This window comes from Lathyrus oleraceus, chromosome 1 (genome assembly GCF_024323335.1).
Source record: "Lathyrus oleraceus cultivar Zhongwan6 chromosome 1, CAAS_Psat_ZW6_1.0, whole genome shotgun sequence".
Taxonomy (NCBI): domain Eukaryota; kingdom Viridiplantae; phylum Streptophyta; class Magnoliopsida; order Fabales; family Fabaceae; genus Lathyrus; species Lathyrus oleraceus.
This window is the reverse complement of record NC_066579.1, coordinates 9,102,828-9,174,916: the sequence shown is the minus strand read 5'-3', so window position 1 is coordinate 9,174,916 and position 72,089 is coordinate 9,102,828. Positions and strand designations below refer to the sequence as shown.

The window sequence follows — 72,089 nt, the reverse complement described above, 5'->3', positions numbered from 1 at the left end:
ATTTTCTCATCCTTCACCTTCAAGTTGCTAGTTGTTATTGTGGTGATCAAGTTTCTTTTGGATCAGTTGTTCAATCCTAAAGTGTTAAACTTGCAAATATGAAGAAATAAAACAACTACAAACTTGTTTATTAAAGTAAACATAGGTCATTACGAAAGGGTTCTGCTTGAGTAGCTAATTCCTCTTTTCGATGTCTTGAATAAAAACAAAGTAAATTCTACAAAACAAAAACTGATTATAAATGATGGATTGCCTTCTATCCAACGCTTCTTTTCTATCATTAGCTTGATATTCCATGCGTAAAACATGTCAGGCGCAACATATACCCTCACATAAGTGAAAACTCCTGTTGTCCATCCTTTTTAAACTTTACTACCTTTTTATTCCAATTGGTAGCATGTCTCTAGATCCTTTAAATATGGTGTCCATTCATATGCCTTAAACACCATTTTTCCTTGTTGAATTTCAAAACAAGCTCAATTGTCTCCACGTCTATTTTTTCCTTCCCAATTGCCAAGAATGAGCGCCCGAGAATCACTGGCCCTTTAGAATCTCCTTTAATATCAATTACCACAAAGTCTACATGGAAGGTCAAACCATCAACATTAACTATCATATCTTGTGTAATACCAAGCGGATGTGTAATAGACGCATTGGCTAAAGTTAGCATCATGTTGCTTGATACGATCTCTCCTATCTTCGATTCCTTAATTATTTTCAGCAGCATGATATTGATGCTCGACCCTAAGTCACATAAAGCATGTGAGATTTTCAACCCTTCAATTGTGCAAGTTATGGGGAACTTACGTGGATCCTTCCTCTTTGGTGGAAATTTGTGAGGTTCTGCCATCTCTTATTTCTCTATCATGTTGACTTGTTCTTTAGTCAACTTTTGTGTTCCACCTTTTAGCAATACCTGCATAAAGTTAGAAAACTTGGAAATTAATTATAAAATTTCATGAAAAGAGATACTTACGTGTAACTTTGTCAACACTTATTTAAATCTTTCAAATATTCCAGCCTCATTCTCATGTACCAGATTCTACTTAATGATAGGATATGGTGGTTTTATATAATCTGGTAATTCTGGATTTGGCTCACTCAAGACTTGTTTCTTTGTTCTCCGCCAAGGGTGACTCCTATTTCATTTTTGTCACCTTGATTTGCACTCTCGTATTTCTCAATTCTCCTTATTTTTTCTTAATCATATCCTCTTTAACTATTTCTGCTCAAAATTCACAATCAGTTAGAACCCAAACGACCTCAATTTAACTTGGTCTTCAATGATATTTGTTGGTTTGCACATTGAAGTTGTTTCATAAAAGCGTGCAAGATGCGCCAATAGGTTTCTAATCGTGTTCACGTCAAATGGATTTTCTCTTAAACCTGAAAGTACAAAGTTTTTAATATCAAAGTTAGCAGGATCTGTCGGTACAAACCTTCTCGAAACCTGTCACTCGTTAGTTCTTTTATAGTAGTCCCTCAAAGTTAGGGTTTGTGCAACTGCCAGGGTGACTTCCTCTTCAGAGTCAGAAGAACTTGATAGTTTTTATTCTACTGATATTTTGTTTGCCAAAGTTGTTTCTCTAACTGCTTTTTTGTGAGCATGTGCGGTTCTTTCAATCTCTGGATCCAATGGTGTTAATGATGATCCCGAACTACACATACACAAACAGAAAATACCTCATCAACACTATGATAAACATGAAAATAAGACAAAAATAAAAAGACTAAAATTAAAAAAAATCACGAACTTCGCCTTCTTGAAAAATAACAGTCTCTGACAACTGCGCCAAAAACTTGATGACTTCTTGACAAACGTACTGATAATGTCAAAGTAATAAAAAGAATAAATCACAGTGACTGCCTTCAGGCAAGGAAAAATGTTGCAATGTATAAAAGCTATTAAAATGCGGGGATGGAGTTTTAGTGTGAAAAGTAAATAAACAAGTAAATAGAATCACGAAAGTGATCATGTTGTGTTTTAGAATCCATCATTCCTCTATTATTGATGTTTGATGCCCTGTATGAATGATCTTATCCCTATAACCCCACAAGGAATTAACAAAACCGTTATAGCTAATCCCTTAAGAAATAACTCACTAACCACTACTCAAAGCTTTCTATCCCTAGTCAGCCAATGTAAGCAGGGTTAGGCGATGTATAGAACGTTAATTCCATATTCCACTACTTGGGGTCTCCTATTCTGATTCAACCAGCGTAAATACAATAATTGCCATAGGTCAAACACATAGACTAATGGTCAATATTCCATATGTTCCTAAAAGCAGATTAAAGGAGTAACTCACATAAAAAGCATTAAGAATAATAAGCAATTGAATGGAATTATAGATGAAAAGATTCACACAAAGTCAAATCAACATAGAATCCAAAAATATTGAAATAGGTTCATCATAACACAACCTAACCTAGAGGATCTTAGCTACTCATTATTCAAATAACAACACCATAATTGATAGATGAAAATAACATATGAAATCCCTTGAAGTAATGGTCTCCAATGACTTCAAATGCTCTAAAAATCATCATTTGTGCTCTCAAAATCGTATTTTGCTCTCTCAAAATTGTAAACCTTGTGAAAGTGCAAAAAAAAACTTTTATTGGCTTCAGAATGGACCAGAACGCGTCAGAAAAGCCCAAAAAAGCTCAGCGTCGACCATCAACAAAATGGTATGCCCATGAGGGATAAACTATATCCCCTAGAATACGCCATATTTGAATACAACTTCTATGATGGCCACGAGGCAATAAATAGATGAGAGTAATTTAGAGTTAGTGAATACCCTCACCCAACAAATGGAAACTATTTTTAACTTGTTGATTGCAAATACGAATCAAACCTATGAAGTGTTAGAAAATCAAATGGGGCGTATCGCTTATTTCTTTGGCACGCCCTCAGTAAAAGTTTGACCTTCTCCACAAATATCAAATGCTATAATGGTCAAAATTCCCGAGAAGGGCATAACACATGCCACTTTAGGCCAAAACCAAGGGTTACAACAAGAAGCTCCCCTGAACGGTGAAGAGGTAGAACAAATAAAATAAAACAACCATATGCCTATGATGGTTCAGAGGAATCAAAATGTTGACCAAGTGCTTAGGTATGTCCAACAGAATAATTTTGTAGGACAAAATAATATAACAAATGTGGTCGATTTTTTTTTGGCCCGGAATGACCTTAATGTGGGACTCCACCAACCAAATTTTATATCTCCTTTGTGAGAATATGTTCGACAGTCGGAGTTACCCAAGGGATGGAAATTCCCAAAGTTTACCAAGTTCGCTGGAGACACTAACAAGTCGATAGTAGAACATGTCACCTAGTATCAAACTCAGACCGACGACATAGTGAACAATGAGAATTTGAAATTGAATTACTTCCCGAATTCCCTAACAAAAAATTCCTTCACTTTGTTTAACAAACCTCCCTCCCCACTCTGTTAAATCTTGGAACCAATTAGAAAGGTTATGTCATGAGTAGTTTTATACGAGGCAGTCAAAAATCAGTTTGAAAGAGTTGGCGAGCGTGAGGCGAAAAGTCCCTGAGTCAATATATGACTATTTGAATAGGTTCATACTTCTAAAGATAAGGTGTTTCACCCAGGTTCTTGAGCATGAGTTGGTCGAAATAGTCGTTGGTGGCTTGGACTATTCAATTAGAAAGAAGTTAGATACTTAATACCTTAGGGATATGGCACAACTCACAGATAGGGTCCGTCAGGTCGAATGCCTAAAAGTTGAGAAAGCCATAATAAATAAATATCACAAAAAAGAGAAAGTTGCTTACATAAACATATACAACTATGTCTCCAACGTGGGTAATGAATTTTTTGAGGAAGGCAAGGCCAACGTGGATTAATTAAAGTAAGGGCCCCCTTATATTTGTAAATTATTAAAACCATCAAACAAGAAAAATCATGTCGAGACCAATAAAAACAAAATGTTCGCCACAAGAACTTACACTTTTGACATTACAAAGTGCGGTGAAAGATTTGATTTGCTAGTCAAAGATGGTAAGATTATAATACCTCACAGTTTGAAATCTATTCCTTTAGAACAAAGGAAGAAGAGAGGTTTTTGTAAGTACCATAACTTGTTGGGTCATAAAACTTCTCAATGTTTGATTTTCAGGGATTTGGTCCAAAAGGCTCTAAATGATGGAAGATTGCAATTTGGAGAAAAGCCTAAATCATCAATGAAAGTGGACTCAGACCCCATACAAATGGAGGAGGCCTACTATGCGGAACCTATAGAAATCCTCATGGTAGAAGTTATTGATAGCTCCAACATAGATGGCGACAAGGGAGATCAAATCTTTACTATTGATGATTCTGACTTCCAAGAGGTTTATCCTCAGTCTGAATAAGGATTAATTGATTTCCTTGAGCCTTGTAAGCTTAATGACTCTAAGACCATGTTATGCCCATGTTGTAGTGTTGTGTTTGACAGAGAAGCAACAAAGAAATTGGAAAGCTCTCAGAGGGTTAACACCGGACATGGATAGGGTGGAGGTCAAACATCTAGTTTTTTTTCCAAATAATAGGGGAAAACCTTGTCGGAATAAAGAGTAAAGGAGGCAGTTTCAGCAACCTCGACAAAAAACTTTCAGGGCACGTACAAGCGCACCCTAAGATAAGTGGGTGAAACCCCTCAACAAAAAGGGGGAGAATCATCCAAAGTGAAAGGAGGTCAACCCTAAAGCGGAGATACCAAGAGATAAAACCCAGAAGAAGGCAAAAGGAAAATTGCATGTCCCTCCGACCTACAAGGGTAAGAATTCTATAACGCGTACCTAATGGAGGCATCATTATAGGAAGAAAATGGCTGAAAGGGAAGCCTTAACTAGTGAGTGTGAGGCCCCAACAGCGAAGCACAATGCAGCTGCGTTAAGGCCTGGTGAGAAAACTTACTCTAAAAGGGTCAACAAGGAGGAACAACTGCATCATGTTCCAAAAACGGCTCTGGAGCCTCATATCATACCTTAAAGTTTGCCCCCCTTTCACTTTTCATCAAATCTTGGACTTGAGATCCATCTGCATTCATTCATATGCATCATGGATTCATCTTAGCACCTTCTCTTAAACATCATAGATTTAAAGCTCGTGAATAACAAAAACTCGGTTTTACATGAGCTTTATGACACTTGCTCATCATTGGGGCAAAACCATAATTCTTTGATCCTTAATCTTTGATTCAAGGATACATCTTGACATTCATTTATATGTTCAAAACCCTAAATCTTGTTGCTTTGTATCTTAATTCATGAAGATTGCATCATGATGTTCACCTAGGCAAAACGCCCTAGTCCTTGACATTAGGTGCTTATTGGTTCATGGGGTTTGCATTGGGGTATTAGAAACACTAGCTTCTTGGTTCATGTCATTGGTAAACCATTTAGTTTGAAAGCTTTACTTATTGATTTGAGGTCCTTGATTGTATGATTTGCATATGGATCTTGGCCTAGCTATGGAACCCTAGTTCATGGGTTGTGGTATCTGGTCACCTTGGTTTGAATCATGCCTTTGTTCTTTGGTATCTTTCATCAAGTCTAATTATTGGTTGACCATGGCTTACTATATCGTGATCCATTTGGTCCAAGGCTTTATTTCATTCATGGTTTCCCTCAAGTCCATAATCCATTAATTCATTATTTATGGTGCATTCATTGGCCCATTGGTTCTTGATTCATATTTCTCATTCATAAGTTCACTTGGCCAAGTGTTATAAGTCCATAGTATATTCAAAGGTATGATTCAAATTTGAATTTTTGGAGGGATTTTATTTATTTGGAAAGTAAGACATTTTGCATTGATTTAAAGATCATTCTATTCAAATAAAGGGTCATTCATTCATTCATACAACACTTACATTATCCATTACAAAAAGAAATACAAAAAAATCAATTTTTACAAAGGTTGACTTTTGGTTAACTGTTGACTTTTTTGGTCAACCAGGTGACCAAAGTCAACCTACCTCTTATTCCATTCCTTTCCCTTTATTCTTTCGTTGGTAATATTTAGATATCACATTCATCCGAGCAAGAACAGTCAAAACGGTTCCTGTTGAGTACAACAGATGTCAGAGGTGTTAATATCTTCCCCTTGCATAACCGACTTCCTTACCGAGTTATCTTCTTCCACCAGGTTTTATCGATGTCTTCCCTTTCCTTCGAAAATAAATAAAGTCGATGACGACTCTGTTATATGTTTGAATGTGCGATGAGTTCGGGTATATTTCCGCTAACTTCAGTTGGCGACTTTGCTAGGGAGATTCTGCTACTTGGGATACTTCCTAGTCGCTAAAGGGAGTCGAGCCAAACTTTGGTTGTTTTCTTTGCTCGCTTTAGGTGTTTATCCTTATGCTTTATTTGCTTTATCATTATATTCATATTCATTATATGTCAGATATTACTTGTTATACTCTCTATTGGGTTGGGGTTATGCTACATGAGAGAAGCTCTATACCCGAGTTGAGTACATACATAGGATAGACTCGTGTTCACCTGCGTTTCGCGCGTAGGGTTGTCACGAGAACCACACGTAAACTAGATTCACTTGGAAGTACTTTTGTCATGCGAGAATTTGCTACGACAAGGTATTTTCATTTTGAATCGATGACTCTGGGACCTTCTAAGAACTATCTTTTTTAAGACTAAAACCTACCTGTGAGGGGGATATGGGTTTTTTTCTGCAGGAAACCATAGACTCTACATACCTTTATTCTCATGGATACGTCGAACCTTTGATCCTGCATCGGGCATTATACGCGGATTATCCAGATTATTTTATGATGTTAACATATATTATTGCATATCATTTTTGCATTGTTGTATATATGCCAGAATTTTGAACCTGAGTTATTATACCATAAGTACCTTGAATTTATGGACGTTGCATAATTATTTGCATTCCATCCCCAACATATGCATCCATTAATTCATGCTTATCAACTAGAAAGAGCTCACCTTGTCCTTTCCTCATACAGAATGACGATGATTCTTCGACACCAGTACTTCAAGAGAACTAACAAATCAAGAATCATGACAAATATGGAACAAGAGAATGCTACCTATAGGGAAACCTTGGCCCAGTTCCAAGGAAAAATGGATACCTTCCAAGGTAATATGAATACCATAATTGAGTACCTTCAAGCTTGTGGTTACTAATGCCATTGTTGTTGTCACCACTTTTGCTGATGTTGTTATTGATACTATAATCCAACCTATGGTAAGCCAACCCATATGTCAGTCGGGTCCTAGTAGGCATATTGTTGCCTATCTGTGGGGGTTTCCTCCAAACTTTACTCCCTAAGTTGCTAATGGGAATGCTTTTGTGCCATATCAACCTTTTGTTGTGCATTTTGCCAATGGAAATTTGTTACTCATCCTTGGGGAATGACCACTCACTCTCCTCAGATGGTTAGTACTGAAAAACCATAAGATCAACCCAAAATAGGCTCTTCAGACTTCTGCACCAGTTACTGTTGAAACTCCTGATGATAACGAAGATGAGTACATAGGCCATTGCCTTCATTTTCATGTTCCTCCTCAGGCTACTCAACATATTGTCCAGAATTTGAATCAAGGTGTTCAGATACCTCCTCCTCCTTATCCTATGACACCATCTATTTTTTCACCTCCATTTGTGTATCTTGGGGCACCCTATGCTCCATATCAGAATAGACAGGCAAATTATCGGTTACTAGATGAGAGGATAAAAGCCATTGAAGGTTTCTCAGCTTTTGGTATGGATGCTAAAGACCTATGCCTAGTTCCTAATGTGGTGCTTCCTCATAAGTTCAAAGCACTCGATTTGCCAAAATACAAGGGCTTAAGCTGTCTCATAAGTCATGCTATTATGTATTGAAGGAAGATAGTATTCTATATTGATAATGATGAGTTTTTTTGTCCATTACTTTCATGACAGTTTGTTTGGGGTGTCCTTAGATTGGTACATGAGCTTGAAGCAAAGTAAAATCAGATCTTGGAAGGACTTGTCTAAAGTCTTTCTCAATAAATATAAGTATAATCTGGATATGGTTCCCACCAGGTTACAACTGCAAAATCAAGCCTATAAGCGCAGCAAAACATTAAAAAAATACGCTCAGAGGTGGCGTGAAATGGCTTCCCGAGTTAGACATGCGTTGGCAGATGCTGAATTGGTTTATATTTTCATGAGAACTCTTAAAGGTATGTACTATGAGAATATGGTTGGTAACTCATCGTCCAACTTTGCCGACATAGTAACCATTGAAGAACGTATTAAGAATGGGTAGAAAATAGGGAAGATTGTTAGTGTTGATAATCAAATAGTGGTTAATAAATCTCAGGGTTTTGCTAAGAAGAAAGAGGTTAAGGCAAGTGTTGTGTTAGTAAGTGTATGCCCTTAAGTAAAAGCTCTTATGAATCCAGTGTCATACTACCCTTATTCGTACATTGTCGCTGCCCAATATCAACAATCTGCATACCAACCTCAGTATCAGCAGCCTCCATATGCTCAAGTTTCTCAAAATTAGCGACCTCCACAAGATAACAGAAACCAGAGTCAAGGTCAGGGAAAACGTTATGGTAATAAGTGTCCTCAATGTGACCAAATCCTTGTATCATATGCTCAGTTGCTACCATATCTTGTCCAACAAGGGGAAATTGTGCCAAAGGAGATTCCGCCTGCCACTTCTCATTACAATCACTTGTATAAACCTAATGTGTCTTGTGCATTCCACACCGGATACACATGACATTCTACAGATGATTGTTTGGTCTTTAAGGCTAGGGTACAAGAGTTGATCGATCAAGAGATCTTGTCCTTCGCTAAGGCAGGGCCTAATGTCAAGACTTACCCATTGCTAGATCATAATGTACAAATCATGGATGCAGTTATTGGTGGAAATTGCTCAGATTCAGTTACCTCAATGGATGAGTATCAAGGCTAGAAATATCATATTATTCAATCATGTCTCATTTGTAATATTTTCTTATTTGTTAATTATTGTTCATTTGTAAAACTTGTCTGGTTTTCAAATGATAATAATATTGAAAAAATGTGCATGTTTTGATTAAATCCATTTGTACTCATATTTTATTTATCAGTATCAAACTGTTGCTCAAGCAAAATAAAAAGAGAATGATGCAAATAAAATGCGTAAGATCGTTATCTGTATGCTTTTGAATAAAACTGTGTTAATGATGTAAGGCAATGTTCAAATCCATAAACACCAGAGATATAAGGAAGTTAATGCCTAGTCAACCCTTTGGGCCTTGAAGTATGAGTTTCTTTATTCATATATAAAACCCTTATTTTTTAACTAGGGGCAGGGTAGTCCTCAGTTAGTTTGACCTTGCGTTCAAATTTAAAAAAGGAGAGCATCACATCAAAGCATTGATCATATCCCTATCAAGAGGATGAAATCACATATTCACCATGGTTATCCCTTACTGACAAAAGGAGTGAGACAATCACAAACCTTGTAACAAATCAAACAAGCAAATGTTACATGATTTGCTCCAATACAAAAAGAAAGATGGAACGGAATGAAAAAAAATCAAAATCAAAACAAAAGCTCGCTAAGTCAAAAGCTCGAAAACAAGATTGCTTTAGGCAAAATTTAGGGCATCCTGGTGGACTGCAAATCCCAAAGGACCAGTCCAGAGAAATATAAGAGAAAAGCAAAATAAAAAAGAGAGGACCAATAACAAATTCCTCAAGAAAATCAAATATGTGATTGAAAACAAAAGTAGAAGGTGAATGAATGTCCCTCCAAACTCTCAGTGGGTTCCTGAACCATCATTGCTAATATTCAAAATCCTTTTTTGAAAGATGGAGGCTTAGTTTAAGCTAACTGAAAGTAGGACTGGAGACCTAATTGAAGATAGCTGAAAGATAGGTTTTTAGCCTTATATCCTTTCTTTCTAAAACCGTGAACCAGGTCATGTTACAACCCTCAAAAGACCTAATTGAAGCAGGTTTTATTTCGAAAGCATATTATGGTAAGATCACATCAAAGGTGGCTCCTAAAGATTTGCTTGTCATTTGTATTGATACTGATATGATATTATAACTAGTGATTCATTCATTATATGTCATAATCTTAGTGGACATACTTCAGTTTCAAAACTTGCATGAACATGACATTACAATTATCATTTTCAAAATGAGAATTTCTACTTATGAATAGGCACTTGACATCAAGAAAGCTTACATAATGGGAAGATTGAATATATATTTGATATCCCAAAGCTTATATCTTTTCAAGGTACAGTCAATATGGGGCAACCACGTTGATATTCTACAAATCTCTCTGAATCAGACATATATGGGTAAAATTACTTAAAGGCTCGTATTGGGGCAGACCACCTTAGGAGCAGAAGAAGTCAATCACTCCCAAGAATGGTGAATCAAGAGAATATAGTTTCAAGACGCTGGGGCAAGCCAATTTAAGATCTGCAGATGTTAAGACTGCTTCATAACTTGTGATTGGGGAAATATGCAGATACCTAATGTATTGGGGCAGAGGCAAGCTACGCATGTACAAGCTCAATCCATGTTTCAGATCAAGTCCAGAGGTGTCGTACCAATTGTTGAGCCTGAAGTAGGTGTCAAAGAATCACGCATGGATGACCTTATCCTAGCCCAAGATCTCCACCTCCCTCTATACGAGCATTTGGCTTAACCATTGCATAAATCATAATCATGTATTAATCACGTCGCTTCACTTATGCATATCATTCATATAGCATAGCATTAAGCCGTGTGTGCAAATCATAAGAATCAAAGCCCAATATTTTATTGGCACCTTCAAGTCCTAAACTGGCTTGGTATCTTTTAAAACTAGTTAGGTTGACACTTTCCTCAAAGCCCAACTAGCTTGGCATCTTTTAAAGCTCAGTTTGCTTGGTATCTTTTTCCATAATCTTCATGATTCAATAATATTTTTTTGATGAATATTTTTTCCAACCTTCATGGTTGATAGTCTTTTGTTTCCAACCTTCATGGTTGATGAACCTTTTTCCAACCTTCATGGTTTATAGTATTTTGGTTCCAATCTTCATGGTTGGTGAATCTTTTTCCAACCTTCATGGTTGATCATTCCCTTTTCCAACCTTCATGGTTGATATTATTTTGTTTCCAGCCTTCATGGTTGATGAACCTTTTTTACAACCTTCATGGCCAATAACCTTTTATTTCCAATCTTCATGATTGGTGGATCTTTTTCCAACCTTCATGGTTGATGATCATCCTTGTTTCCAACCTTCATGGTCAATAACCTTTTATTTCCAATCTTCATGATTGGTGGATCTTTTTCCAACCTTCATGGTTGATAATCATCCTTGTTTCCAACCTTCATGGTTGATGAACCCGTTTTTTTTTCAATCTTCATGATTAATGAACTTTTTTTCCAACCTTCAGGGTTGATGATCATCCTTGTTTCCAACCTTCATGGTTGATGAACCCGTTTTTTTTCAATCTTCATGATTAATGAACTTTTTTCCAACCTTCAGGGTTGATAACCTTTTTAAATCTATGTGATTAACTTTGTTTCTAGTTTTCAAATTGATGATTTATTTTGAATTTCTTGACAGAAAAGATTTAGTTGAAACCTCTTGTCTACAAGGGAGTTCTGGAAATTTCATGTTTAACTTAAGGGCTCCATGTTCCCATACCAGACCCATAACTTATCTCCACTATTGCTACTTAACATACATGGCTTCATGAATCATAAAAAAAAACATACATATAGTTGCATATCATGATTCTCCTTTGCGATTGATGTATTTTCCCACATAATATTTCAATCAAACCCTCGGTAGATGAACCTCTGAAAGTCTATCTGTCATTCCATACTCCATATACATTTACCTATATCACCTTATGACCATTCTCAACGGGCAAATTTTTTGATACTTTGGTATTTAATCATCTTCTACCTTGAATACTCAAAAAGCTTTCGCAATTCATGCATTCAGGTTTAAGTTGATTAAATACGGGCAACTGTCATACCCCTAAATCCCCCCCCCCCCTTTTCATTTTTCATCCAACCTTAGGCTTGAGATTCATCTGCATTCATTCATATTAATCATGCATTCATATTAGCACCTTCTCATAAATATCATACTCCGCCAACACCCAGTCATAAAATAAATCATCAAAATCCGTAATTCAAACAATTAAAATATAATAAAATATCTAATAAAAAAACAGGGTGTTACATCAACCCCCAACAAGGTGACCATCAAAGCGACTCATTCCTCTTGCCCGATCCTCTCGTGGTCCAGTAATCTCCCCTTGATGGGAAGAAGCGGGGGGCAAGAGACGTCATTCAAAGTGATGGTCATCCCACCTATAATAGGTGAGAATATGACGTCTCAGAGTGCCACCTATATGCAAAAGTCGCATGCATGTCGTGGTTTATGGTCACATATGTATATGAACATAAACCGAAAAGATCGGAATAACGGATAACATCACCGAACATACGACCACTGGGCTATGGCAACACCAGTATCTTTCTGACGTGGTTAGTCATTTTCAAACAATCGCGCTTCTGAAAAAAGAAAACATAATCAATATGGATTTAATTAGTTGACAATATATGTATTGCAAAAGAAAAGAAATATACCTCTCCATTCCAGACATGCATAGAAGCATGCTCTGTATAATTATAAAGTAAGGAGGTGTCATATGACCCTCTTAGATAACTTCCTAATGAGGTATCATGATCAGTTTCCTCTTGGACTTTAGGGTCAACATGGGCCTTAGGATTCTCAAGTTCTGTTGCATCATATTCAAGAGATGCTTTAGATAGTCGGCTACGAGAACTAGACGATCATGCCTGCAAAGTAGATGCATCATCAAACGAGTTATCAGTAACTCGTGGCCTCGTGATCCTCGCTGCGACCCTCTCACGTCGTACCAACTTGGTCTGAGACACACACCAGAGCTTAGTCCGATAAGTGTTGTCTTCAGCCATTGCACATGCGTTATAAAAGAGACAAATATGAACAACATGTCCGTATAAATTCACAAAATGTCCCCATTTTTTTTACTGAGTCCAATCTAAAGATGCATTTCCGAAAATAATGTAAATCAAATATAGAGATGCATCTTCGAACAAAGTTTCGTTTTTACTTCCATGGCAGCAACCAATTTTCTGCTCTAACAGTTGAATAAAACCCATTGCATATTGTCTGGGTCGACCTTGTTCAAATCTTAAAAATATCTCAAAAAATAAAATATAAAAAAACTAAAAAGAGAATTTTTTTTATTTAAATTGTGAATAACATTAAAAATTAAAAAATATTATTAAGTATTCCAATAAAAATTAAAATATATAAGTATTATTTTGATTTTTTTTTTCTTATAGTGCTTATTTTTTGATAATGTTTTTATCACTAAATTAATCTTAATACGTGTCAATTCAGGTTAAATAATTTTATTTACAATTTTAAATTTAAAAATGATCTTACAGTTATGAGAATCTAACCACCATGTTAAAGATTTGATTGAAGTACTTTCATACTAACTCCTATTAATATATATTTTTAATAATATATTAGTATTTTTCATCTAAAATAAATTTTATTAAGAGTTAAAATAATAACACGAAGAAAGTTAAATTAGTGAAAAATGTTATAAAACTTTACAAGCAATAAGTTAGACAAGATTATATTATATTGTTAAAAAATCATTTATATCCAATAATTTAATATATTAAATTATTATCTATTTAATCGTAATGATTTTAAAAATAAAAATACTTTTCTAACTTTTAAACATGTTATTATAGAATGTATTCAATAATTCATTTTTAAAAATATAATTTATGTTTTTATAAAAAAGAATATAATAAGAGAATTAATTTTATAATAAAAATTTAAATATTTAATTATAATTCAAATTTTTTTATCTACAATTTAAAAAAAATCAGAAAAAATAACAAAGATCTTTGATGTGAAAGATGTAAAATGGTGGATAGAAATTTTTTTCATGTCATAATCACTATTGATATAAATAAATAAAGTATATTGAGAGAAAAGATATGTATTATATAAAAAATTGTTTTCATTGCATAATATAAAAACCAAATTTGTAAGATAGAACTAAAAAATGTTTTAAGAAATAGATCCTTCGACACACTTCCCGAAAGCTTTCACTTTACCACTTTGCTAAATCTAAACAATTTACATTATACTTTGAACAAACATTTCAGATATTAATGTTTAATATTATATAAAATCAATATGACCTAATTTTTGAGGCCTCTACTGTAACATTGTTTACATCGAACCTGCATGTTGTTCTAACTTATCAAGTTTGGTTGCATTCTAAAATGTTTAAAATAATTAATATATCTTAAAAGACTAACTATAAATTAAAAGACAAAAAGAAAATAAAATTGGAAAAACTTATTAAAATGAAATTAGATCGAAGAGAATGAAAATGTTTCGATGTTATGAGATGAGGAAAAGGAGGAGTTCATCTATTCAATCTCAATATTGACGTCAAAAAACATTGGAATATTCACACCTCTAAGAATAATTAGGGCCAAGAATCACCAACGTGTTCTTACGGAAACCATTTATACTTTATAATAATATATAACAATTTAATTTATACATTTTATGAAATTAACCTAAATATTATTTTTCCTCTAACAATACTGAAAAAAAGAAAAAGCCTTATCGGAATCAGAAAAATTTGACACACACATAACCATCCACACAATTCAATCGAAAAATGCCATAAACTTATCTCAATCAATTTTCACATCCACACCTCTTCTACTCTTTCTTCTCTTCTTCTTTTTCGTCTCTTCATATTCTATCATCAATAAAAATCCAACCTTTTTCTTCTGTTAATTTCACTACCCATTATCCCTTATGCATGTTCCACCTCAATTCAAACACAAAGTTCATATCTTTATATCAGAGGTACCTTTAATTCTTCACTTTCATGACAATTTCGTTTCTGGGTAGGTTCAATTCTTAGTTTTTCTAGCTTGTGTAATGAGGAATTGTTGAAGTTTAGCTAGATTGTTGTTTTTTGTTTTTGTGTGTTGTTGGGTTTTAATATGTTTATATTAGTGGGAAACGTGCAAGGAACAATGAGTTCTCTTGCTTCACCAGTGACTTTAGGGAGTTTCATTGGTGCAAGTAGTTCACATTCTGTTGTTAGAAGAGTTTCTCTTTCTAGAGGGAATTGTGTTAAAGGAAAAAAAAGATGGCATTGTGTTTCTTTGTCTGTTTGTAGATATTCAGTTACCACTACTGATTTTGTTGCTGACCATGGGAATCCGGTTTCCCTTGATTCTTCTAACAATGGTGATACTGATAAAGGTGGTGGTGGTGGTTTTGGGCTTAAACCTCCTCCCAGGCCTGTGTTGAAGTCCTCTGATAATGACGCGGTTTTAGGATCGGGTTCGGGTTTAGGGGGTTCGTTGAGGAATAGTCAGGGTTCGGATAATGTGGATGAGAGGAATAAGGTGATTGAGTCACTTGGAGATGTTTTGGAGAAGGCTGAAAAACTTGGGAATTCTAAGTTGGGTGGTGAAAGAAGTAATGGTTTGGTAAATAATCCGGTAAGACCTGAGATAAATGATAAACCTAAGGATGTTAAACCGGTAAGACCTGAGATAAATGATAAACCTAAGGATGTTAAACCGGTAGGTTCGTTACAAAAACATACATCTAAGACGTTGAAGAGTATATGGCGGAAAGGGGATTCGGTTGCGAGTGTGCAGAAGGTTGTGAAGGAAGTTGTTAGGCCTAATATCAAGAGTAGTGAAGTGGGGGAATCTTTAATAGGGGGAGGGGAGAAGGTAACATCCAAGACTCGTGATCCTCAGCTTTCTTTAAGTCCTCTACCGACATTACAATCTAGGCCTTCTATTGCCCCCCCGCCGCCACCACCGCCACCGCCGCCTATTAAAAATGCCGTTATCTTGAAGGATGATAAAGGGCAAGGCGAAACACCGGTTAATTCTAAAGAAAAAAAGGCGCCTATCTTGATCGATAAATTTGCTTCAAAGAAACCGGCAGTTGACCCTGCGGTGGCTCGAGCAGTTCCAGCTCCTTCTAAACCAGGGAAGGCCCCTCCCCAAGGAAGGTTTAACGATGATTTCCGGAAGAAAGGTGCTACGTCTGGGGTAGGACCAAGAAGACGTAGGGTAGTGAATAAGGATGGGAATACTGATGAGGACACTCGTGGTACTGCAAGAAAAGGAAGGAAGTTGAATAAAGCGAGTCGTAGGGCTGTACGGCTTCAGGCTGCCAGGGATGCTGCTCCGGTTAAAGTTGAAATTCTAGAGGTCAGCGACCAAGGTATGCTGGTGGAAGAGTTGGCATACAATTTGGCGATTACTGAAGGTGAAATCCTCGGTTCTCTATACTCCAAGGGGGTTAAACCAGATGGGGTACAAACTCTAGACAAAGATATGGTGAAGATGATATGTAAAGATTATGAAGTGGAAGTTATCGAAGCCGATCCTTTCAAAGTTGAAGAATTAGTGAAGAGAACGGAAATTCTTGAGGAAGATGACCTAGACAAACTCAAAGATAGGCCTCCTGTTATTACTATCATGGGTCATGTTGATCACGGCAAGGCAAGTGATATCACTCTGTTGTATTCTTCATCTATGTAGGATTTTTCTCCTTAAATTCCTCCATTTACTGATATTTGTTGGTGTTATCATTTTGCAGACAACACTTTTGGATTATATACGGAAGACCAAGGTATGGTGAAAATTAAACAAAAACTTTATCTTTCTTTCAGTTCATGGGCTTATGAAGGTTCTATGGATGTTTACTTGTGTGAATGATTAGGATTGTTACTGTTTCCGACAAGTTTTATTTGGTATGATAGGTCAATAATATACATCACATATTGTAATATTTGTTTCCTTGCTGATACTGCCGTTCCTTATGATGATTGGATTACATGCAATCAATGGATTTCAATACAAGGACTTTGAGGATTAGTTAGAGCATATAATAAGAGTTTTTTTTAATAGGCAAATGCTAATTTTTAATTTGTTAGGGGGAGGGAGAATTTGTTAGTAGCAGAGATCGAACCATGGACCTCCTACATAATACTCTTTCACCGTCTTAACCCACCGACACTACTTGCCGTTTCTCTTTGTACCAATAATTAGTAACATACGTTGATTGTGCATTTATGGAATGTTATGCTGTACCCTTCCCCCTTCTCCGTCGTCTACTTTTTCATAGCATCCGAATATGGTGAATTATGTAATAATTCAGGCTTTATCTAGGATCATATGGCACTCACATTCAATTTAAACCTGATGCAACTAATGTTAACAGGTAGCGGCTTCTGAAGCTGGTGGGATCACACAGGGAATTGGAGCATATAAAGTGCAAGTACCTTTTGATGGCAAAACATTGCCGTGTGTTTTTCTAGACACTCCTGGGCATGAGGTATGCTTGCTTTTTTAATAAATAAAACTCATTTTTTATCTTCCTTATAATTATGCAAAACTGCTTGTACATTTCATTCATCCGAATCCTATTGGGACCTTAATCCTTGTGATGACTTGATATCTATTATATATATTCCTGTAGGCATTTGGGGCAATGAGAGCCCGCGGAGCAAGCGTAACAGACATTGCTATTATTGTTGTGGCTGCTGATGATGGTATTCGTCCTCAAACAAAAGAAGCTATAGCTCACGCCAAAGCAGCAGGAGTACCCTTAATCATTGCTATAAACAAGGTAGGCCAACACATGTCTCCAACATCATTTTGCAATGCTTATGATTTACTAGACGATGACATGAGGAATTGTTGACACACTATTATTTATTTATTTAAAATAGATAGATAAAGATGGAGCAAGTCCAGATCGAGTTATGCAAGAACTTTCTTCAATTGGTTTGATGTCAGAAGACTGGGGTGGCGACATCCCGATGGTTCAGGTTTATATTTCTTATTTTCGTGATCATGCTCGTATTTTGTTATGCTTTTGATGATAACTTATAGGAAGTTATAATTCACTTTCTTTCTCTCTTATCAACAGATAAGTGCTCTTCAAGGGGAGAATGTAGACGATCTTTTGGAAACCGTTATGCTTGTTGCCGAGGTAACTTCTTTTCTGCTGTTGACATAACTAGTTTAACTCATTTAACTCATTTAACATATAATCAAAGTGCCATAACATTCTGAAGTCTCCTCCATATAGTAGACACCATTAGTTTTCAGCGCTTATATGGTGATGAGAGAAGAATGGTGATTAATTGGCAGTGTTTGGTTTGAATTTCACTTTTTTAGATTTCCTTATCTTCCTGCTATATCCATTCTGACCTAATCATTTCTTGTTTAGTTGCAAGAACTGAAAGCTAATCCCGATAGAAGTGCGAAGGGCACAGTCATTGAGGCAGGCTTGGATAAATCAAAAGGACCGTTTGCGACATTTATTGTGCAGAATGGAACACTCAGAAGGGGTGATATAGTAGTCTGTGGAGGAGCTTTTGGAAAGGTTGGTAGATACGTAAACTTAAATTTCAGTATTTAATGACCTTAGTTTATTTATTTTTTGATAAATAATGAACTTAGCTTTAAGTAATTGGATTATGAGCAATTTGCTTTGCTTTCATCTGAATTCATTAACATATTTTATTACTTCCTTCAGGTAAGAGCTTTATTCGATGATGGTGGGAAGCGTGTCGATGAAGCTACACCTTCTATACCTATCCAGGTTTGTAAATTTGTAGACTTTAACTTTTCATAGTTACCATCTTCTGTCATTTAAAAGCCATGCTCAATTTGAGGTTCTGAATAGATTCTAAAAGCCGTCCTTCAAAATTTTCTGATTTTTCATCTGTACATCACTGCAGGTTATTGGATTGAATAATGTTCCAGTCGCTGGTGATGTATTTGAGGTTGTTGAATCCCTTGATATTGCACGTGAAAAGGCAGAGTCTCGTGTTATGTCATTGCGAGATGAACGTATTTCAGCAAAGATGGGAGATGGCAAGGTCACTCTTTCTTCGTTAGCTTCTGCAGTTTCGTCAGGAAAGCTTTCTGGACTAGACTTGCACCAATTGAATATGATTTTGAAGGTTGATCTTCAGGTATGGTCGCGGCTACTACTGTTACTAGAATCTGTACATTTTCTTTGTTGATGTTAAATACCTTGTTTTTAACTTATCGATGACTGTGTCGGTGATATCGTGATGGTGACTAGGGATCTATTGAAGCCGTCAAACAAGCCCTGCAGGTGCTACCACAAGATAATGTCACGCTGAAGTTTTTGATGGAAACAACCGGTGATGTAAGCACAAGTGATGTTGACCTTGCCGCAGCAAGTAAAGCCATTATTTTTGGATTTAATGTCAAAGCACCAGGCTCCATAAAAAGCTATGCAGATAACAAAGCTGTTGAGATACGATTATATAAAGTTATTTATGAATTAATTGACGATGTACGAAAAGCAATGGAAGGACTCCTCGATTCTGTTGAGGTAAATCATCACATCTTTTAATTCGTAACCTCTTAGCAAAAATTACGCATATGTAGACTCGTGTAGTCGCACTTGATGAATACTCTTGTATTCTTTATGAACTTAAAAGTTACCGATTCTTCTGCTGCTATCTTTTGTCAGGATCAAGAAGCAATTGGCTCAGCAGAATTACGGGCTGTATTCAACAGTGGTAGTGCCCGTGTTGCTGGATGCATGGTTACAGACGGAAAGGTTACCAAAGGTTGTGGCATTCGGGTCATTCGGAAGGGAAAAGTAGTTCATGTTGGTATTCTCGATTCTTTGAGGCGGGTGAAAGAGATTGTTAAAGAGGTATGACTCTGCTTCTAGTTTTACTTCCCATTATAAATAGTCTCTAATAGTCCCAAATCGAACAACATATGGCCTGGACATGTACTTATAAATGGAGGCAATCCTCGCCGTACTAGCCAGTTTTAAAGGGATGAGATAGGTCCAATCACATTTCTTAATATGATATCAAGAGTCTTGTTTAAAATCCAATGGACCATCTGCTACGAGGTTTCTGCTATTGGGCCACCTTACTTATGGAATTGTTAATAGTTTTTGGGCCGCTCTGATTATAGAATTGTTAACAGTTTTTAGCGACGGTTGCCATATGTTGCTTCTCCATTAATTTTCTCTTGCTTGTTAACAGGTAAATGCCGGTCTCGAGTGCGGACTTGCGTTAGAAGACTACGATGAATGGGAAGAGGGTGATATTCTTGAAGCCTTCAACACAATTGAGAAGAGGAGAACCCTTGAGGAGGCCTCAGCATCAATGGCAGCAGCAGTGGAAGGAGTAGGAGCTTAACAATACATCGAACAAAGGTGCGAGTAACACTATGATGAGGAAAAGAAGGTAACAACAATTCACACATGATGATATTTTTCATTGAAGATGTGTTGCAGCTGAGTTCAAAATGATCTGTTCCATTGGTTGGTGTAGAAATGTATATAACAAAGTAAATTTTAGTTTCAGCTCTTTTGTAAAGAGGGAAAAAAGTTTCAATGCCTTGACCTAGAAATACTTGTAACACCATCACATATAAGACAAGGAAAAAAAGAACTGCATTGTTTATTTTCTTCTTCATTTTTTGTATGATGCTCTTCATTAATGGATGCATCATCTTATTTTTGATAAAAAGAGACAAATGGATGCATCATTTTATAGAGTTCTGGATATTTGTGTTTCTTATATGTTTTATGACATAGTTGTACAAGTATGAATGGAAATAAATTAAATAGATATTATAATTACGAAATTTCACCAAAAATATCAACCATGAAGATAATATATTTTCAATATAATATTTTTAAAATTTAAACAAACAGATTATGTGAAATCTTAGTGTCTTTTTTGTTTTAATTTTAAAAAAATAGATTTAATAAAATTGTTTTATAAAATATTATAAATTTTTTTATATCAGTTTTTTCTAAATTGAAAAATTAATTGAGATTCTATGACATAAATATAATCAAAATTATAATTTTAAAAAAATATTTCATCTCAAAAATAATTTTTATAAAAAATTATTTGAAATAGTTTAAAAATTATAGTGATTTTTGTATAGCCTCAAAGGATGTCAAGGATTCTGTACAAAGATTCAACTACATGGACGATTTTGATAAAAAGAAGTTCGTTCATTAGTCATTTACAAACAAATCAACCATAATCAAAATCTATATAAAAAGTAAGGGCCTCACTTAAACCCCTTGTGTCACGTTGGCGACACATGGAAACGAGTGCTCCTACAAAACCAAAGTATGTCATCAAATTATTCTTACAAATGACATATTGTAAGTCGTCTAAATAAGACAAAACAACAAATGAAACTAAATTAAATGAGGCTCAACGCCTTTAACAATTATTATCATTTGATGAAAGACTTTTTCTTATGCAACATCCTAAATTGCTTTCAAGATTATCGACTGATCCCACAAACTAACGCAGATATTTTTAACATGCTTTGTCCTCACTCACACATTTTATGGGAGATTTTCCAGAAGGTCATTCATCCAAATACTACTCCAAATCAAGCACACTTAATTATGAAATTCTTATTTGTTAGGCTACCAAAAAAAAGATGCAGCTTGTTGGTATATGTAGTATCAAGCAATCCTTATAAACCCCAATTCAACCATTCAATCTCATACATGTATAACCTCGTGATCCCTCTCATTCTAATGTGAATTCAACTTTTTGCCTAGAAGCTGTCAGGAGCCGCTCATTGTCATGTCTTATGCACTGACGACCACTCCCCATCCTCGTCGGTGTCGGGTAATACATCTTATATCACATGTGTCTTCTTGGTCCTTATCCATGAGGGCTTCCTTTAATGGCTTGGCCTTCAAATTCATACTAACGGTGTTCACGCATATGGTCCCGACCTTCTTCAACTTCAGACTCTCTACGTAGCATTTCATGGCGATCTCTTAATCTTCTTGGATATCCCCGACTCGCTCATTCGGAAACGAGTACTTCATACATAGATACAACATATATAGGACGAATCCTAATTGGTTAAAGGCGAGCCTCCCTATAATTATGTTATATGCCGAGGACACATCAATGACTAGATACCTTACTTTTACCTGCACTTGCTTGCCCAAAAATCCCATCAACGATCCTTGAAAGAGTTTAAGGTCATCTAAATCCAGATGAAGCCTCTCAAATGCATCCTAGTAGATGATGTATGCAAATCTCCCTTGATCAACCAAGACCCTCTTTATCTCCCAATCTTCACATATTACGGTGACGATGATGAGATCGTCGTTATGTCGGTGGATGCCTGTATCGTCCTTCTCGAAAAAGGCTAACTTAGCTTCTGGAGCTTCTAACTCGTCCAGATCAGAGCTGGTGGGTGATCCCTTAACGGTTAGGATCCGTTAAGCATATCTTTTGCGAGCGAAACTGGTCACTCCGCTACCGGTGAATCCTCATACGATGGTATTAAGAATATGGAGGTCAACTATATTGTCGCTACCCTTGCTTGGTTCCTTTTTTTCTCAGATCCCATACTCCCGGAGGCATCTCTCCCCTTAGAGTTTGATTTTCCTGACCCTCAAGCGAAGTCATCGTTGACATACTTCTTTAGGTGCCCCTATTGAACCAGGTGCTCCATCTCCCTCTTGAGTTGATAACAGTGTTTAGTATGATGTCCTTTGACTTTGTGGAAATTGCACCAGCTGCTAGGCTCAGGCTCCATAATGTCTTATTTTGGATATGGAAGTTTTGAGATGTTATACATGTGGAGTACTTCTCGTCATATCTGCTTTCGACGAGGGTTTATGTGCGTGAAACTCTCAGTGGGTTTTCCACTTTGCTTGAACGTCATCGTGTCTCTAACGGGAAATATGTACCGACTCATTCATGACTATTGTGAGTTGTCAGTATTACATGTGCGCTCTTACACATCCCATGCCTTCTTTTCAACATTGCTTTCCATGCCTTTCATGTAATATTTTGCCCGTGTCACTACTTCAGCCAAGGAAGCTGTTAGCTTTTGGGCGAGAGATTCATTGAAGTGTCTCACCCTGATCCCATTCTGAAATACTCACACAAACATTTTTTGGGTTACATGGATTACCTTGATTGTCACCTCATTTAAGTAGGCGAGGTATTCCTTAAGAGATTTAAAAGGGAACGTACATTTCAAAGAGCTAAGGGCTCTAATGATGGCCATCTACGTGTTGTGGAGGCGACATAATTATATGGGTCGCTACACTCATAAAACTTAGTTAATAAAGGAGTTTAAAGTTCTTCGAAATAAGCCCCTCCCATATTTTGTCTGATAGAGGTTAGGGGTATAGTATCTCCACCTCGTATGTAGGCTCTACCTATTGTTGGCGTTGTTGGATATGGAGGAAGTAATCCTCCAATCTTTGTTTTGGAAACATAGACCATCTGTAGCAGCTTATATCTATGCTATGGCATTTTCCACTCATTCAGACTCTTTGCTAGTTGAAGTTATTATTTATTTTTTCCACCATGATGGCAAAAAAGGTTAAACGTGAGGACAATAACTCGATTGGGGGTTATGATAGTCTCCAAAGTCCATTTTACCGGGCTCTATGGTGGGCGCCAATTGTACTTGCAAAAAGTAAAATATGTGACAACCCCTAGTGATTAAGGATTGGTAGAAGCTTTTATGGTGTGTTATAGGGTTTAATCTAGCTCACGTAAGGAGGTGAAAAGTTCAATGTATGTGATTTTGTTGTGAATATGTGATTGCCCCCCTCTCAACCTCAAGGTTTAGGTAATTATAATTATCCAGTGCCTGGATCCTAGGCCCCTTGGAAATAGCAACCAACATCGAGCGAATGTGGGAGTGGATAGTCATTCCCTGATATTTAGGGGAGCATGGTTAACTTGCCTACGACTTCTTCTACACCGCAATAGAACATGGACACGTCACATCTCCATTCCCCCATGTTAGGTGGGTACTTACAAAAATATGCGACATATTTAAAAAAGGGGCGACACATCAAATAAATAGGCGACCGATGTTGTAAACGAGCGATCACGAGGGCTTTAAAACGAGACGGTGCATCACTCCCATCGCCTCTCATGTGCCCCCATAAATATACCAATACATAAATCAATACAAAAATAATTTATTTAAGTATACATTTTAAAAAACAACTCATAATGATGATTTTGAGTCAAAATGAATGATCCAAAATCACTTATTTTGTAGATAAAACGTTAAAAAGAGGAAAATTTGATTGAATATGAAGTTTCTCTCTCACTTTTTTTAAGCAACACTATATATTAAAAGAAAGAAAAAAATTACAAAGAGGAGGAATGACAAGACCAAAACCATCAGAGAAGTACAAAAGCTGAAAAAGGATACCAAAACATATAGGGATAACTCCCACTAAAGAAACTAGTGAGGGGACTGACTAGAGGCACCACATTGAATCCCAAAAGAGGATTATCATCAACAATAGCTTTCATACAATCAACAAATCCCAAAAGAGGATTATCATCAACACATATTTTAATAACTATATTTCTTATACATTTAACTGATTCCTTTCTTAAATCATCTTTCTGAACAAATTTAGATTTATTCTAAATGCATTTATGCTTTCCATTAGACACCACTTTAACAAGTTTAGAAGACAATAAACTATGACCAATGTTATGACAATGCATACAAAAAAGTGGCAATATAAAAAATAGAGTCAACTAAAATTAGAATCTCTCTCTAAAATTAGAGTCAACTAAAATTTGAAATAAAACATAAATAAATAGGTTAATACTAAAAAATAAGAACATAATTTTCAATTTAACAACATAAAAAGTAAAGTACAAGGGAATAAAAACTACTGAAACTCTTTCACTTTTACCATTCACTCTATCTACATTATTACGTGCAACCCTAACTCTTTCACTCTCACCATTCACTCTACCAAAAATTCTCTCAATTCCAATCCTTCATCGTGCTCTATCATCTTCAATGTCTTCACTATATCTGGTTAGCAACTTGCTATTCTCTCTTTTAAATTTTGATTTAGTAAATTTATTGTGAAAGTGTAGAGTTATTTTGTTAGATTTGAGGTTAGATCTGAAATCATAAACCCCAAAATTGTTTGATTTTATTTGCTTTTTCTATGTCTTTGAAAATGTTAGATTTATATGGATTATTTTTATGCCACAACCCAACCCTTTCTCACATTGTGTCATGGTGAAGTGGTGTTGGCTTTAGTTATTTCTATTTTAAAAAGTTTACATAGATTTATGGTGTCTGATATTTGTGCGTGTCCAAATGATAACTTCTGGAGACACCTTCAGGATGCTTACTTCCATACCATTAGATAAATTTGTATTTTTGTTATATTCTTGTTTTCCATGTATCTTTTAATTAGTTGTTTATTAATATATCAATATAGAAAATGACCGATGAACAAGAAATTTTTAAGCATGGCATCACAACACGCCTAGTAGAGGATAAAAGTAATTCGTTTAGGCCCAAAGTACACAACTTGAAGTAGGGAAAACGTATCACACTACCGCGTGACCATAATTCCATAGTCAATATTCTCAGTATCATGGCAAGCCTCTAATTTGTGCTCAACCCCATGCACATGCTCATGCATTCCATAGTCAAAATTCACAGTATCATGGCAAGCCTCTAACTTGTGCTCAACCCTATGCACATGCTCATGCACAAGCTCTCACACTTGATATATTTCTCAGGAGGCTATCAGACATGTCATTTCTTCTGCTCTATGGTGACCATGTTGCTCTTGACATATGGAACAAAGAAGTAAATTTTTTATTTAATTATAATGTATATATCTATATTGACATTGAACATATATGTATTATGTCCACAAATTCATTTTTGCAATTCCGTGTAGGGGTGTTCAAAACCAAACCGGCCCAATAAAAAACCGCAAACCGAACCTAACCAAACTGAAAACCGCAAAAACCGCATTTGGTTCGGATTTGTTTGGGCCACTTTATGACAGAACCGCGCGGTTTGGTTCGGTTTGCGGTTTATATTTTGAAACCAAACCAAACCAAACCAAACCAAACCGCGTTATTTACAACCCATTTATTTTACACCAAACCCAAGTCCATTTCTAAAGAAAGAAACCTGAAAACCTAGGGTTAGGAACAGAAGAAGGCTCACAAAATCGTACACAGGCAAAGGCAAAGACAAAATCGTACACAGAAGAAGGCAAAGACAAAATCGTATCGTACACAGAAGAAGGAAGAAGGCAAAGACAAATTAGTTTCTCATCTTCATCCTCTTCACAATCGAAAGGTAAATCTCTCGCTTCCTCATGTTTCAATTTCGTTTTTCATCTCCTCTTCTCTAATATCCCTTCTTCTCTCTTTCTTAGATATGACTATTGAGAAGGAAGTCAGTTCTGTTGCCGAAAATCAGGTAAAATATAGAAATTATTCTCTGTAATTTGTGAGTTTTTAGGGAGATGGGTGAGTTCATAATTTGTGGTTAGTTGTCAATGATTGATTGGTTCAGTTTTATGATGATGTGACAATGTTATTTTGGGTTCAATTAGTTTGTTCAGTTATGGTTAAAATGCATATCTGGTTTGAATCAATGGATTGTGATCTCATGACTTGTTGCTGCTCATTTATTTGTTGTTGAATATGTGACCATTGTTGAATTTCTTGCATTGGTTGTTATTGATATGTTATGTTAATGGACTTTTGTGAAGTTATTATGATACCTTGTATGATAAAAAATTTGCTGTCATGATGCTTTGTGATGATTGAACTGCTTCCCCTGTTGCATTGCTCTTGATTGTATTTACTGTTGCAACCTTGATGAATGATGCTTTGATCTATTATGCTTGATGTAGAATGTTAGGTTTGGATATGTTGGCGACAACTGATGTTTTACTGAGGGCTTATGAATGACAAGTTTGTTTGTATGATCATTGCAATTGGGTGCATGTGAATGGTTGCATTTCTTGTAAATGTTTGCATCATTAATATGATGTTAGGTCTGCTATGTGCATATGCGGGGTGAAATGCTTGATGACAGGGTTGCAACATTATTGATGTGCATATGCGTGGACTGGCTGGCTGCAATGTATGGCGCATAATTGTTGGTTGCTACAGCCTGTTGTGAAATTTTTATGCTTAGCATGATGATTGGAAATGTGCAGCTTGATCTGTTACATGTTATGATGATGTGTTAGGTCTGTTATGATGCTTGTTTCTGCAGGTTTTGTGTGGTGCTGCAGTAGGATAGCCATGGCTTGCTGCAGTAGGATAGCCATGGCTTGTTTCTGCAGGTTTTGTGTGGTCTGCTATGATGCATGGTTCTGCAGGTTTTGTGTTAGGTTTTTTGTTCATGATTTCCTTTTATTGCCTTGGTTTGGTTTGGTCATGTATGGTGCATTGTTATGTCACTTGTTTGGTGCATTGTTATGTCACTTGTGATAGGATATTAAGTGAATTATATGCATACTCAATTAAGTGCAGTTTAAATATTATGCAGTAAATTAACAAACAGTATATGTATATATATATTTGCAGTCTGAAAATAATCCATCGATGGCGATGCCTACAGCAAATCCATCTCAAACTATTGATTTGGACAAACATGAAGATGGTAATGTTCAAAAGAAAAAGAAAAGGAAAGTTGGAGAAGTTGGTGATTCTAATGCTAATGATTCTAATGATGGAGATTCAGGTAAACAAAAACCTTGTAGGCCCAAATCTTGGGTTTGGGATCATTTTACAAGAGACACTTCGGGTACTCGTGCTAAGTGTAATTGGTGTACGAAGTCGTATGCTGCTGATTCACACAAAAATGGAACCACCAATTTAAATAACCATTTGTTGCATCAATGTAAAAAAATTCCCAAGAGTGTTCTTGATCCTACTCAAACCACTCTTAGCCTTCAAGAAGGCGGTAAAGCAACTAGTAATAATACACTTGTTGGTATCCATTTTGATGTTGAATTATGTAGACAAGCTTTAGCTAGAATGATAATTGTGGATGAGTTGCCTTTTTCGTTTGTTGAAAATGAAGGATTTCGTTATTTTATGAGTGTTACACAACCTAGGCTCCCACTTCCGGGAAGGATTTCAATTACTAGGGATTGTTTGAGTCTTTACATGAGTGAAAAACATAAGTTTAGAGACTTGTTTACTAAAACAAATCAAAGTGTCTGTCTAACAACTGATACTTGGACTTCCGTGCAAAATATTAATTATATGGTTCTTACTGCGCATTTCATTGATCAAGACTGGAAGTTGCGTAAAAGAATTCTCAATTTTTGTCCAATAACATCTCATAAGGGAGAGATAATTGGGAAAAAGATTGAAAAGTGTTTGGAGGGTTGGATGATAGATAAGGTTTTCACCATCACAGTTGATAATGCTGCTTCAAATGATGTTGTTATCTCTTACCTAAAAAATAGAATGGAGGATTGGAATTCACATCCATTAAAAGGAGAGCATTTACACGTCAGATGTTGTCCCCACATTCTTAACCTTGTTGTCAATGATGGGTTAAAGTTGAAGAAAGTGCATTCTTCAATTTCCAAAATTAGGAGTGCGGTTCGATATGTTCGTCAGTCACCTGGCCGTTTAGATAGGTTTATGACATGTATTAAAGAAGTTAGGATACAAGACAAGTCTACAGTGCAATATGATTGTCCCACTAGGTGGAACTCCACATACCTTATGCTTGAAAGCGCATTGAAGTTTCAAAAGGCCTTTAAAAGATTAGGTGAGAAGTGTGTTGAGTATGCGATGTTGGAAGGTGGTATCCCAAATAATGAGGATTGGGATAATACCAAGTGTTTTGTGAAATTTTTGAAGTTGTTTTTTGAAATCACTACAAAGGTGTCAGGTTCAACTTATGTAACATCTTCTACATATTTCATGGAACATTGTACGATATTGGGGGCATTGAAGACTTGGACGGAATATCATAAAGATGACCCATTACTTACAAATATGGCTAATGCTATGAACGACAAATATAATAAGTATTGGGGGGATGTCATAAAGATGAATAAGCTAGTCTTTATTGCTGTCATTTTTGATCCTCGACGTAAGTTTCAGTTTATTCGGTGGGGATTGGATAAGTTTTATGATAAGGAAGTTGCTGATTCTCTGTGTGATAAGGTGAGGCAAACATTAAACAAAATGTTTGAAAGCTATAGTCTTTTCTTAAGTAAAGGCCAAGTCGAAAGTGATGCACAAGAAATAGAGCTATCAGAATTTGTTACATCTTCTGATCATATGGATGATCAATTTGAGAAGGACATGGACCAAGATTCAAATTTAAATAAAAATGAAGTGGATTTGTATCTCATGGAGACGAGGGAGAAGAAAAGTCAAGATTTTGACATCTTGAATTGGTGGAAGGTAAATTCCACCAAATACCCTACTCTTGGTATAATGGCTAGAGATATCTTGGCTATGCCAATATCTACTGTTGCTTCGGAGTCTGCTTTTAGAACCGGGGGTAGAGTTCTTAGTTGTTATAGGAGCTCTCTTACACCAAACACTGTTGAAGCTTTGATATGTGCACAAAATTGGTTAAGATCTTCCCCTTTGAAAATGGATATTGAAGAGCACTTGGAAGACTTGGAGAAGCTCGAACAAGGTATATATAAATTTGTAAATTTTATTTGTTCATGATTCTATTTTATTCAATTGTTTGTTTTGTCTAACATTTGTTAATATATTTGATATATTTTTAGAAATGGCTTCGATCCCGCAACTAAATGAAGGATTTTCTGATATTGAATCTGATTAGTATACGTGCTTGAAAAAAAGGTATGTGTTTTAATATTTTATTCATCAGCCTTAGCTGGTTTATATAGTGAAGATACAATAATTACAATTTATTTTATCCTTAATTGAGAATAAAGAAAAATAAAGGTAGTATTAAAGACAATAATAAAATCGGAAATAATATATTTTCCAACACCCCCCTCAAGTTGGTGCATAGATATCTATCATGCCCAACTTGTCTATCAAATACTCAAAAGTAGGCCTTGCCAAACTTTTGGTCAGGATATCCGCAGTTTGTTGACTTGAAGTCACGAAGGGTAGACATATGATTCCCGCATCTAACTTCTCCTTTATGAAGTGTCGATCAATCTCGATATGCTTGGTTCTGTCATGTTGAACTGGATTATGAGCTATGCTAATAGCAGCTTTACTGTCAGAGTACAATTTCAATGGAAGCTCAATTTTCATCTTAAGTTCTTATAGGACTCTAAGGATCCATAATCCTTCACAAATACCTTGAGACATAGCTCTAAACTCGGCCTCTGCACTACTCCTTGCTACAACTCCTTGTTTCTTGCTCCTCCATGTCACAAGATTACTCCAAACATAGATACAATATCCAGATGTTGATCTTCTATCTGTGACTGAACCTGCCCAATCGACATCGGTGAAGATAGACACATTTTTTTCAATAGTCTTTTTAAAAAATAATCCTTTTCCAGGATTTCCCTTCAAATATCTCAGTATCCTATATACTGCCTCAAGATGTTCCTCGAAAGTAGAATGCATAAACTGACTCACTACACTAACTGAGAAAGCAATATCAGGTCGGGTGTGTGACAAATAAATCAATTTCCCAACCAATCTCTGATATCTCCCAGTATCAACAGAAACATTACCTTCTCCCCAAAGTTTAGCATTAGGATCCATAGGGGTATCTGCAGGACGACATCCACTCATTCCTGTTTCTTTCAACAAGTCTATAATGTATTTCTGCTGTGAAACCACAATACCATTTTTTGATCGAGCAACCTCCATACCTAGAAAATATCTCATGAATCCCATATCCTTGATTTCAAAGTCTACTGCCAATTTCTCTTTTACTCTTGCCATTTCCACTGTATCGTCTCCAGTAAGGACAATATCATCAACATAAACAATCAGGACAACAACTTTCCCATCGTGGGAGAATTTTGTGAACAAGGTGTGGTCAGCCTGTCCTTGGATGTACCCTTGTTTCTTCATGGACTGAGTGAATTTTTCAAACCAAGCTCTAGGGGACTGCTTTAATCCATACAAAGACTTATTTAGTTTGCACACATTTGATCCAAATTTGTTTTCAAAGCCAGGAGGAATGTCCATATATATTTCTTCTTCTAGATCGCCATTAAGAAAGGCATTCTTAACATCTAACTGGTACAAAGGCCAATCCAGGTTAGCAGCAAGAGACAAAAGAATTCTGACAGTGTTCAATTTTGCAACAGGAGAAAATGTCTCCGAGTAATCTATACCATAGGTCTGAGTAAAGCCTTTAGCCACCAAGCGAGCCTTGTACCTTTCAATTGACCCATCTGAATTATACTTCACAGTAAACACCCATTTGCATCCAACTGTCTTCTTGCCATATGGTAGTGGCGTAACACTCCAAGTTTTGTTCTTTTCTAGAGCTTTCATCTCCTCAAGTACAACTTCCCTCCACTTTGGAATTTCTAGAGCAACCTGTACACTTTTTGGAATTTCTACACTAGACAATTTTGAAGTGAAGGCAAACATAGATGAAGACAAATTTGAATATGATATAAAATTGGACATGGGATGTTTAGTGCAAGATCTGACAGGTTTTCTAATGGCAACAGGATCATCTATATCAGGATACAAAATACGACTCTCAGAAACAGAGATAGACTTACCTTTTCTTTTGTTAGGAAATTGATCATTCCCCGATTCAGATTCCTGGCAGTGTTGAGATGTGGACTTGTCCTTTCCTTTATGGTGCTTTTTCACAAAAACCTTTCCTTTCCAAGTCCCGTTTCCTAATTCAAATTTGTTTTGTTGAAGTGACTCATTATTTTGTGGCATTTCAATTATATCATCATTATCATCGTTTTCAGGATTCTCATTATTTTCTACAAGAGAAAATGTAGGCTCGGATTCACAAGGTTCCTTACTCATGACAGGAGTAGGATCAGATAAAGAATCGCGGCCATTTTCTGTTGGTGCAGGTGTAAAAAACTTAGAATTTTGTGATATTGGTAAAGATAAGTTATTTAAAAACCTCATGTCCTCAATTTGAAACGAGTCTTCTTTTATCTCCCCCCCTTGAAGATGAGTGTCATCAAAGAAAGGTTTATTTTCAAAGAATGTAACATCCATAGTGACAAACATTTTCTTATTTTTTGGATCAAAACATTTATATCCTTTTTGGGCTGGGGAGTATCCAACAAAGACACATTTTATAGCACGTGGCTCAAGTTTTCCAACATTTTTATGTTCATGAACAAAGGCTGTGCAACCAATGATTTTTAAAGTCAAATCAGTTAAAACACGAGTACTAGGAAAACATTATTTGAAGACGTTAATAGGAGTTTGAAAATTGAGAATTTTGGAGGGCATTCTGTTAATTAAATACGCAGCTGTTAAAACAGCTTCGCCCCACAAATAATTTGGTACTTTATTTGAAAAAAGTAGAGCTCTAGCAACCTCTAGTAAATGTCTATTTTTCCTTTCGGCCACTCCATTTTGTTGAGGAGTATTAGGACATGAACTTTGATGAACAATCCCATTTTTTAGAAAAAAATCACCCAGGATAGTGTTAAAATATTCTTTGCCATTATCACTTCTAAAGATTTGGATATTTGTTTGAAATTGGTTCTGCACCATTAAAACAAAATTCTTTACAGCCTGACAAACATCTGATTTTCCCTTTAACAAGTACACCCAACATACTCTTGTATGGTCGTCTATAAATGTGATAAACCATTTTTTGAGAGAGAGTGTACTTGTACGGTTAGGGCCCCAAACATCACTGTGTATAATAGAAAAAGGCTTTGATGGTTTATAAGGTTGTATTGAAAACTGGGAACGATGATGCTTTGCAAATTCACATGCTTCACATTTAAACGAAGAAAAGTTTTTATTGTGAAATATCTTAGGAAACAAGTGTTTTAAGTAACGAAAACTAGGATGACCTAATCTTAAATGTCATACCATAATGTTGTCATCTTTATTATTCAAAACGGAAAAAGACTCAAAGCAGGAACTTATTGTTTTTTAAGGTAGTTGTGATGCAGATCCAATTTCAAGGTAGTAGAGTCCTCCACTCTCCTTAGCACTGCCAATCATCTTCCCCGAGTTCAAATCCTGAAAGACACAGTGAGATCGGAAAAAATTAGTTTGACAATTTATATCTTGGGCTAATTTACTCACGAATATTAAATTACAAGATAAATTTGGAACATGAAGGACATTTTTAAGTGTTAACATTTGAGACAACACAACTGACCATTTACCTGCAATGGCTGAAAAAGAGCCATCTGCAATTTTTATTTTTTGATTACCTGCACATGGACTATATGAAGAGAACAAAGTAGATTCACCTGTCATGTGATCGGAGGCTCCTGAATCTACTATCCAAGTATGACTGGGACTGACACTAAGAAATGCAGAATTACCTTTTGTTGCTATAGAGCAAGAAGGGGTTGGAGACTCAAGGAGTTTGTACAGTCTGTCTAGTTGCTCCGTAGTGAATGGGAACTGAGACGGAAGAGATTGCTGCCCTTGATCAGAATTACTAGCCTGAAATGCACGACCACTTTTCTTCTTCCAGTTAAGAGGTTTGCCTTTGAGCTTCCAACAAGTTTCACGTGTATGCCATTCGCGCTTGCAGTGATCACACCAAGGAACTTTGTCTGACCTTCTTCCCTCGTCAAGGTTCCTAGTAGCCAGAGCTGAGCCTTCAGATTCAGAATTTCGTTGTATCTTACCCATCATAATTCCTTGTCGTGCCTCTTCCCTTCTTATTTCTGCAAAATATTCACGAAGAGTTGGCAATGGTACTTTTCCTAAAACTCTACCTCTTACCTCATCAAGGTCTTTATTGAGCCCAGCGAGAAACATGAATACACGATCATTTTCTTGCCTCTTGAGAAACAAAACACTGTCTTCTGTACACCTCCACTTGTCATCATAACAGAGATCTAACTCTTGCCACAGTGTTAACAGTTCATTGTAATAAGCAGTTACACTCCTGTCACCTTGTTTCGCATGCCATAACTTTGATTTTAAACCAAAAATTTGAGAGGAGTTTTGAATATCAGAGTATGTTTCCTTAACATCTTCCCAAACATCCTTTGTAGAAGGTAAAAACATGTAAGGCTTACCTATTCCAGTTTCCATAGAGCTTACCAGCCACGCAATAATCAAGGAGTTTTCCGACTTCCATTGTTTGTAACGAGGGTCTCCTGTTGCCGGTTCAGCTACTGCTCCGGTTAAGAAATCAATTTTTCCTTTGCTATCCAATACCAATCGAACGGTTTGAGCCCATTCATTGTAGTTATTCCCATTCATTTTAGGGATATTGACCTTGAGGGAGTATGAGGAACCCTCTTGATCATTACCGCCTATGTTGGAATAACCGTCACCAAAAACAATGTTGTTCCTGTTTCCATTGTTGCCGTCATTACTGCCACTGTTTATGACCACCGAAGGTTCCTCATGTACACCGTTTCCGCGGCCACCGCCGTTTCCACGGCTGAAGCCCGAATCAGATTGTTGTTGGTCGCCATTACTGCTATTGTTTATGACCACCGACGGTTCCTCATGTACACCGTTTCCGCGGCCACCGCCCGAATCAGATTGTGGTTGGTCGCCATTGTTGGATCCAGTGCAGGCTTGTGATAGGGGAGGCCACATGTTGTTGTCATTCTCCATAGGAGGTTAATAGAGTATGTGAATTGGGTCAAAAAATACGTACAGGGAAATTTTATGGTAACCCCTAACCCAGTGCTCTTGATACCATACTAGAAAAAATTGGTAAAAGCTGTTATATTTTATTCATCAGCCTTAGCTGGTTTATATAGTGAAGATAGAATAATTACAATTTATTTTATCCTTAATTGAGAATAAAGAAAAATAAAGGTAGTATTAAAGACAATAATAAAATCGGAAATAATATATTTTCCAACATATTTGATATATTTTTAAAAATGGCTCCGATCCCGCAACTAAATGAAGGATTTTCTGATATTGAATCTGATTAGTATACGTGCTTGAAAAAAAGGTATGTGTTTTAATATTTGCTTCCTTTTAAATTCCGTTGTGGATAAGGGTTATATTAGTATGTGTTTTAATATCTCTGTTTGTCGTCAAGAGGTATAATATATTTCTATGCTTTCTTTCTCTTGCATTGTTATTCACTTGGATCTTGAATCGGTTATTCTGATTTTTGTTCAGGAATGCTCAACCGCAGTTTCAGTTTATCGTTATGAATCGCAGAAATACAGGTTCAGATTTGTTGAAATTTTACTGTTCTTCAGATTTGGTATAAATATCCTTTATATTTGTATAAGATCATGTTTTACTATTTTGCAGATTACGTTAATTTGAAACCTAATGAACTTGTTATTGTTGCCATTGCTGCGCAAATCTTAATTCCTGAACTAATAATATCCAAATGTAGTTACTGCTTAATATTAATTCCATGATAGGTAATCAATCAAACAGTTTATCTTTGATGTTATTGTCTGCTGATTTCTTCTAAATTAATTATCGTCACTATGAAATATATTTACTACTTTCTGCATCAAACAGTTTTACTGTCCCTACTCTCTGCGTCGGTTGTGTGTATGTCTGAATCTGTATCATCTATTCCCTATTTGAATGTTTGTAATAACTTTAAGTTGTTTCTGTTTCTATCTCTCGGAATAGTATGCACGGTGCTTTAACTTCTTAAATGTTACATTTTATCCCAATGCGTTGCCTGCTGCGTATATGTTAAATGATTCAAAACAACAATGTTTTTGTTATTCTGTTTGTGATGAAACTTGTGATTTCAAACCGTAAAACAACTTCATTTAATAAAAGTATTCAATGAGAAGGTCAATCATTCACGACATTTGATTGTGCTTGTACAAACTTCAAACTATCTATATATTTGATACCCCAACTTAATTACTATTGCATGTTATGCCTGATGTTTTTATACGCTGTAGTGAGTTTCAGGAACATGACCTAGTGTCACTCATCACCCAAAGCCCTGTAGAGTCATCTTCAGCTGCGGCTACTGCAACTGATGCTGTATTGAAAAATTTCTTTAACGTATGTCATTAGCTGCATATCAATTTTTTATGGCTTTTTGCTGGATACTTTATCAGTGTCAATTTTAAGTTTGGATTTTGATTTTATGATTATAGATGTCTCTGGCTTTAGAAACCTTTGATTTCAATTGTTGCAGGCACCTAAGTTTACTGGACCTTATGCTTCTAATGTAGATAGTTTTCAGCAGCCTTACCATTCTGCGACTGTCAATTCTACTGTTCCCAGTGTTTTTTTGCCTCCTGTACATTCTCTTCAAATGCCGTCTACTTCTCTTAAAAGAATTAACAGTGGCAATCCGGTTACTAATCTTGTTAAACCTTCCACCTAGTGCGGCTGTTCATCATTCCCAGAATCTGCCACACGAACTTCAATATTATTATGAGAAAACAAACGCCATTGTGAACAAACATGAAGAATTATGAATTATCAACTATGTAGTTTTTTTATGAACAAAGAGAAAGTTTAATTGTAATTCATAATTCTATTTTTACAAATCTCTTTTTTATGAATACTATTTTTATAAGTTTGGTAATGTGTGAATTGTTATTCGGTAATGTTTATGTATGAATGATTTGGTATTTATTTATTATTGATTATACATAATAAAAGTATTGTAAAAAACCACATCAACCGAACCAATTCAAACCACATTGGTTTGGTTTGGTTTTTTTTAATCTTCAACCGAACCAAACCGAACCGCGTGTTTTTCTCTCTTGCGGTTCAGATGATTTTTAACATTAAAACCGCTCAAACCGCACCGCGAACACCCCTAATTCCGTGAGATAATAAAGTGTATCAACCACGATAGGAAGATAACGAGGCTGATACAACCACAATATCCATGATTTTAGAAAGTATTAATAACATTTAGACTAAAAGATGTTGCCATGACTAGTTTAACCTCATCATTCATGGACTTTTGTTGAGAGATGATACTCAATAACATCGTCTTTTCATCTTTCCATTGGTGAGATAAACATCACTTTGGGCGATATGTCTTATCTTCAGCATTGGTCTATCAGAGGTCAATTATTGAATCACTATTCCATTCATAGAGTCAAGGCACTATAACGAATGATTCAACACTTAAGAGCTGATGCTAATGAATCCGACTTCGAGATTAAATTTGAACATATTACTATATTATTAAATGTAATAACTAAGTGTAACAAATTACAATAAATTATATATATCATTTTAAAAACAATTATAATTAAATTCAAATATATTTATCGATTCAATTGTAATGAATTAAATGTATATATAATCTTTACATAAATTAAATCTTTTTAAAAATATATTTGAAATTGTCAAATAAAACTCTTAAGAGACAAAAATATTAACATATATACATTGTAAAAATACCTATATTTTACCAATAACAATAATTTTTTCTGATATTATTATTAAAGTCATGCTAACTTAACTTAACTTAACTTAACATGTATCCTAAATACACATTAAATAAATAATTTTTTGTGTCAAAATATGTATTAGATATTGTGTTTCTAGAGTTATTCTTTTACACCAAAAGAAGACAAATTACATATTTTTTCTTTAATGAGTCAATCAAAATTATTGTTTCTCCATCCAAATTCAAAGTGAAAAAGAAAAGTGTGACGTCACGTCACGTGTACTTGGGTTAATCCAAAGCACAAAGCACAAACTCCACCAACAAACATCTTCTTCACCCGCTTCTCACCCTTCAAATTTCAAACCTTTCAACGGTCAAATTTTCTCAGTAAGGAAACTTTTCACAATCTTCATTTTTTGTAACGAAATCGTACCAAAACATTCCCCTTTTTCACCATCATTATAACCTTCTTAAAAAGCAAACATCGTTATTATTATTATTCATGTTATTTTTATTATTTCAGTTTTTCAAAATTTCAAACGGTTTGTGTGCATTATTTTATCCATGGAAGATAAAGGATGGAATCACTATGATCATGACCCTCTTCTTCTCACTGACGCTTCTTTTCGACAACAACCACAAACCATTTCCACTCGTGAGAATCCATTTTCCTTCTCTTTTTGGGTCAAATCAAAATTTCGTTTACTTCAAAGTTCTTAATTCCATTATTGAAATCGTGTACCCTTTTGAATTGATTTTTTTTAGGGGTTTTGCAAACATCACTTAGCTCTCTGAATTCAGCTATGGCGACAGATCCTCAATCTTCTGGTGAGAACCCTAGTTATGGTTAGGATAAACAAATATGTAAAATTGAATATTTTCATTGTTTTTGATGGGTTATATTGAATAATCTGTGTAGGATTGTGTCGGGAAAGTGAAAGCTCAGAAAGGAACAGCGTGCAATTCGATGATCCAATTGTGAAAAGTTTGGTTGATGAGGATCCCGGAAGGTCGATTTTAGGGTTTTCTATGACTTCACCAGATTTGGTGATCTGTTCTGGCTCACCGGATATTGCTGGAATCAGTTATTGTGATTCTCCTGTGATGTTGAAGAGCAATAATCGCTGCAATTTGGATTCGTCTATGGAGCTTTCTCTTGAGAATGGAATCAATGAGTCTGAAGTTGAAGTTTCTAAAGTTCACAAGACACCAACTGTTAAATTCTCGAACGTGTGTCAAACTTTTGAACCGGAAGAGGAATTACTATCGCCCGAAGCCTCCTTCGAGCTTCATAAACCGCCGGTAACTAAAGTCGAGTCACTGCAAGACTACTTTCCCGGTAAGTTCAATTCTTTGTATTTCTAATGGTGAACAATGTTTTTGAAATTTTGAATAATTAGCTATACATAATGTGATGTTCGTTGGTTATAGTCCACATTGCATTTTTACAACAAAAATTTACATTAAATTCAGGAGATAATGAAATGTTGGAAGATGCTGGAGTGTCTCAGGAAGCAGAGATGGAGTTCTCAGAAGTATGTTTCTCTATATTAAATAGTGATAGTTTTCTTACTTTGATGAGGAAAATGTGTATGATCTCAAACAATAATGTTGTAGGATGTTGACGACATTGGAGTAGAAGAGAAGTTTCTGAAGCTGAAAAGAGATTTTGAGTGTCAGAAGAAGGAGCTGGCGGTAACAAAGAGGGAGTTGGGGGAGCTCAAGAAGGAGAATCATCAAAAACGTAGTGAATGTCAAGAAGCTTTGAACTCCTTAAAGGAGCTTCAGAACGAGCTAATGCGCAAGTCGATGCACGTAGGATCTTTAGGTAAGGCATTCTCCTTTCTCAACTTAATATATAACTAATATATTCAGAGTTTTTAATGATATGACGATTACAATTGATTGACCGAGTAAAAACTCTTTACACCGATAGTGTTCATGAATTAAATCCATATACTCAAGGTTATGTTTATTTAATATCCACTGATATTCTTGGTCTTGCAGCATTTGCTATTGAGGGACAAGTGAAAGAGAAAAGTAAGTGGTTTACAACACTGAGAGACATGATGAGGAGATTGAAGGTATTGGTATCCTAACACAGTTGAATCAATGACAAGCAAATTTTAAAAGAGAAAATTATATTTATAATGTGTTTGTCAATTTCACTGGATACAGATTATGAAAATGGAACACATTAAGCTATTAGAGGAAGCAGAGGCATACAAGAAATATGAAGCAGATATAAGCGAATTGGGACTCATTATCAAGTCTAAAAGTAATTACACATTGTGGCATTATGAATCTCAATGTTATATTTGTTTAGTTTTTTCCTTTTGCGTTCGTACTAATTTTTTTCTTATATCTCTTTTTAAAGTGAATGAACAACTAGAGTTAAGTGAAGATCTCAAGTCCAAATATATAGAAGGGACCAAGATTCAAAAAGAGCTTTACAATAAGGTATTAGAGTTAAGAGGAAACATAAGGGTCTTTTGCCGGTGTAGGCCGCTCAATGCTGAAGAGATAAAAGGAGGAGCCACAGTGGCCTTAGATTTTGATTCTTCTAAAGATGGCGAGCTTACTGTTATGTCAAATGGATCTTCAAAAAAGACTTTTAAATTTGATGCTGTCTTTGGCCCTCAAGTTGAACAAGGTAATTAATGAAGCATTAACTCCATATATATACTTTTTCTTTTCTATGTTGTGCTGAATTGAAGATAGATTCTCATTTTGAATATTTAATTGTTTTGCTTCATAGCTGATATCTTTGAGGACACTATACCATTTGCAACCTCAGTTTTAGATGGATACAATGTATGCATTTTTGCATACGGACAGACTGGTACAGGAAAAACCTTCACAATGGAGGGAACAGAAGAGGCTCGCGGAGTTAATTTCAGGACTCTTGAGAAAATGTTTGATATAATCAAGGAAAGACAAACCCTCTATAGTTATGAGATCTCCGTAAGTGTCTTGGAAGTGTACAATGAGCAAATAAGAGATTTGTTGGTTTCAGGAAATCATCCAGGAATGTCTGCAAGAAGGTAAACTAACAAACCATTTGATTATTTTTGCAGAGGTGGAAGTTTTTAAGAGATTAAATCCCGTTTTTAAAGGAAAGCCACACTTTAGCTTGGTTTTTTCTTGTAGTTTCTAGTAAGTAACAAAATGTGGTTAATTGTAGATTGGAGATAAGGCAAGCTGGTGAAGGAATGCATATTCCAGGTTTGGTTGAGGCACATGTGAACAACATGACTGAAGTGTGGGAAGTCCTACAAACTGGTAGCAATGCAAGGGCTGTAAGCTCAACCAATGCGAACGAGCATAGTAGTCGATCTCACTGCATTCACTGTGTCATGGTTAAGGGAGAAAACTTGTTGAATGGAGAACACACTAGAAGCAAGTTATGGCTTGTGGACTTAGCAGGCAGTGAAAGAGTTGCAAAGACAGAAGTACAAGGTGATAGATTGAAGGAGACACAAAATATTAATAGATCTCTTTCTGCACTTGGTGATGTCATTTCAGCTCTTGCAACTAAAAGTTCACACATCCCTTTCAGGTTATCATCCTTTTTTTTTCAATCCTAAATTTTTAAAGTTGAAATAGCTTATGAACCATTATAACTTATGATTAGCACTTGTGGGATTGTTTGGGAGAGCTTTGCAGAAACAACTTAAGCCGTTTTAAGCCTATTTTCATAGGTTATTTTAGGATAATTTATAGCTTATATGATAATCAGTTGTCCTGTAAGTGCTTAATTACGTAGTTTATCCAAACGGGTCTTGGTTTATTGTCAATATTGAAGATCAATTGTTCTTCACTATCAGGAACTCCAAGCTTACACACTTGCTGCAAGACTCATTAGGTACTTATTTAGAAGATTCAATTGTTATTAGGTACAATTCTGTGCGAATGTGATTTATGAACTTGATGAACAATCTTGTTTCTCTAGGAGGAGATTCAAAGGCGCTCATGTTTGTACAAATCAGTCCTAATGAAAACGATTTGAGCGAAACGATTTGCTCTTTGAACTTTGCTAGTAGAGTAAGAGGAATAGAATTGGGCCCTGCAAAAAAACAGTGGGACACCATTGAACTTCTGAAACACAAACAGATGGTATGATTGTTATAATATTTTGTTTCATTTTACTACTTAACTGTGATATATGTAGTTTGTTTCATTGTCGATTTGTTCATCATTTTCAATTTGTTCCATTGTCGATTTGTTCTTCATTTTCAATCTGTTTCATTGTCGATTTGTTCATCATTTTCAATTTGTTTCATTGTCGATTTGTTCATCATTTTCAATTTGTTTCATTGCTTACTTGTAATTTAGGCTGACAAAACTAAACAAGAGCTAAAACTTAAGGATTTTCAAATCAAGAAGATGGAGGATACAATCCATGGATTAGAGTTCAAAATGAAGGAAAGGGATCATAAAAACAAAAGTCTTCAAGACAAGGTAACATATTAAAGCCTTATTTGGATAAACAACTTGATGAAACGCTTATAGCACAAGTGCTCAAGTATAAACTATTTTTATAAAAGTTATATGTGTTTTCATAAGCTATTTTGAATAAGTTTTGGAAGTAAGCTGTAAATAGCTTATGGACATGCCATAAGCTATTTCATCCATAAGCTCTCAAACAATATCAAACAATCCAAAAATAGCACAAGTTTTTTTTTCTTTTTCTTTTAAACATTACGACTTATGATTTTGGGTATCTTATACATATTACAAAAATTTGAAGGTGAAGGAACTGGAATCACAGCTGATGATTGAGAGAAAGCTAGCGCGTCAACACGTAGACTCAAAGATAGCTGAGCAGCATCAAATGAAAAATCAAGAAGAGCAAAACAATTCAATTTTGAGACCAACACCACTTGCGAATCGACCATTAGCAACTCTCAAGAATTGTAATGATCCAACAACTGGTGGAAATTCAGCTAGACCCTTAATGGAGAACATCATCTTAAAACCTTACAATATACCCTTTTCTACAATAGAAAGCTCCATCAAGTACATTGATCAGAATGAGAAAGAAAACAACCCCGACATGGCCGAAAATAAATCCCTACTTCCAAAAAGGACAGCAAGAGCTTCTCTATGCACAATGACACCGCGTGGCATTCCTTCTGCAACTACTTCAAGGAGGAACTCTCTGATTCCTCTCCCAAGTTTAACACATTTTCAAACACCATTCATACCAAAGTTAACAAACCAAGAAGTCATTGAGGAATCAGAAACAATGCAACCATTACAAGGTCATTGTGAGAGTCCTAAAGAAGTGAAAAGTGGTGTTAAGAAGATAGGTAACATATTAAGAAGAAGCTTGCATAGAAAAGGCCAGGCGAAGTCTCCACTACAGCATATGAGAAAAGTTGGTGGTGTAAATGTAGGCATGGAGAAATTGAGAGTTTCTATTGGAAGTAGAGGGAAATTGGCACAGAGGGGGGTGCAAGTTGGAAATGGTAGAAGAGGTGGAGGTGCTAAAGAACAGAAGAATAGTCATAAGGACAAGGAAAGGGGGTGGATATAAAAGATGAGGTGATCTAGTTTTTAAAATAAATTTTAGTTTTTAAAATGATTTCTTGTGTGGATAGATTAATTGATTTGTTGTGTTTTTTAGGCATGGAAAATGTATCTCATTTTTCATGTGAAATGGGAGCTAATTTGTTTTTAAAACTTCATGGGAGAATGGAGGAAGTCTCTTGTAAATTCTGCATGTGGGGTGTGTAATTTTTCTTTAACTTGAAGCCACGTCTCTAGAGATGACTGTTAGAATAACTGTTGTGTGTAATTTTTCTTTAACTTCAAACAGTGAAGCCCACATCTCTAGAGATGACTGTTAGAATAACTGTTGTGTATTCTTTTCATTTGAATTCGCCCATCTCAAATCTTTGATTCAGGAAAAAAAGGTTTAGAGGAAAATATGGAGTCACTGAAGTATTAAAAAAAATTCATAAGTGGAAAATTTGTTTAGAAGAAAGACAAAAATGTGAGACAGAAAGATCATTTTAATTTTGAAGAGTTAGATTTTTTTTAGTAATCAAATTCCACCATTGACAATGAGACAAATATTCAAATCTAGTTTTAGATTTTTTTTTGTCCATGAGAAAAAGGAAGAGATATTTTTTCTTCAAAAATACTCTTTCCATTCTTATGAGTGCTTCCACACCATCATGAAAAGTTATACCTTTAGAGTTTGGAGATATATCTTCATATGCATCTATTTTAGCCACTTCTCAAGTCAAATTGAAGAGGCTTCCTCATTGTGCCAAAAATTAATTCGGAGATGCATTTCCGTATGCATAAAAAGTGCATCCGAAGATGAATATCACCGAAGATGCATTTCCTGACGATAATGTTTCATATCTCAGGTCAGACATTCCCTCTTCCTCCTTCATTTTTTGAAAAAGTTCTCAAAATAACATTTGAGATATGCAATAGTGAACCTTCTCATCCATCCAGCCAAACATTATTCATTGGAGCTCTACAACATTGAAACTTCTCCTCCTTTCCAACATCTCAAACATTCAAACTACTTCTCGTCATTCTAATAAGGAAACTACTTCTCCTTCTTTCCAGCATCTCAAAAAGATTTTAGGATCTAGGATTTAGGGTATTAAGTACAATAGACAGTAGTATAAACGAAATTGATAGGCTTGAAGAGCATGCATTGAGGTTTTTTGAGGCTGTTAGGGAAGAAATGATGTCTCAGCCATGGGAGACAATCACAGGTTTGTCCGAAGATGCATCTCCGGATTTGATCTGCATTATTTTCGAAGACACTTCTCCGGATTGGACTCTAGCAAAATTTTGGTTTATTCTATGGAATTTGTGAATTTCTCTTGACACGCTGTTAATATATGTCTTTGTTTTTGACGCATGTGCAATGGCTAAAGACAACACTGTTCAGATTAGACTCGGGCGTGTGTCCCAAACTGTGTCGGAATGATGTGAGAGGGCCGCAGTGAGGATCAGGAGACCACGAGTTGTTGATAACTTGTTTGATGGTGCATCTACATCACATCCCCGAGGTTCCCATCCGTCCGGTTCTCGAAGTCGACTCTCTCAGGCCTCACAGGAAGCAGAACCTGAAGTTCCTGAAGCCCTCGTTGACCCTGAAACTCAGGAGAAAGCCGCTGCCGATCTTGATGCCCCATTAGAGAGTTACCCATGAGGCCCATTTCACACATTCTTATTACATCTTTATGTAGTCCATGCTACTAGGTATGCTTGACATGGAGATATTTCTTTCTTTCTTTTGCAATACATATGTTGTTGACTAATTAAATCCATATTGATGGTTATATTTTCTTTTTACAAGAGCGTGATTGTTTGAAATTTCTTAACCATGTCAGGAATATTTTGGACCTGCCACAATCGATTGCTTGGTTTATCGATGTTATCCGCTATTTTGGGCTTGCCGATTTATGTTCTTCGGCTTACATGATGATAAACCACGACATGCTGACGACTTTTGCTGAAAAGTGACATTCAGAGACGTCGTATTTCCACCTACCTATAGGAGAAATGACCATCACCTTGGATGACGTCTCATGTCTCCTACATCCTTCCCTCAGGGGGATATTACTAGACTATGGGAGGATCGGGCGAGAGGAAGAGGTCGACATGATGGTGCGCCATTTAGGGGTTGACCCTACTAAGGCTGCACAAGAGGCACATGACACTAGAGGTGCTCATGCGAGATTTAGTTTTTTGGAAAAGCTTTATAAAATCCATTTGCAGGGGGCCTTGGATGCTGAAGGTGATGACATGCAGGTTGAGTACCACCAACATTGTGCATTGAGGTGTTACCTATTTTTCTTGGTTGGCACACCCATGTTTGTGGATAAAAGTGCAATCTATGTCGATGTGGTCTACCTTAAGTACTTCACCGACTTGACTGCAATTCACGAGTACAACTGGGGGCCACTTGTTTAGTCTACCTATACTCGAAAGTGGGTGGGAGTTGTCTTTGGAAGACAAAGCAGATGACAGGGAGCTGCATACTTGTTACAGTAATTTATTGTTACTAATATTTTCATAATTCATTTGTTACACTTGTTATTAATATTGTATTTGAACCATTTGCAGGGATGGATTATCTCTCACTTCCCTTGCATCACGAAAGAGAAGTTGTGCCTTCCTACGATGAGAATTGGCCACGTGCAGCCGCTTTTGTTACGTACAGGAGGAATAGTCCGACCTATCCATTCAGAGTCTCTCTTGACCATATGGAACCAGATGAAGTTTGCTTTTACCCATACGATGGTCACCTCCATACACGTCATTTTAGCGTCATTTTCTTATACTCCAAACGTTTGGCATGTGGGTCATCTCTTATGTATCCATATCTGCTTGAGCGAGTGATGCGCCTGTTTGGCTACTTGCAGGTTATTTAGAGACCTTCCCATGAGTCTGCTCCTCCCGACGTCCATTGTAGAGATATATAAGCGATATTGGATGATTTCATGAGTCACCTGGTACCAGAGGAGTATCACAGAGAGACAACTCTTGTACATTGGGCTAGTTATGAGGGCTACATGATATGGTTCTATAGGGTGTCACACCCTATCATGACGCCAAACGCTCCTATAGGACCATTTAGGCCAGTTAACCAGGAGGTACTTAAGGTTCAAGATGAGCAGACAGAGAGCGTGACAATGGTCTGTCGGCATGTTGTGGATATGGGTAGAGCAACCATAAAGTCAAGACTCTTTCAGGATGGAAGTCCCTAATTGTCCCTTGTGGAGCGCATGGTTGTCGAGTTACAGCATGTCGTGCAGTACAGACGAAGGGGGAGACTGGGGATTAGACATACCCAGTAGTTAGTTTATGTCTGGATGTATAACTTTTAAGTATTTTCAGACAAATGTTATGTATGGTATTGACATTTTGGATTAATGAATGGGGTTTTGCTTTCATTTAAGTTTAATATAACTTCATTTTATGTTGATTTTACTTTGATATAATTTGTACTAAAAAAATCATGATGTTGAGACAATGGTGATGTTCTAAAATGACTCAGGGGGTTATTCGAAGATGTATATCGGGATACACCCAAACAGTATACAAAGATGCATCTTCGGACCTTAGTATTTTTAAACTTGGGTGAAACTCAGAAAATAAAGGTTTGGCATGATTTTGGGTGCGTATGAAGATGTATCTTTGAATGCATGAATGACAAAAAACAGATTTTCAAGGGTGTGAGATGCATGAGTAAGGGTCTAATGAGCAATCCTCGAAAGTTATTGATCGTGAGGGTAACTAAAACCCATATTGTATGTTGTAAGACGCAAATTGAGCCTAGTCGGAGGATCCAAAATAGTTGTTAGACTATTAACAAATCTTGACCAAAGCTTCTTTATAGTGTGACAAAGATAAAAAAGCCAATCATGAGTCGTTATTGTCTAATAATAGTTAGGGGCTTGCTTTTTCGACCCTTATGTGTGCTTTCCCGCCACTTAAATTTTTGTAACCATCCAGATGCACCGATGTATGATTGGGTAGATGCAAAAGTAGAAGGTACTTCCTCGGCTCTAAGCATTGAGGTCGCCCTAAGAAATGCTAACCTTGTGCTCGGAGACCCTTTATAATGATCAATTCTTCCAGTGCTATGAGAGAAGGGTATATGCAGTTCTTTTGACAACTATATGATCTCGTTCCATGATTGTTTGTTTACAAGAGTAAGACTTTGGCTACCTTTTCCTTAGTTTGAGGTAGCCGTCCTAAAACATTTAAAAGTTGCTCCTTCCCAGATTAATCTGGGGTCTTGGGCGTATAAAATGGTCTTTCAACTGAGTGCCGAGAACAAATCTCATAAGCCTTCTCTCTGCTTATTATTCAATCTTTTTTGTCCAAGGCGCACATCCTTAGATAACTTTCGTAACCAGGGGCTTCTTCAGCTTCACCTAGTCATCCATTGGTTTGGCTCCTTTACTCTGGACGAGGACAATTTCTTAAGACATTTTCTCTTGGTGAATCCCCTCACCCATAGAACTCATTTTTCTTTCTACTATCCTCACCAATTCTACTAAATACTGTCGGGTTTCCCATCCAAAGTATTAGTCTAAGATCCATTTTAACTAGGGTGTTGGCTCATATTGTATCCAGTCGAGTTCTCTTTCTCTAGACGATGTAACATTGAATGGGGAAATATAGTATTGGTTTCAGGGACTTGTCTATAAGGACAAGTTCAGTCTCAGTGAGGTGACCTCTATCAAAGTGAGGAAGAAGCGAATAAATACCCATGCTATCTTGAGTGCAGTTAATCTTGAGGAGAGGTGGGAGATATTTGGTGAGCGTAGAGTCTTCATGCTTTTTTTACATGCGTGATTGCATTTTGCAGATAACATGGATAAAATAAGCAAGTTGAATATTTTCTTCAACCTTGTCGATACCTAAGGCATCCAGGATGCAATGAATTTTGGTACTTCTGTCCCTATCCCTATTCCTCAAGAGGCCCATGTTTGTTCTCCTACCCCTATTAAAGAAGCTCATGCTTTTGTACATGAGATAGATCTCTTGGATGCTGTAACTACTTTTATTGTGAAGGATCTAATATCGCCTCCGACTCCAACCAAAAGCGCTCGGGATGAAGGACAACAATCTCCTCAAGGCGAGGTTTCTTCGAAACAGACTCGTGAAGATGAGGACGATGCTTTTGGGGAGGTGACTCCTTTCTTTAAGATAACAGATATCATATCTTTCCATCTTCCACGCACTCTTGAGGAGGTTTCTGTTATTTTCTCGACGTCAGATTTATCCTTCGTCCAAAATCTTCTTAAGGGGGATAAAATGGAAATGGCTTCGGAGCTGGTTCACATCATGTTCAAAGTTGCTTCTATTTTTTTCTCTCGTCTCTACTGAACGGGGTGATGTATTGGCCCCGGGTAGTCTCTTCAAGGAAAGAGATACTTGGAAAGGGAAGACCGAAGTTATGGAGCTGAAGTGCACTAATCTTTCGAAGGGACTAGTTGTATTGTAGAAAGAAGTTAACGCTTCTAACTCTTTGCAAGAGGCGGTGAAAGTACACGACTCTCTTTCTACCTTAGATCCTTATGTTATTAGGTTAGAGGGTTATCTATTAGATGTAGAGAATCAATACAAGACCACTTCTAATTCTGTTGAGGAAAAGACTCGTCGGGTGGAAAATTACCGGAAAGATGTAGAGGCATTAAAAGCTCTCTAAAATGAGGTGGTCGACCTGATGAGGGCGCCTGATGATGCTATTTAGCAAATTATGTGGGGCATGCTCAGAGTCCGAGAATGAGTAGTGGAGTTGGCGAGGAAGTTATGCCCTGATGATGTGATTTATGTTGAGGCGATGAACTCATTTACGTTTGCTTCCGGTGTGACTCAGGGAGGTGGTCCTGGTGCCCCGACTTCAAATTCCTCGGGTTGATTTTTCCTTTTGCTTTATATTTGTTATCTCCTATAATGTTTCTCAGGATTTTGTGTCGTGAGTATAATAATTTTTTATATTTAATGAAATATTTTACGAATTATTGTAACTTTGGAGCTAGTTTTTCTACCATATAGAGTCTTTTCTCTCTTGAGAGTTTTGGTAGAACAACCGGTGTTCATCGGTGATGGTGGAATATTTATTTTGTGCATGAGAATATTTATTGCTTTTCTTTATAAAAGAAATAATGCGCTTGACTAAAGTGAAATTTCAAGAGTGCCTATGAAATTTCTTGCTTCTGTGCAGTTACCATTCTTGATTCATGTGTTTGCTCGCTGTTTTTAGCATTTGTATTAGTAATATATATATATATATATATATATATATATATATATATATATATATATATATATATATATCACATTTGACAATTTATTTACACTTCTTGAGCGATGCATAGGATCAGTGAGGTTGACGTCATGTTGTCGTACTTTGTACTGCGCTTTGCATCATAGAGAATCATTCCCCAACCAAAGGTAGGATCTCCTTCCCTACCCCCGAGGCTTGGCTTAGATCGTGGTGGACGTCTCCAGGCCTACCACTTACGCCCTTGGACTGGTTAGATCCAGGGAGTTCCAGCTACGCAGAAGTGCGTTTAATAAGCCTTGGAAGCGAGGTGTGCGTTAGATCCGTATCAGAATCACAAAATTACATTAATTTTGTACCAGATACATAATTGGGTGTAGAGTGTGCTTTAAGCCATATTGGAATTGCAGAAATGCGTTAAGTCCACATCAGATACACATAGGGAATGAAACTTTCTTAAGTCATATCAAAATCACCTAGAAGCGCTAAGTCTGTATCAAATACACTTTCTTGTAGACAATGAATTTTAAGTCATATTAGAATCACATAGACGCGTTAAGTCTATATCGGATACACAATAGGATCAAAATACACTTAAGTCTATCGAAAACGCAGAAGTGCATTAAGTCTGTATTAGAAACTTATTCATTCACTTTATCTTTGTCATCCTGTTCTGGGATTTTTAGGAGAAAGACACAAAGAAACACACAACAGAAGAAGAAGAAATATACAAATGTATAGATATGTACATACTTTCATATTAATAATGAAATGCATTCATTACAAATAAATTATGGAATTTCGAGGTGGATAACCTTTATTAGCGACCTCAGATTGGTCAAATTGTGTTCGGAGTCTCTGGCCGAAGTCTTTCCTAGAATGTCGTGTTGATGTTCTTCGTGCTTCGAAGCATCTTTTTTAGTTGGGCGGTGTTTGAAGTATTTCATATTTGTTTTTTCCTGGGGCTCCGATGTGGAAAGATCCTGCATAGGGATATGGGTGAGACTTCTTTCTTAAAGGCGTCTTCCTGAGTTGGATGGGGCACTGAAGTACCTCGCTTTGGGATTTGCTCACTGATATGCCATTGGAAGACCAAATCCTCTAGGAATATATCGTAGAAGCGTTTGACTCGTCAGATTTCTCTGTTCAATGCTTCAGCGAGGCTCTTTTGCTCGTTGGGATAGGTGAAACTCCTTGGGATGAGAACTTTCTGATCTAAGCCTTCCCTCTAGGATGGTGTGACCGAGTAGTGATTAAAAGGGGTTGTCGAGGTCCGAGGTGCTTTCATATGGAACCTATGGCCGATGTATCCTTTCACTTTTGGCGATTTGTTAAAGGGGGCTTGCTCGTCAGCTTATCCAAGCCCTGAGTGATGTTACTCGGGAACATTGCTCATGTGCTCTGATACCTCTACTCTCTATCTGGTACTCCCAAACTAGCTTCTATTGATAGGACTGGGCCAAGCAATAAGGGAAACATCATATTTGACCAGAGGCAGACCCGTTGGCTGGTCGGAGGTCCTCTGGTTCCTTTGGAAGGTGCCCTAGACTAGATTTGTGCATGTCGTTAATTATGAGCTTGCAGTATCTTCTAGGTAGCCACAATAAGTATCCTGGTTGGGATTGGAAATACAAGTAACATTAGATCGAGGACAGACAACGAGTTCTTAGGGTAATCTTCATGGATAAAGCTTTCACACACCGACACACATCTAGATCTGACTCTCAAATCCTTCCTTTTGTTACCATGCCTAATTTCTGAGAAAATCGAAGATTCGAACTTCGGAGAATTGTGGTTGAGAAGATGACTAGTCGAATAGGCTACAAAAGATACCTGATTTTATTTCTGAGCGCTTCTTGATTATGAGATCTGAGAAAGTTGTGAACGATAAATTGAACGATGATTCTAGATTCAGTGAGAATGTAGGAATCAGAAACCGACATGCTCTTGATTCAGTACCCTAAGGAGGTTACGAACTGGTAAATCCGAGATTTGGATCTGGACCGCAATAATCCATATCTGGAATTTATGAGTTTGTTCGACGTCGTTTGCAAAACGAATGTGATTTTCTTGGAAAACACGAGAATAAGAAGTTGATCCCCACATACGTGACCATTACTTTGTTCGAAAACCAGAAATGAATGTTCTAGCCTCACGAAGGAATCAAAAATGGAAAGAGTTGGAAATCAATTGATCTTGAACAATGCCTCCGATCTCCTTTATGGTGGCGCGGGGTTGACGTGCATAGTTAGCACTCCAACGTCCAAGTCAGTTCAAGATTTAAGATGAGTATAGGGAAATTAGAGATCGGAAATTGTGTACCTTCTCATAGCATGTTAATTGTTTTTATATATTGGGTTTAATAATGTGGGTTTGAGATGGATTGAGCTTCGGTCAATTTGGCCTTTTTCCTGGCCCAATGCACTTCTTATCTATTTTCTTATTCTTCACTAAAATTGTCTTATTGACAAGATAGTGAAAAACACTTGTGAGAGTTTGATGGTACTTGTGGGATGTTTTGTTCAAGGGTGTGATTCTCTTGAACAACATTCTTGTTTGGTTCTTGATATTAACTTGTCAAAATCTCTTTTTAGTTCTTTAGATGAGATCAACCAGTTAAAATCTCTATTTGATTGTGATGTCAGCCTTTTAAAAACTTCGTTTGGTTTGGGGATCATTCTGTGTAAACTATCTCATTGATGTAAAAAGGTTTGTGGTCATATCTTTAAAATCTCAAAACTTATTAATGAAACTCTCAGGAACATGAATAGGCTAAGTGATAGGTTGAACTTATACAAATCTTTGGTGATAGGTTGAACTTATATAAGTCTTTGGTACACTTTGGTGTTTGAAGTCGCTTAATCTACATAAAAAAAATGATTTAAAAAAATACATTCATAATAAAGATAAAGATCATTCTAGCTTATGGTGTATACCAAAGTAGATAAATTAACCAACTCTAATCAATTTATTAAAGCTATAAACTAATTCTAAATCTTATGATTACTATTATCATGTAATAATGGTAAGTATAATGACAACAAAATTCAAGCTTCATAAAGGCAAGATTTAGCAAGTCACGTAATTCGAAGCTGGCATGTAATTCGCCTTATTCAACATTTTTTCTAGTTATAATTTCATCATGGATTATTGAGCATTTTGTTTACAAGATATACATAAATTTTAGATTCTTTCTGGTCTGATGATAATAGTATTCAATGACTTGCGATATTTAACGATGTATTTGTACTCAAAATACTCTTACAATGGCATTGAAAAGATATCAGGTCTCTGGAATTTAAATTTAAACTTTCGATTTCAGTTGTATAATTGCCAGGGTCAATCAAATGAAACACAAGCTGCTGCTGCTGCTGAAGAATTGTGGCTCCTTACCGATTATTATAAGGCAACAGAGCTGGTTGAATGGACATAGAGTGGTGTTGATGGCAATGAGACCTTGCTTTTGCCAATAATTTGTGGAAGGGTGCAACTTGAAAATCAGTTTAGCAGAGAAGTAAATGAAGTCTGCATTAGTTCATTTTCAACATCAAATGACAGATTAAAAAAAAAGTCATAATTTACCAAATTGAGACCACTAAACTTTAAGAGAGATAGATACACTAATAAATTTTCAGATCATTTAGAGCTATCAGTGATTGCTTGACAAAAAGAGCAAACAAGATAGAGTCTGTTGTACTTAAGAGACCTAAATTCAGTGGTCATCTTCATTGATTCCAGGGCAGTTATCCAAGAGGACAGAACTTGATTCATACTGGAGAAATAAGAAGGGAAAAAAGTCAATTTGTTGCGAATATTTGTGGTTTCATCTTTTGAAAATATATTAAAACTTTTTAATAAAACCACATGTTCGCTTACTTTACATCCGCAGAAGAGGCAGTAATTGTACTCATCCCTCAGTTTCATCAAAACATCGAGCAAGTCCTGCATCCATTTCATTGTCAAATTTGCTATCGATTCAAACATGGATTACCAAGTTCAATAAAAATGAAGTTAATATGTATTACTAAGTCACACACCTCTTCTGTTATTTCTTCTTCCTCTTCTTCATCTTCAGCCTCGGCATCATCCTCATTCTTTGGTGGCTCTACAATTTCCCGATTCTCCAATTGGTCAAGGGCAGCCTTAGCCTTATTAAAATTAACAATAACTCTCCTACTCTTCCACCGCGATTTCTGCCTAGACCCAAATTCTTCCATCAGAGCCTCCTCATTCCTCCTTTTCCTGTGGATTGTGATTTCCTCCCTTTTCTTCTTCTCCTTATGGGGATCCTCTAAGCCTATACCAGCTCGTGACCGTCGAATTTCAATCCCTACCGGTTCAGCCCTGCCTGAGCCCTCCTTGCCAAGGGCAGAACCTGGAGTATAACCCATATTTTGGAGAAGCTTAAACCCAATGTTGGATTGTGGTATTGGAGCTTCAACTTTTGCTAATGTTTGTTCATCCTCTTGTATTTGCTTCCTTTCTCTTTCAATTTTTCGCCGTTCTTGCCAGTTTAGAGCTTTCAATTGACTCTTGGAAGAGTTTATTGAAGGACCTTTTTTGTCAGAAATCTGCATAGTAACAAGGGAGTTATCAACATAACATTTTGCATAGTCCCTATAAAATGCTAAGTGAAAGATCCATGCCCATGTTCTGAACGGAATACAACAACAATAACAACCGAGCCTTATCCCACTAAGTGGGTCCGCTACATGGATCAACTCCCGCCATAATGTTCTATCTAAGACCATACTTCTATCCAAATAGCTGATCTTAAGATCTTTCAAAGAAACATGGCACATCAAAATTTTATAGTTTCTCAGATTGCATAGATTGCTCCCCTACATGCACCATAAGTTTCTACTACAGATTCTACACAATAAAAGTAAATATTTTCTCCTACGAATAGTAGCTGCATAAATAATAAGAGTAAAAGGGAGCCAAGTGATTATTAAATTACACCACTTCATTTTTTCGTTCCCAAAATCAAACCTAAGCTAAATTTTGAAGGTGAAATCGTAGAATTATTCGAAATGAACAAAATGTTACCCATTTTGAAGAAGTGTTTGGATTTGGAGGTTGAATAGAATCGGTAGGAAGAAACCTAGAAAGGTCACCCATGTAGTCATCATCTTCGTTGTTCGCTTTTGATTCAGCCATGGCCAACATTGCCACTTCACGCAGGTGATGAATTGAACGCAACCAGAGATGAGCCTGCCAAGGCCCACCCGCATTCATTCTCCCAGTTGAGCCCAACAAGGTTTAGGGGTTCAACTCAGCCCGATTTGAAATTTATATAACAAACACTATTAAGAAATTTCTTTGAAATTTTTTCTGTACATCCCCACCTTGAGTTGGCACCTCCATATTAAAGTTTCAATTACACTTAGGCCCTTATTAATTTTTTTTTGGATATTTTTTCAAAGTTTATGTAAGTATTGGATTTTTTATGCAAGTATCTGATTTTTTTTAAATTTTATTGTTTAGATAACGAAATATTAAATATTTTGAAAATATATCAGATTTGTTGCAATAGTATGAAGAATGATCAAATGTTTTATATATTGTTGGTAAAAAAATCATGGGTTTCTGCAAAATTGTTGAAGAAATACAGAATATTTAAAAAATTCGGTGCAATTTTACTGGTGTTTTAAAAAATTCGGTGGAGTTATACTGAATATTTTGAAAAAAAATGGTAAAAAATCCAATAAAAACAACTTTTTTTTGGAAATTTTGAAAAATCCGGAAGCAATAGTGAGATTTAGAAAAAAAAACATAATTTTTTTTTGACATTTTTAATAAACTATATCAGATAAAATATATACATATAATACAAAAATGTTACAATATCATTACAAAATAAAACTATGTAGATTTCCTAGCTTCTTCTTTCCAATGTCTAATATGTCCGCATATGCTGATTCTCACGCTATTGTAACTTCATTATAGTTTTGTCTCCATCGGTCTGTGATAGGAGGCAAATGACAATTGAATTTCAACTTCACCTGAATCCAATGACTGTTGTCAACAAAATCAACTATAATAATTTTGTGACTACTTGAAGTTATCACTAATGGGAAGAATGCGATGTTAAGCTTCTTGGACAATGAGACCAATATGGCACTGTATCTAGAAGCAATAGGGTAATCCATATCAGGAATCGTCATCCACTTCTCACGATCCTACACACCCAAGCTAGCTACCTGCAACACACTCATAACTTCCGGTACTATGTCATATAACAAACTGGAATACAGTTGTTGGTGTTGATAAACTTTAGAATCTAATTGTGTCTGAAGCACATTCCAAGACTCTTCGCCCCATCTAAGTAAAGCTACAATAGCAAAAAAAACCATAATTTCTATCTTTATCCACATCAACAATGTCATTAATGTACTGATGTAAGAAAATAGAAAATTAAGACAAGTAAAGAAGTCTTGAAAGCATGCTAACTGGTTGACTTTTTCAATTGGTTTTGTAAATGATCTCTTCGTAGACTGACTTTCCTGCGAGCCTTCGAGATACTCCCACTGCGAAGGATCACTATGCATATCACTCTCTTCATCCTTTTTACTATTCGTATTTCTCCTCTTTGGATTATACTTCACTGGTGCTAGACACATGGAAGTTATGAGTGGATGTGTTAGTTCTTGAACTTTTTTCTTCATTACCCTTTGGCCTACAATATCCAGTGTACTGAAATACCTCTTCAACTTTTCACATTCTTCTTATAAATCCAATTGTGTCTCACTTTCTTCTTCAATGAATAATTTCTTCTGAAACCCATGAATCAATTCTAACGGAACATGCTAACCTTGTAATTGAATACTTGTAAGTTCACACGTACAAGGTAACCCATGTGTTGTTCTAATGAAGCAACCACGTGCAACTTTGTCACAACCAATTAATTTTATCCTTTCCAGCTCCTTTCTAATGTATTGTATACACTGTCTTGAAACAAAGTTGTGCAATCTAGAGTAAAATGGAGTGTTATACTGATGCTCAATGTTGGCATAACTTTTCTAAAATGATACTCTAATTGAATAAAATATGCAGGGAAACCATTAGGATGTGGACCGCACAAATGAAGCATATTGAACTACTAGATTTTTTGGTTTATGCGAAAAAATCTGCTATACCGATTTTTTACTTTTCAATGTTACCCAGATTTTTTAAAATATCTGGTAACAACACAACCAAAATCCGAAAAAGATCAGATTTTTTCCTAAAAATTTAGTCAAACTTCAAGCGATTTGTGAATTTTTCCAAAAAATCCTATAAAACTTCAAGAGATTTCTGTACTTTTCCCAAAAACTCGATAAAACTTCAAGAAAATTACGGATTTTTTAAAAAATATGGTAAAAGCTCATACTAGAATTTTAAAATGTCGGTAAAAATACATAAAATTCCCCTCTTGTGAAAATTTTCATACCGAATATTTGGAAATAACTATAAAAATTTTGTTTTTACCAGTTTTACATAGAGTAATTTTTTTATTGAATGTGAATTTTTAAAAGATAAATAATGTGAAGGATATTTTTATCATTATAAAAAAAATATGGGGTGTCAGATCAAAGTAGAGGTTTCAGAATAAAATCTCAATTTCTTTGTATCTTTTTATAAAGTTTTTTAATAAATTGTTTAATTTTGTTATTTTAATTTAATGACATAACATACTTTTGAAAATTTATATATACTTTTAACAACAAATAAATTTTATGATAGAAATATTAACTAGTTTTATCTCTTTAAAGAGAAAATTTCTAAGAAATATCAATATTTATTTTAATATTACTAAATGAAGTTTCTTAGGTCATGAAAATGTTTAAAAGGTATTTAACAATCTTAATTGAACAACAACGTTTAGTCGGCTATATGGATCAATTTATGCCATAATGCTTTCATACTTTTATTCAAATTGTTAATCTTGAGATCTTTTTAATAACCTTTTTTTATCAATTTTCTAGGTCTTTCTCTATCTCTAACTATTTGATTCCTCTTCAATTGATATACTCTTCTTACCATAAAATCTTATGTCTTCTCTCTATATATTCAAACCACCTAAGCCTATTTTATACCATTTTTTCTACTATAGGTGATATCCAAAGTTGTCTCTAATATTATTATTTATAAGCTCATTTTTGCACACAAAAAATCATTATGTCATATTTGTCATACGGTGAACTGACTTGGGGTGTTTTGCTTTTTATCGCAATGTCGCGGATAGCAAGAGTTGCCACCGACTTTTCTTTTATCCAATAAGGAAAGGAGGAAAAGAACAGGAAAGACCTCAATAGATTTTGGGTTCGGGAGGTACATTATACAAAGGGAAGGTGTTAGCACCCTTTGTATCCATGGTTATCCATGAGCTCTTAATTGCTGGATCACTTATATTTTGTCTGAAAAGTGTTCGTGAATTGTTTAAAAAAATGTTTCGAAAAGAGAGTTTAACTTTGTAATGATTCTCGTATGAATGTATACAAAGTGTTTATCTCGTTTGATTTTGAAAACGGTTTAGAAAAATGTAACTTAGTAATGATTCTAGTATGAATGTATACCAAGTGGTGATTTTCTAGGATTTGCAAAGTGTGAGGGGTGGGAAATGTTTTAGGTTATGATCCAGCAATTGAGAGTTATACCTTCCTAAGGTCTTTGTGGGCATTTCCTATCCTGAGGAGGGTAAAACTGTCCTTACTATTGAGAAGTAAGTAATTTTATCCTTTGGATATAAAGGGACATCGTAGGGTCATCGCTTGGTCATTGAAGGCAACATTTGTAAGGATACCTTAGCATTCAGAGGGACGATCATCATTTAACCGTAGGCTACACCGAAGGGTCATCGAGGGGCAAAATCATTCGAGGGCAACATCCGAGGGACTATGATTTATGTTATGATGATTTAATCGAAGGGTCTTTGCTAAGTGTATCCCCACGTTCGCGGGACATGACCGTAATACCGTAATACCGTAAGGCAACAAAGAGAGGTCCAAGGTCACATATTCAAAGGCCATGTTTTACAATTAAGTATTTAAGATGAATTTCCACATTAAAATTAATTAGGCAATTAGGATGAATCTCCCCATTAAAATTAATTAGTTCGGAATCCATCTCCATAAGGGTATCCCTCAAATAAAGTGGAATACCTAGCAAGCCACCTTCTTCGGGAGTATGTGAGCCCTTACAAAATTCCGCAAACAGGTCAGAATACCAGATGGGGTGCAATCAAGAGTTGCACCAAAGCAGTAATAGTATCAGGTAAACAAAGCATGGTTATAATAAAACAGGTCAGATGGGCAAAGATCAAAATAGAGCGAAAAACAGCGGCATCCATTACAACAATTCAAGGTATCCAGGCATACTTAAGTCCACATGCAAAACCTCAAATATATTTATGAATTCAATTATGGTATCACATGTGAATTCGGAACATAAAGCGGCGATAGTAACGCAAACCTGTTTGCAATTGAATTGCAACCTTGAATTGGCCGATCGGATCGAATTGAGCGGTGCCGCCGGCTTTTCCTTCAGGGTTTCCTTTAGGGTTACTCGGAATAAGTTAAACAGTAGTCCTGAACACTCCACCACAAGCCGGTAGGATTTGTTCTTGGATTCTTCAACTAAACAACAAATTAAAACGAAGGAAATAAACTAGATCCTAACGTAAGGTTAGATTCGGTAAAAAGGTACACAATAGTTTCCGTTGTAGAAACTATTGTGCGAAAAGAATTAACTAAAATGCTAAAAAGGAAATAGGAAATTGCAAGGGAAGTAATGTAGAACTCGTAGGAAAAACAATGCCTAAGCTGCTGGAAAAGAAAATAGGCAAAAGCGAAAACGGCAAAGGAAAAAATGTGGAAAAGCTTCGGGCCCCTTTTGGTTTTGCAAGTAGCTATTTATATATGCTTCAGTAACCGCTTCCGCTGCCAAAAAGGTCTTCAACGTGCATAAAAGCATGGCGTGGATATAGGGCTCAACACTCCCTCAACGCTCAACGTCTCTGAGGCGTTCCTTGCGCCAAAAATGTAGGGGAATGGTGTGACGTTCGTCACACCATGTGTGACGTCCGTCACAGGGGTGTGCAAGGCGTGACGCTCGTCACAGCCTCTGTGACGCTCGTCACAGGTGCAACACCTGTGTTCTTGTACTTTGGGCTGGGCTTTGCTATTTGGTTCGTTTTCTCTCCTTTTTGCACCTCTTTTCCTCCATTTTTGCTTGTGCTTCCAAATAAGCCACCTGAGACAAATAGGAAGAAAATACCGCGTAATATCTAACAACATAAAGTGAACTGAAATAAATAATGATAAAATTTAATTGAATTAAGTCCTAAAATATGATATAATTTCATGTTATCACTAGGCGAGCGTGTAGCGAACAAGCCAGTTTGGGTCATTCGTGAGCTGGGCCTTCGTTCCTTTAAGATCAGTGTCATAAAAATGAGTCGGAGTGCCCTGAAAAAATGTCTTGAAATATTAATGGGCAAATTTTAGGGTATGACAGCTGCCCCTGTTCAATATTCTTGAACCGAGAGAGTCAGAATGGTATGTATGCCATTCGTGGTCTGGAGGTGGAAGATTATTGAACACTTAGAACGCCCCAAAAATTTGCACTTGTCAATTAGTTAGTCTTGATGGAGATGGGCTTAAAGATGCCATCTAGGAAGTTTGATGATGAGAGCTTCAGAGTGCGTCGTACGTTAGAAGATATCTGAAGTCACGGGTGTCACTGGGTCATACGCTAGACCGTATAGTGGGTCATTCATTAGGCCGTCGACTTCCCTGGGGATTTAGAATGGGTCATACGCCGCTGGGGATAAAGGATCAGAATGGATCGTACGCTAGATCGTATCTGAGTTGCGGAACGAGCCGTCCGTTAGGCTGTATCGTTACTGGGGTGAAGGATCAGAATGGATCGTATGCTAGATCGTATCTGAGTTGTAGACTGAGCCGTCCGTTAGGCTGTACCTGATGATGAAGGAGGGGGTAGTCATACGCCAGACTACACTTCAGAATGTACCGTATGCTAGGTAGCATTTGAGGGGATGAACATCCAAGCGGGTCGTAAGCTAGACCGTCTCTGAGTAGCAGGACGAGCCGTCCGTTAGGCTGCATCTGATAATAAAGGGGTAGTCATACGCCAGACTACACTTCAGAATGTACCGTACGCTAGGTAGCATCTGAGGCCTTGAAGGTCCAAATGGGTCGTATGCTAGACCGTATTGGAGTTGTTGAAGGTCGGAATGGATCGTACGTTAGATCGCATCTAAGTTGAAAGAGTCATATGTTGAGCTGAATCAGAATGAACCGTATGCTAGGCTATATCTGATAGTATTTGTATATGTTGTATTTGCAATAAATGTCTGGGATGGGCTTATAGATGCCATCGTTAGGAGGATGTCAGAATGAATGTTGACATGGAGTATATCTGAAAGATGTAGTTGAATCCTGAATGTAATTGATAAAGATGTCTGTCTGGATGGATCTTTGTTTTGACTGTATCAGGAAGATAATTAACCTGAAAAATAAAGTTAGCTTCATGCCATGTCATGATGCATGAGATGTTTTATGCTTTCGAAAATAACTGCAAACGATGTATGCATGCGTATGCTGTGAAATGATGTAATGAATGAATTATGCATCTGAAAAGTTCTTCCAGAGGACTCTACTGGGGAAAACAAATCTCAATCTTCTGGTTTGGAGATACTGGTATCGGTGATCCTTTCTTAGCTGGGGATACTTGATTCTGTCTGAGGATAGAAATATTTAGCAGAAGCCTGGCTGGGGGTGGAAGAGATGACCAATTTGTCTAGTAATGCCAATTGCTTTTGGGGAATAACTGGCTTTGCTGGGGAATAGAATTAGCAACGGATTCATTGGAAAGCATGGTTAGACCTTCTCCTCGATCCTGAAGTCTAGTAGTAATCGCTATTTCTATTTTATGCACGCATTTTTGGTAAACATTGATCATATTCAAATGCATATATTAATTCAAATTAAATCAATGGACGTTTACGCAAACAAAGCAGACAAAGTAAAAACGAAATCATCTTTTTGGAAACAAAATTATATTGATTTGAAAGAGGGCCTATAAACAGGCAATTTGTGTACAAGGAGACAAAAATCCTAGTAAGAGGAAATTGTCAAGAAAACAAAGAGAAAGCTATGCTGAAAACGTCCTATTGACTTTAATTCCACTACTGCCATTATGTCTTCAAGCCTCTCATTTCCTGTTGTCGGATAGAAGTGATTAGCTTGTTCAGTCCTTTGAACTTGGATGAAGCTGTCTGAGAACGGGACATAGTCATACGCTTTGATCCCTAATTTTTGCCTGGACCGCCTTTTCGGGTTTTCAATCCACCAGGATACCCCTTTTTGCCCAAGCCGCCTTTTCAGGTTTTCGACTTGCCGGGTGTACATTTTTTATGTTTATCCCTAATTTTTGCCCGAACCCTTTTGGTTCGCCGGGATGCCCTTACTTTTGCCTAGATACGTCGACCTAGCGGGTCTCTTTTATGCGTAGTATTTTTTGACTATGTCTGCGTTCACGGGATGCGGGAAGTCTTCACCGTCCATTGTAGCTAGTATCATGGCTCCACCAGAGAATACCTTCTTAACTACAAATGGCCCTTCGTACGTGGGAGTCCATTTGCCTCTGGGATCACCTTGTGGTAGAGTGATGCGCTTTATCACCAAGTCGCCGATTTGATACACCTGTCTCTTGACTCTTTTGTTAAATGCCTGGGTCATGCGCTTCTGATATATCTGTCCATGACACACAGCCGCAAGTCTCTTCTCATCGATCAAGTTTATCTGGTCGAGTCGAGTCTGAATCCATTCATCTTCATCTAAGCCCGCCTCTTTTATGATTCTTAGAGAGGGAATCTGGACTTCCACTGGTAAAACGGCTTCCATTCCGTAGACTAAAGAGAAAGGAGTTGCTCCTGTCGAAGTGCGTACTGAAGTGCGATAACCGTGAAGAGCAAACGGTAACATCTCATGCCAGTCTTTGTACGTCACCGTCATCTTTTGTATGATCTTCTTGATATTCTTATTAGCAGCCTCTACGACACCGTTCATCTTTGGCCGGTACGGAGAAGAGTTATGGTGTTTTATTTTGAACTGCGTGCAGAGTTCAGTAATCATCTTATTGTTCAAATTAGTACCATTGTCAGTGATAATTCTTTCAGGGATGCCATACCGACAAATGAGATTATTCCTGATGAATCGTGCCACCACATTCTTGGTGACAGAAGCAAATGAGGCGGCCTCTACCCACTTTGTAAAGTAATCAATAGCGACAAGGATGAAGCGATGTCCATTAGAAGCAGTAGGTTTAATCTCCCCAATCATATCAATTCCCCACATTGCAAAGGGCCAAGGTGCGGTCAACACGTTCAATGGAGCAGGAGGTGCATGTACTTTATCCGCATATATCTGGCACTTGTGACAGGTTCTGGAGTGATGATGGCAATCAGCTTCCATGGTAGACCAATAATACCCTGATCTCAGAATCTTCTTGGCCATCGTATGTCCACTAGAATGAGTCCCGAAAATACCGTCGTGCATATCTTCCATAATCTCTTCTGCTTCCTTTTTATCCACACAGCGAAGCAAAGTTGAGTCATGATTACGTTTGTATAATACTCCATTACTCAAAAAGAATTTAGCAGAGAACTTCCTCAGGAATTTTCTATCATTGATAGATGCCCCCTCAGGGTACTCCTGAGTTTCTAAATATCTTTTTACTTCGTGGAACCAAGGTTTCTCTTCCACTTCATCAGTATTAAGCTCATAACAATGTGCAGGTTCATCCAATCGCTCAATGGTGATCATGGGAGCTTCATTGTCCCATCTGACTCTGAACATAGATGACATGGTAGCTAATGCGTCTGCCAACTGATTCTCTTCTCGTGGGATATGTTCGAATGTTATCTCTTCAAAGTATGGGATTAATGTCATCACCCGTTCTCGGTAAGGGATGAGATTCGGATGCTTAGTGTCCCATTCTCCTTTGATCTGACTGATTACTAATGCTGAGTCTCCGTACACACTCAAAAACTTGACCCGCCGGTCTATAGCAGCCTTGAGTCCCAAAATACATGCTTCATACTCAGCCATATTATTGGTACAATGAAAACATAGTCTAGCAGTGAAAGGCGTATGGTAACCCTCGGGAGAAATGATTACCACACCAACACCATTGCCCAATGCATTAGAAGACCCATCGAAAACCATAGTCCATCGGGATCCTAGTTCGGGTCCTTCCTCCGGTCCAGGTTCTTCATAATCAGTAACAAGCATGACATCCTCATCTGGGAACTCAAAGTTCATAGATTGGTAATCATCCATTGCTTGATGAGCCAAATGATCGGCTAGCACACTTCCTTTGATTGCTTTCTGGGTAGTATACTGGATATCGTACTCTGTTAAGATCATCTGCCATCTTGCTATTCTTCCGGAGAGAGCGGGTTTCTCGAATATGTATTTGATGGGATCCATCTTAGAAATCAACAAAGTGGTATGATTCAACATATACTGTCTTAGTCGGCGAGCAGCCCAGGCCAAAGCACAGCAAGTTCTCTCGAGCAGTGAGTATCTTGTTTCACAGTCGGTAAACTTTTTGCTAAGGTAGTATATGGCATACTCTTTTCGGCCAGACTCGTCATGTTGTCCCAACACACACCCCATTGAATTTTCTAACACGGTCAAATACATGATTAAAGGTCTTCCTTCAACTGGTGGCATCAGAATGGGAGGTTTTTGAAGATACTCCTTGATTTTGTCGAAAGCTTCTTGACATTCATCATTCCATCTCATCTCTTGATTTTTCCTCAGTAGTTTGAAGAGGGGTTTGCAGGTAGCGGTCAAATGGGAGATAAATCGGGCAATGTAGTTCAACCGTCCCAAGAAACCTCTGACTTCTTTATCCGTACGGGGAACTGGCATTTCTTGAATAGCCTTCACCTTAGCCGGGTCAACCTCAATCCCTTTACCACTGACAATAAATCCCAGGAGTTTACCGGATCTTACTCCAAAGGTGCATTTGTTCGGGTTCAATCTTAGCTTGTATTTCTTCAACCTCTCAAACAATTTGTACAAATGATCGAGATGTTCCTCCTCAGTATGAGATCTGGCTATCATGTCATCCACATATACTTCTATTTCATGATGGATCATATCATGGAACAAAACCACCATAGCACGCTGGTACGTTGCCCCTGCATTCTTTAAACCAAATGGCATTACTTTATAACAGAACGTGCCCCATTGCGTCACAAACGTAGTTTTCTCCATGTCCTCAGGCGCCATCTTAATCTGGTTGTAACCTGAGAATCCATCCATGAATGAGAATACCTTGTGTTGAGCGGTGTTATCTACCAGAACATCAATGTGCGGGAGTGGAAAGTCATCCTTGGGACTCGCTTTATTCAGGTCTCGGTAATCTACACACATTCGCACCTTACCATCCTTCTTTGGCACTGGTACCACATTAGCAACCCATTGAGGATAAGAAGTAACAGCCAGAAAACCTGCATCAAATTGTTTCATCACCTCGGCTTTGATTTTCTCAGACATTTCAGGACGCATGCGACGAACCTTTTGCTTAACAGGATGACATTCTTCCCTCGTTGGCAGTCGATGCACTACTATATCGGTATCCAGTCCTGGCATGTCTTCATAAGACCAAGCAAAAATCTCTACATAGTCATGCAACATCTGAATCAACCTTCTCTTGACACTGTTTTCCAAGCCTGCTCCTATTTTGACTTCTTTCTTGTTTACTTCAGTACCCAGATTTACAATCTCAACCGACTCCTCGTGCGGCTGTATAGTCTTCTCTTCCTGCAGTAACAGTCTGGCAAGTTCTCCAGGTACTTCACAATCTTCCTCACTTCCATCCTCGGCTTGGTAGATCGGATTTTCAAAGTCATAATGAACAGTAGCGGAACTATTATCAACAGGATCCAGAGTGGGTATGGATCTGCAATTCGTTACGTGAGTGTGTGTAAGAAAACATAGCTTGTTTGGAAGATGACAGAAAAGATAAAGAGCGCAATATTTGAATGCAAAAAGTCCATTGATTTATTGAATATGAATATGCTTATGAAGATGACAAAACCCTTAACAAATTAGCTATTGTGCCCCGGGCATAGACACAACGCTTGGAGAAGTTCAATTGTAAAAAAAAACAAAAATTTGCAACACCAAAATAGACAATAACAATTACTCCTGACTAAAGGAAATCGGGATAGTGTCTTCAGCCTTCCAATTATTGAGTCTGTCGCCAATTGTTGGGAAAATCTAGCTATCCAGGTCGCAATCGCTGTCAGTGTCTTCTACAGTATTAATTTGACTCTTGGCTACCTTCTCGGAGCTAAACCCCAGGCCAAATTTGTCAGACTTGTACGGTACGTCGATCAGTTGACCCCAGCCAGTACAGCCACCATCTTCAACCACAGCTTGAGCGTCCTTCAGGGAAATCATAGCAGGAGGAGTCCGAATAACCTTGGGCACACCGGAAGTTGGCTTAAGGACAGGATTGGTCGGAGGAACTACTTCAAATGACTGATAAGGAGTCTCAATGAATTCACCATCCATCTCGACGTATCTGAAGGCATGCACACTACTGACAATGTACTCTTCTTCTCCACACACGGTGACAATTTTGCCCTCTGTGGGATACCTCAGCTCTTGATGGAGAGACGAAGCTACAGCACCTGACCCATGAATCCAAGGGCGTCCCAGTAAGCAGGAATAGGCAGGACGAATGTTCATTACATGGAAGGTAGTATTGAAGACTTGAGGTCCTATCTTGATAGGGAGGACTACTTCGCCATGGACAACACTCTTCGCACCATCGTAAGCACGTACCACAATGTCACTAGGTTTCAGTTCGATGCTTTTACAGTCCAGCTTATCCAGCACAGCTGTTGGCAGCACATTCAAGGAAGAGCCATTATCGATCAACACATGAGACAAAGTGATTCCCCTACACTCAATGGAGATATGCAGGGCTTTATTGTGATTCTTTCCCGCTGGTGTCAGGTCAGCATCGGAAAAGCCTAGGCCATTGTCAACAGCCAAGTGAGCAACATAATTTTCGAACTGATCGACAGATGTTTCCTGAGGCACATGAGCAGTCTTCAAGAATTTTATCAATGCATTGGCATGAGATTCAGAAGATAACAGCAAGGATAACATCGAGATCTTAGACGGGGTATGGCCCAACTGTTCTACCACATCGAAATCACTCTTGCAGATGATTTTCAGCACTTCTTCCATTTCTTGTTTGGCAACATCTTCAGTAGTAGCTTCGATCGGTATCTCTGACTGAGAAGGGTTGACTGGTTCCTTTCCTCGAGTTTCGGGAACTGGAGGTGAGATCTCTGGAGAGAAGATCCTTCTGCTTCGAGTAATTTTACTAGTCCCAACAATGCCATTAGGATTAGTAGAATTGTCAATTTGCTTTACGCCATGGATGTAAACATCACCGCCATAATTCCACGGAATAGCTTTGCTTGAGGAATACGGGATCGGGCCAGGTGCAGTGATGATTAGGGGAGCAACCCGGGGCTCAGCAGTAATCTTCACCGGCGCCCTGGTAGCGGTAATCTTCACTGGAACTTTGGACCTAGCAATCACAGATATTTCTTCAATAGGGTTTTCCGCCTTAGGAATCCTTTCGAAGCGAACTGTACGATCGTCCATCAACCGTTGAATACCATTCTTCAATTTCAAACAGCCCTCGGGCCGGAGTATGCAGAGATTGCAATCTTCAGCACAACCTGGAAATAAACCAGCTTGCAATAAATTCCTCTTTATGATCGGGAGAGGAGATGTTAAGTCCGCCACATTGGAAACGTGATCGTCATCATCCACGGCATTAACCGTCTTGTCATGATTAGGCATAGGGGCAGTGATGACATTAGGGGTCTCCGGAGGCTCAAACTCAATTTCTCCAGCTTCGATCATATCCTGAATCTTATTCTTCAATGACCAGCAATCGTTTGTATCATGCCCGGGGCTATCGGAGTGATATGCACACCTGGCATTAGGGTTATAACGAGAAGAGGTAGTGTTGGGATTCGTAGGAGGATCTCTGAGGGTGATCAAATTTGCCTTTAGCATTCCCTGCAGTGCCTGTGCCAAGGTCATATTGATCCTGGTAAACTGCCTTCTTGGCCTGTCTTGTTTGGGCTGGAAGTTTTGAGATGGTGGTGCTGCAATCGTAACTGCTCCAATGTCGTGGTCACGGTTTTTCTTGTTACGACCCTTTTGACCGTACACAGCATTTGATTCGTTCCTCCCCTGATAGGACCTTTTGGTGCTTGCAGAGGTAGCCGCCTGTATCTTTCCACTTCGGATGCCGCTTTCAACACGTTCACCTGTTAATATAAGTTCAGTGAAACCCGATGAGGAACTTCCCAATAGATGGCTGTAGAACGGGCCAGTCAGTGTACCCATGAACATGTCCACCAATTCTCTGTCAGTCATAGGGGGTTTGACTCTGCCAGCCAAATCTCTCCACTTTTGAGCATATTCTTTAAAGCTTTCTTTAGATCCCATAGTCATATTCTGCAACTGTAGCCGGGTAGGTGCTAGTTCAGAGTTATACTGGTACTGTTTATAGAAAGTTGTTGCTAAATCAGTCCAGGTGCGGATGTCAGAGCTCTCGAGCTGATAATACCATTCCAACTGTGTGCCAGACAGGCTCTCTTGGAAGAAATGGATCCATAGCTTCCTGTCAGTGGTATGCGGCTGAATCTTTCTCACATAAGCTCTCAGATGCATCTGAGGACAAGACGCACCATCGTACTTAGTGAAAGTGGGGATTTTGAATTTGCGAGGAATGGTCACATCGGAGACCAGACCCAAACTTTCGAAATCCAGACCGGGCGCCTTCTGACCCTCCATAGCTAGCATACGTTCTTCCAGCAACTTGTACTTATCATCTCTTGGAGAGTACTGTTCATTTTCATAATCTTCATCGTCATCCTCAGGGTTGGAGAAATCAGCATTCTCTTCCTCTGAATCATTCTCCGCCCCCTCTTCTGGACCATTCGGGATTCCAAACTTGACTGTTGCGGCCTGTCCTTTACGCCTTCTTCCCGGGTTAATGAAACTCACAGCTTTCTTGTCTTTCTTCTTTTCGAGCAAAAGAGCCTTCAGTTCCTCCTGCCCCTTGGATAAGCTTAGCATCATCTCCTGGAATTGAGCATTCTGAGTCTGGAGATCTTTGACAGTTTGTTCGAGATCCATTTTTCTGTTTGCAATGAAGACCGTGAGAACATTGAACTTGTAGAATACCTGTTATGCAGTGTTATGTTATGCTATGCAATGTATGAAATGTTTTCAAGGACTTTTGGAATTTAACTTTGCGTAAATCACCAACGAGAGAGAAATGTTTATTGCTAATTTCTTTGATCAATGTTCATTACAAAAGGAATAATAATAAAAATACAAATGAAAGCTCAAGTCTCCCAGGGGCGACTTCTTTTTGGGCGAAGATACGCATTGAGTCTTCGTTCCTCATTAAGCTGACTGGTAAGTTCTAACACTTTCTTCCTTTCTGCGACGAACTGAGTCTCGAAAGTATCCCTTTCCTCCCTCAACTGGATCCAGGATTTCTTTAACTCTTCAACATCGGTAGGCATATCTGGATAAGGAACGATCTGAGGAGTACCTCCTTCCACTTCTGGTTCAACAATCAATGGTCCGACCGCAAGATATGGCATGACAAGTTCACGAGCTCTTGCGCGTACCCATCTGAGATAAGGTTCCATAGGAATAGAATTTTTCTGTCCTAACGTACCTCTCTTCGCCATGCCCCAAGCTCGTACAAATCTTTGACGGAGGCCTTGGGAATCGTTGTCATAGTCGAACACAATGCCTTCGATGATCATTTCATGTGGACTATCTCTTCGAGCACAACCAAACTGTCGCAGAGCTAAAGCAGGATTATAAGTAATACCTCCTCTTATTCCTAGGAGTGGTACATTAGGGAACTCGCCACAACGGTCAATGATGGTAACCTTTTCCTTGAACTGAGGACACCAACAGATGTCTGGGTGGGAGAGCGACATTATCCTTTGAGACCATTTCAAATTCTGCTCGTTCTTCAAGACTGATTGAGGAAGGTGCGAAATAAACCACCTAGACAACAAAGGTATGCAGCACATGAGAGTCCCTTGCTTCTTCATGGTACGAGTGTGGAGGGAATGCAAAATGTCTCCCAGCAAGGTAGGTACAGGGTTATGAGTGAGAAATATCTTAATAGCATTCATGTCTATGAATTGGTCTGGATTAGGGAATAACACCAAGCCATAGATTAGCAATGCCAGGATGTCTTCGAAAGCACGGACATTCATAACTTTTAAGAATTCTCGGGCCTTATTTGTCAGGAATTTGGCAAGTAAACCCTTAACTCCACTCCTTGTTACCCAATTAGCTTCAATGTTGGACTTCGTCATGTGTAAAGCTGCGGCAACTTCTTCAGCCTTCGGAACCTTTTCTAAACCACTGAAAGGTATTTGATCAAGGATAGGTATCCCAAGCAGTCTGGAGAATTCTTCTAATGTGGGTACCAACTGATAATCTGGGAATGTGAAGCAATGATGTTTAGGATCGAAGAACTGGAATAAAACTCTCATCATATCTTCTTTGAAACCAGTGGTAACCAAATTGAGGAGAGAACCGTGTTTCTTGATGAACTGGGCATGATCGGGGAGCTCTGACACTAAATTCTTCAGTTGAGGAGAGATTGCTACAAAATTGATCCGGATGGTCTTCCTGGGAGCCATAGCCTTACAAAACAGAGCAAAGTTAAATCCCTAAGTCCTTGAAATGGTTAGTACAATGTTATGATGTCATGATGTTATGATGTTATGAGGTTAAATAAATAACAAGCACAAGCAAGTCACACAACCATCATTCCTAGGTTTTAAGGCTTGCATGAGTTCCATAGGTAAGTACCCTCCCCACTGAAGTTTAGTTGGTTCAACCTGTCCTAGAATAGTAACCGGGTTCTAGAAGGATCTCAAATCACCGACCTTCCTTTAAGTCCACTTCAGTGCAACACCAAGTGGTTGACCGAAGCTTCCCTAAAGTCCAATCTCAAAGAGTGTAGTATCGAGTCTCAACCAACCCCAGTCGGAACCGAAGTCAGTTATCTCACTACTTTCTAATGGCCAGGATGAGTCAATTAGGGTTCTAAAGGTCTGGTTAATGCTTTAATGACACCGCGCGGAAGCCAAATTTTTCCTCAAGTGAACATGAGGAACATCAGGACATCCAAAGTGTCACATTAACCGTAGCCATCATTTTAACCATTCCAGTATACGCCGGATAGTCGCGATGATCTATTGCTACTTACCTAAGGTACACTAGATCCGGGTGTAGGATCTTTCACTCAAAAATACCCAAGCAATCCCTTAAAAGTAAATCAGACAATTTGGAATAAGTGATCTTGTTTTTAAGGTAACCTCTCTTTTTAAAGTCCCCAGCAGAGTCGCCAGTTCTGTCATACGGTGAACTGACTTGGGGTGTTTTGCTTTTTATCGCAATGTCGCGGATAACAAGAGTCGCCACCAACTTTTCTTTTATCCAATAAGGAAAGGAGGAAAAGAACAGGAAAGACCTCAATAGATTTTGGGTTCGGGAGGTACATTATACAAAGGGAAGGTGTTAGCACCCTTTGTATCCATGGTTATCCATGGGCTCTTAATTGCTGGATCACTTATATTTTGTCTGAAAAGTGTTCGTGAATTGTTTAAAAAAATGTTTCGAAAAGAGAGTTTAACTTTGTAATGATTCTCGTATGAATGTATACAAAGTGTTTATCTCGTTTGATTTTGAAAACGGTTTAGAAAAATGTAACTTAGTAATGATTCTAGTATGAATGTATACCAAGTGGTGATTTTCTAGGATTTGCAAAGTGTGAGGGGTGGGAAATGTTTTAGGTTATGATCCAGCAATTGAGAGTTATACCTTCCTAAGGTCTTTGTGGGCATTTCCTATCCTGAGGAGGGTAAAACTGTCCTTACTATTGAGAAGTAAGTAATTTTATCCTTTGGATATAAAGGGACATCGTAGGGTCATCGCTTGGTCATTGAAGGCAACATTTGTAAGGATACCTTAGCATTCAGAGGGACGATCATCATTTAACCGTAGGCTACACCGAAGGGTCATCGAGGGGCAAAATCATTCGAGGGCAACATCCGAGGGACTATGATTTATGTTATGATGATTTAATCGAAGGGTCTTTGCTAAGTGTATCCCCACGTTCGCGGGACATGACCGTAATACCGTAATACCGTAAGGCAACAAAGAGAGGTCCAAGGTCACATATTCAAAGGCCATGTTTTACAATTAAGTATTTAAGATGAATTTCCACATTAAAATTAATTAGGCAATTAGGATGAATCTCCCCATTAAAATTAATTAGTTCGGAATCCATCTCCATAAGGGTATCCCTCAAATAAAGTGGAATACCTAGCAAGCCACCTTCTTCGGGAGTATGTGAGCCCTTACAAAATTCCGCAAACAGGTCAGAATACCAGATGGGGTGCAATCAAGAGTTGCACCAAAGCAGTAATAGTATCAGGTAAACAAAGCATGGTTATAATAAAACAGGTCAGATGGGCAAAGATCAAAACAGAGCGAAAAACAGCGGCATCCATTACAACAATTCAAGGTATCCAGGCATACTTAAGTCCACATGCAAAACCTCAAATATATTTATGAATTCAATTATGGTATCACATGTGAATTCGGAACATAAAGCGGCGATAGTAACGCAAACCTGTTTGCAATTGAATTGCAACCTTGAATTGGCCGATCGGATCGAATTGAGCGGTGCCGCCGGCTTTTCCTTCAGGGTTTCCTTTAGGGTTACTCGGAAT

General features: G+C 37.3%; 3 protein-coding genes across 4 annotated transcripts; 2 read left to right on the top strand and 1 right to left on the bottom strand.

Annotated features, from left to right (window-relative positions):
- Positions 1-14,558: 14,558 nt before the first annotated feature.
- On the top strand, positions 14,559-20,682 carry LOC127122231 (translation initiation factor IF-2, chloroplastic). Its single transcript, XM_051052626.1, has 12 exons — positions 14,559-16,617; positions 16,715-16,747; positions 17,339-17,452; positions 17,597-17,746; positions 17,850-17,948; positions 18,050-18,112; positions 18,353-18,508; positions 18,662-18,727; positions 18,867-19,103; positions 19,217-19,492; positions 19,634-19,822; positions 20,166-20,682. Exons 1-12 carry the CDS (start codon positions 15,088-15,090, stop codon positions 20,319-20,321), a joined length of 3,069 nt encoding a protein of 1,022 aa, XP_050908583.1. The 5' UTR covers positions 14,559-15,087; the 3' UTR covers positions 20,322-20,682.
- A 17,135-nt stretch (positions 20,683-37,817) lies between these two features.
- Positions 37,818-43,306, top strand: LOC127121645 (kinesin-like protein KIN-14Q). Its single transcript, XM_051052117.1, has 14 exons — positions 37,818-38,071; positions 38,182-38,244; positions 38,336-38,755; positions 38,890-38,951; positions 39,034-39,244; positions 39,424-39,500; positions 39,595-39,694; positions 39,794-40,069; positions 40,175-40,460; positions 40,601-40,975; positions 41,244-41,281; positions 41,369-41,532; positions 41,752-41,877; positions 42,167-43,306. Exons 1-14 carry the CDS (start codon positions 37,981-37,983, stop codon positions 42,953-42,955), a joined length of 3,078 nt encoding a protein of 1,025 aa, XP_050908074.1. The 5' UTR covers positions 37,818-37,980; the 3' UTR covers positions 42,956-43,306.
- Positions 43,307-52,274: 8,968 nt separating this feature from the next.
- On the bottom strand, positions 52,275-54,446 carry LOC127121710 (uncharacterized). 2 transcript variants are annotated; one of them, XM_051052227.1, is made up of 5 exons: positions 54,242-54,446; positions 53,230-53,763; positions 53,069-53,134; positions 52,899-52,964; positions 52,275-52,717 (listed from the first exon to the last, which is right to left on the bottom strand). In XM_051052227.1, the coding sequence occupies exons 1-4, from the start codon at positions 54,428-54,430 to the stop codon at positions 52,905-52,907; spliced, it is 849 nt and encodes a 282-aa protein (XP_050908184.1). In that variant the 5' UTR covers positions 54,431-54,446; the 3' UTR covers positions 52,275-52,717; positions 52,899-52,904. The 2 variants fall into 2 exon arrangements, with proteins under 2 accessions (XP_050908184.1, XP_050908137.1); XM_051052180.1 differs by having other exon boundaries at positions 52,399-52,964.
- Between the last annotated feature and the right edge of the window lie 17,643 nt (positions 54,447-72,089).

Bases quoted from the DNA above. Each gene is read 5' to 3' on its own strand.
- LOC127122231 (XM_051052626.1), top strand. From the start codon at position 15,088: ATGTTTATATTAGTGGGAAACGTGCAAGGAACAATGAGTTCTCTTGCT. The intron at 17,747-17,849 runs GTAGGCCAACAC...TATTTAAAATAG, and splicing joins TAATCATTGCTATAAACAAG to ATAGATAAAGATGGAGCAAG. The intron at 18,509-18,661 runs GTTGGTAGATAC...TACTTCCTTCAG, and splicing joins GTGGAGGAGCTTTTGGAAAG to GTAAGAGCTTTATTCGATGA.
- LOC127121645 (XM_051052117.1), top strand. From the start codon at position 37,981: ATGGAAGATAAAGGATGGAATCACTATGATCATGACCCTCTTCTTCTC. The intron at 39,695-39,793 runs GTAATTACACAT...CTCTTTTTAAAG, and splicing joins ACTCATTATCAAGTCTAAAA to TGAATGAACAACTAGAGTTA. The intron at 41,878-42,166 runs GTAACATATTAA...AAAAATTTGAAG, and splicing joins ACAAAAGTCTTCAAGACAAG to GTGAAGGAACTGGAATCACA.
- LOC127121710 (XM_051052227.1), bottom strand. From the start codon at position 54,430: ATGAATGCGGGTGGGCCTTGGCAGGCTCATCTCTGGTTGCGTTCAATT. The intron at 53,764-54,241 runs GTAACATTTTGT...GTTACTATGCAG, and splicing joins CAAACACTTCTTCAAAATGG to ATTTCTGACAAAAAAGGTCC. The intron at 52,965-53,068 runs GTAAGCGAACAT...TTATTTCTCCAG, and splicing joins GCCTCTTCTGCGGATGTAAA to TATGAATCAAGTTCTGTCCT.